The following is a 72,089-nucleotide window of genomic DNA, read 5'->3' on the forward strand; positions in this document are numbered from 1 at the left end:
CCGGCATGGGGGCATCAGCCGCACCTCGAACAGAGGCATCCTCGTCCGAGTCGCCCAGATCTCCGAACTTACTTTGGAGGCGTTCCATCATGCGCTGCATTCTTTCGGAGACGCGCTCCTGCTCAGCAAGCTTGGCCTTAGTGGCCACCAGTTCTTCGGCTACTTGGACCAGTTCTGGGTCCTTCTCATAGTAGCAGCCGTCCTTGTAATAACCGTCTTGGACATACTCTTCTTCGTCTTCTAAGTATGTTGTATCTTCGGTACTGACCTGATCCTGGCGGGATGTCGGGTCTTCACCTTGGTAGTCTAAGGGTTCTCTTTGCACCACATCTTCCATCACGGTATCGGGGTTGACCGTAGCATTTTTGTCAACAGCGGATTTTCTCGTAGTCACCATCTCTTTAGTACGAAGTGAATACAAAAAACGTACACAGAAAAAGAGCTGACTAACAACTTCCTACAGCTCTCAATGAAAGCACCAAAAATGTTTACCGAGTTTTTCGGAAACGAATAACTAATAGAATAATAAAAAGATAAGAACTGTAGAGATACTGAAATGTAACTAAACAAACAGTGTTTTTACGTGGTTCAGGCGTTAACAAGCCCTAGTCCACGAGTCGATGTTATTATACTTGGAAAAGGTTACAGTAAGATGGCTGGTGCACAAGAACTTCACACACTCACAATGTTTCTCTCGGGTTCTCTTGAAGAAGATGAAGCTAGAGAGATTTTTGGTAGAGTTTTTGCTATGTGATCTGTTCGTCCCTCTTCTTGTAAAAGGAAGGGGTCTTTATAGCTAGGGTTTCAGATTAGGGTTTTTCTCTACGTACATGAGTCTTAATTACACCAGCCATAAATAGGGGATACAATTACTGTAGTAGCATGGCTACCAGACTCTATGTGGGTATATTTACGTGAAGGTATGGGGAACACACAAAGTCAGCCGTCTTTTCCAAGTTGTCAGCGGAACAGTAGGTGAAAAGGTACCATTAGGCGTGCTGGGATGTGTGCGGCTTTGACCTGACGGGCGTGTCAGGCGGGATCCTGTGTCAGACGGATATCATTCCAAATATGCCTTCTCTCGGACTCGACCGTTCGGTTTTATTCTGTGCGAGGCACGGAACTGTTTCCGCGGAGACCACTCGAAGAGCCTCTCCTGGAAGGGGCCTCCCCGAGGGGTATCCTTCGGGAATCCGGGAGAGTCGACGAGTTTCCGTGTTGTGCTTGCTTGGAAGAGTAATCCGGATATTAGACAGGAGAGGCGAAGCCTTTCTGTCCATCCGCGAGCTCTGGTCACCCTCCGTGAAAGACATCGATAATTCCGCTTCCCCGAGGTCATCAATCTAAACGCTATCCGGAAATCTGGATAACACTAAGTCAAACCAAACACTCATGTTAACTATATGTTCATTACTTGTTTCATGACCCTTCAACTTATCACTTAGATATGTTTTCAATCTTTAGTTCATTTGTTACCCAATTGGCATATCATAATAGATTTTTTACCAAAAAACTTACAACAAAAACAATGTACTTGATCAAAATCTTTTGAATACACTAACCACCCTCTATCATATTTTTCTCCATTTGACATCTTTCTTACATAATAAGAAGTAGAAAAGTGTCTAAAATTTTCATCCTTTGGGAAATTGAAATCAATTACTCTAATTAGACCATTTTCCACTAATAAGTCTATTAATTTATTATCAAGATTTTCCCATCTTCTTGTATGATAAATATAATCTAAATCATCCTTACGATTTCTAGTTTCCATAATCTCTTCAATATTTTTCTTGACATTCTTCATCAACCATCACATCATCACACAAAATTATCTAAATGTGATTGTTCATTAGTTTCTTTACTTTAGTTACTTTCATCTTTTTTGTCAGTGATAATAAACTTTTCTAAAGCTCCTCTTTGAGATTTAATTAAACTTTTTACTATTTTCTTTTTTTTCTTAAGCTTTATATAACCCAATGGATATTTTCTACCAGACATGCTTCAATTTTAAGTACAAAAAAAATCACAATGAAATCAATGAAAAATAAATGAAAATTAAATTATTGCATATAAGAACAAATAATAATAAGTGTGTGAAATAAAGATATAACCTTGATTTATAGCAAGCAAAAGCAAGTTAGTCCTATGATTAGTCAGTGCACATGATTTACACTGACTTTCCAATCTACGATATGATCTACTTACACATTGTAATGTTATATTCTTTCCAGAACATTAGCAAAGTAGATAAGATCGGATGTATTTGTTGCATCGGACTGGACCGATATTGACAATAGCAAGGATAAGTAAACATACCATTATTATCTATTCTAGTCATATCATATAGTTGGTCATAGGTCAATTCAATCTCAATTCTGAGTGGTTAGTATTCTAACTGGTTGTATTATTTGAGTTGTTTGACTTGTTCGTTACCAGCTTACCCTACAGACTAGCCCATACTTACATCTTGGGAACTCTGTATTATAATTGAGTGGGAGTGTTAATCATAGATATGAACATCTTTGACTTCTAATGAAGAAGTAAAATGATGGTTTCATTTTAGTTTGGTTCAAGGTGTTAAATGATAGATATCTCATTTCAGTAATTAATATTAGTTTACTAAAATATCATTTACAAGGAACTAAGCGTATTAAGGATATAATACAATGAGGGGTAAAACAGTATTTTAGTTCCATCTCATTGTAGACCGTCTATAGAGGATTGAGTGATGATTATGGTTGTAACAATGGATAATTAATTGTGTATCTATATTGGTTATAGAGCATTCTATGAATTCAAGAGTGCAATTCTGAGTCTTTAGTGAAGTCACGAGGAATTAATAAGTTAGTAAATTTATTTGTTAAATCTATGATAACTTATTGGAGATTTATCTCATAGGTCCATGGTCCCCATTGTACCTTGGATAAAATCATCTAGATAGTCTCAATTAATTGATTTAATTATCAATTAGAATTATCAAAGTTGACCATGTCAATTTTGGATAGTTTCACATAGTTATACAATTTAGAGAAGAAAAGAGATTTTAGGACAGATTCATTAATTAAGAAAAATTGGTGTCTAAATTAATATACAAGTTTAATTCAAGGTTAAAATTATAAATAATTAATTTGATAAAGGATTTAAATAATTATTTAATTAATTAAATCAATTAGGAAAATAATACATGCCTTGATTTTAAGTCCAAGGAGCTTATAATTAAATGAGAAATTTCACGGGCCTAAAGCCCATGAGAATTTCAACCTAATAGCTGATATTATCTATTATTTTATTTATTTATCAATTAAAATAAATGACCTAATTGAGGCTATAAAAAGAATGCTAAGTGAGAGTTGAAATCGGATAGTTTTAGATGATCAGAACATCTAGTTTTGAAGCCTTAGTTTTTTAGACTCTCTCTACAACAAAAGTCTCTTTCTAAGCCTCAATATTCTCTTCTATTCTTCTTCTCTTTGTATCTATCTCATGTGTTGAGAATTTCCCACTCTAGTCTAGGTAATTCTAAGGATACTTTGGAAGGTTGTGAAGAAATTTGCAGATCAGTTCAGTTTCTTGGTGATACCCTGCGACAGAAAGGATTCAAGGGTTAGAGAAACTGAAGGAAGGACTAATACATTCCATTGCATATAATGTAAGTGTTCTTATCATTATCTCTGTTTAAATTCAATTGTAGAAACATATTCTAGGTTGTCTTATATTAATTTGTTTAATATAAGATTCACATGAAAATAAACAAGATTTTGTATAAGTTTTCCCAACAGGAACGACTCAGAATTTAAGAATTTTACCTTGAATGTGTAAGTTTTCAGGACATCAAGGAAAATACGGTCCTTTGATTGGATTGTCATGGTGAAGAATATCGATTGACGTCCAGAGTGATTCTGGATAAGATATTGTGAGATAGGAAAAGAGAATTACTTATTCCGGGGAAATGAGATGAGGGACAGGAAGTATCCGGGTTCAGAATCTGTTCGGAGGACCAATGAAGTTATTAAGGAATGTTAGGGCAAGAGCGTCTGCTTATTTGAAAGGACATAAGAGTTCTCAAAATTAAACATGGGAACGTGGAGTTCCAGGATTTGAGACTTTGTACTTCTCCGAGTATTGTGGACTAAAAAGGATAAGATAGTTTGGGAAAGAAAGAGGAGTTTTGACTCTAGATGTGATAGACTTGTGGGATCCTAATAAGGATTAGGCCAGAGGCCTACATAATTGCCTTACCCCAGCATGGGTAGAGACTCATAAGGTGTTACTGGTGCCAATGTTAAGGAAATAGGTGTTGAGTACTACCCCTGATTGGGTGAAGAGACCCTGGAATTTCAGTGGGATTTATTATGCAAGGAAAAGTGAGTGGAATTCTGGATAAATGAGATAAAGTCTTGCAGAATAAGATTGTCACTCTCGTGAGGGTGTTACAAAGGGATAGAAAGGTAAAAGACTTGACTCTGAAGCTATAGTCAGATTTGCAAGATTAGTATCCTCAGACATTTGAATAAATTTCAAGGACGAAATTTTGATAAGGAGGGGATAGTTGTAATGTCCAAAATTTGCTATTAAGGTCGAGTGCCTTGATTACTGTGCCAGGAGGGCATAATCAGATTTATATGTGGAATTAATTAAATATATGTGTGATTATGCGGTATAAATGATTTATATGGTAATGTGAATAATTATGCATGTTTATGTGTATTAAATATGCACGTGAGCCTGCTTTTGTAAATTGGGGCATATTTGTAATTTTTGACCCGTTGATGGTATATTTCTATTATGTATGCATTATGAGTGAGACCCCAGTGTTATGGGGACACATTTGAGATGTGTGTTCTGAGGCGGTCCTAGTGAGCGGATTAACGGAATAGTCACATCAGGGTTAAATACCTGGCTCAAGGAGAGCTTAGGGGTATTTTGGTAATTTAGTACATTGATGGGGTTCATTGGGTAGTGGGAATATAGTATTATATGATTATTTGGGTATGTTGGGGTTAATTTGGAATTTATAGTGTTATTTGAGGTTTAGCGGGAAAAGGGTGGTAAATGACGGGTTTACCCTTGGAGGCGTTAAAAGACTTAGGTTAAGGCTAGAGGCATTTTAGTCTTTTTCCCCTAACCTTAGATAGACCTAGGTTGTAGAAACTTTTAGAACTAAGCAGAACAAAATAAACACTCAGTCATATCTCTCTCTCTCTCTCTCTCTCTCTCTCTCTCTCTATTTTCGGTTTCCTCCCTCTCCCTTGAGGCACTTAGGAGTTTCTTTGAACTTTTGAAGAAGAAATCTTGGAGTTGAGGGCTTGGAAGTATGCATAAAGTTAGGAGGTAAAGGGCTGCAGCTAGAGGTTCGAAGTTGTCCAGCTAAGGTAAGATTTACCTACTTTGTTTTGTTGAATTTATGATGAGTTAAGCTTTTCTTGACTTTGTTTAGGTTTGTGATTGAGTTATGGATTGGAGTAAATACTTGGCTTAGTTATTGTTGTGATTGTGTTATCTTAGGTGTAGTATTGAGGTATTTGGGTTCAATTTTGGTTTTGGTTTACGTTTGGAGTGAAGTTTGATGATTTTGGCTTGGAAGAAACATAGGAAAAGTGCTGAGAATTACAAGTTCACGAGGTCGCGTCACGACGCTGTTCTTAGAGAGATGCGGCCCGCATGAACTCAAAAGCCTAAGGGGTTCTGTAAACCGCCTTAGCGCCATGACATTGGGTGGGTTGCACCATGGCGCGTGCCTAGGAAAGAGGGCTCGGGCCCTCTAACTTGTAGAGGGTCGCGTCGCTTGCTAGGGGCGTCATGATTCAAATAGAGAACATTCGCTAATTAAGGTTTTTAAGCTCGGGAACTCAAACCTAAAGGCTCGGGAATGATTCCATTACCTAGTTTAGTGGAATTCGAGGTCTCGGTGGCTAGTATATTATTTTGAATGATTTAATTGGTTTAGGTTTTGATGGTTATCCACTATTGCGTTATGACTAAGTTTTACCACTAAGGCTCGGGATTAGGGATCGTGCTCGAGATTGGCATATGCTATCTGCTCGAGACTCGAGGTAAGAAAACTGCACCCGGGTTGTGATCAGGGCTCGGACCCTTATTAATAAATATGAGTATGACTATGACTATACGTGAGAATATGGCTATAACGGTATTTAGAATATCTGGTAGGGCATGTTTCTATGTGTTGCATCTGATTGCATGTTGTGCAATATATATGTGATTATATCTATTTTGAAGGCTGGCTTAAGGGCGCCCACGCAGATAGCAAGCGTGCGGAACACACCCCGACCTAAGTGTGTTGGGGTCAGCTATAAGACCAGAGGACTCAGCCTAAAGGCATTGGGCCTGAACGTTATACAAGTAAACAAAACTATTGATTGCACTTAACTAATTGTATTGATTGTTGAGAATGGATTATGTGTTTGATTGAACAGGTTATTACTACTAAGCTTATTGCTTATATCCTGTTGCTGATTGAATTTATCGATATAAGTTTATTGTTTATATATTGTTGCTCATTTGTACTTGTTGATTTAAGTTTTCTTGCTGAGCCTTGGCTCATGAGTGCTATGTGGTGCTGGTAAGGGAAAAGGAGAGTTGGACCAGCCATGAGTTTGAGAGCTTCAGGGGCGGTGTGTACATATGCATCCTACTCGACCCCCACGACCGGGATAGCTTGGGAGGAACTAGGGTTGAACCATGTTTTGTCACTTAGGACAACTACTTTGTATTTTTATCTGTCTTTTTTCAATCTGTAACCACTTTTTGGGATCTTGTCTATAAACTTAATATTTTTAATGAAAAGTAATTACTTCCTTGACCAAATTTTTTAATACCTAACATTGATTTAGTCTTTAATTACACATATAAGTCCAAATGACAAGCTTAGCGAGTTAGGAACTATTTTAAACAAACAGTGTAACTCTCTTGGCTAACCAGAGTGTTACATTCCTTTTGCCATTGGAGGCACCTAGTATCCCAAATATGTACTCTGTAATTTGTTCCCTCTACCTAGAGTATTTAATGAGGGTTAGTCTCCAATTTCCGTTGATTTACTATTCTGTGCATCCCATTTATTTCGTAGTCATTTTCTTTATATTATGCTCATCTTGACTTTCTTCAACTAACCCCAAGCAGAAATGGACTGGCCTATTACGTGCTCATGGAACCCACAACGTGAAGAAATTCTCATTTTTTATGGAATCATTCACCAATCTAAAGACAATGCCATTAACATCAACAAAATTGACACATTTAGAAATAAGGAATTTGATGATACCATTCACCTTAAGTTTTTAATCCATAATCACATTCATGCAGCGCATATTCAAATAAAATTTTATTTGGTCTCCCATGGTTGTGTTCAACGCAAACCAAATATTGAATCAATGATTTGAAGGTTGTAGAAGATGAACAAATTTCCCTCATTGTTTATTATGCAAAATACAAAAGAGAAAGTAATTAGAAATAGAGATTTTTATTCTTGGGAATTTATGGCTTCACACTTTCTAAATCAACAATAAATAATAGATATAATTCAATATTACAAACCCTAGACGCTAATCAAGAATCATATTCAAAGTATAAATGCAAATCTTGTATTTAAAGAACCATATCCAAAGTATGAATGCAGATCTTGAATCAAACATTAAGTGATTAAATGATTATAGCATGAATTTAGAAGCATTTAATCATCAATACTAACAACAATAAACACAATTAAAGGTTAAGGGCTTAGAGAAATAAAACATTTGAATTGAACTTCAAACTTGGGGAACATCTAAAGGCATATACAAGATGAGTATCATTGTCATAAATCCCTATTTCAAGCCTTTTGATTATTGCTAGAAGGTTCACCAAGATAGAATGAGATATGAGATTTAACAAGACTTTGAAACTGACATAATTTAAGAAATTATTGGTAAGTTTCTTGGAGAAAACTTATGATCTTTGAGAGCTAGAGAGAGAGAGCGGTTAGAGAAAGAGTTGTTAAGTGTGATCATTGATTTACAACTCTAATTACCCTTATATATAGTGTAGCCACCATTATTAAGTCTAACCAATAAGATCAGAGCTTTGAACGCATCAATTGGAGCTAAAACCACGTATCTGTATGGATTTGTAGAGACATGCTAGGTGATGGCCTAATGATAGGCGATATGTCGCCTATTATGGTTTTTCGAAGTTTTTAGCCCAAGCGATGCGTCACCTCCTAGATGGCAACGTTTCACCTCTAGACCTGATCACCATTCGCAAAATGTGTCTTAAGCACCTCAAAATTATCCCAACTTTTTGTGCATGCTTAGATACCTCATTGCATCACTTTAGACCCATAAGGTTCAATTATAGATGCCTACAATGAAATCACATATTTTCACTTCAACTTAAGTGAAAATTGTTAAGTGTTTTACACCACTTTGTGTAAGACTACTTAACCATTATATTTAACCAATATCAACACAAGCACCTAGTTGAGAATGATGCTGATAAGGAGCATGATTACTTTACAATTTACAAGGAACGCGTCAATAAGTACTGCAAATATCCAGATGTCGTTCATCACACACCCCTTGCTGCTAAAGTCATAAAAATTCTTATCAACGACATAAAGGAGACTACAACAACTAAGGAAAGGAACTTTCCATCGCACTCCTCTACCTTAAAATAAAGTCCTAAGGATCCAAACGATGCTAGGGATGGCTCTTATTCAATTCTAGTAAGCTCTGTTGAGGATGTTGACGAAGCCAAGCTGAGCATTGCCCTTTTCTCATCTGAAGTCAAATCTAATACCTTTGCCCCGATTGCAAAAGTCACATCAACTACCTCTACCCTATTGCATGGATCTAGCTCGGAGCTTGGTTCGAAAAAGATAAATTCTGACAATGTTTCTACTGTAGTTTCTGAAATTGTGGAGAATGTTGTTGCGAAGGACTCTGCTCAGCCAGCTGATAAGTACCGAATTTGTCTATTTTTAATTCATCATTCTTCTATTATTATGTACTTGATTATTTATTTATATATGTTTAATTATTATATTTTTTTTTTAGGATTTTCAAGACATTTGGGTGAAAGTGAATGAATTTTGGATGTTTTACAAGGAATGGTTAAGCTCGGAATTACAAGTCTGACACTTCACACTTAATTTTGATAACTTTTTGATACTCTTTTGGAAATATACCTAGAAATAAAAGTTTTAGATATTTTTCTTATCTTTCTATATATTTTTTAATCGTCCAATTCCGAGTTATATCGAGGAAGTTATGCTTAAAATACTTTCGGTCACTGCAGCAGAAGAAAACCGAAAAACGGGAAAACTTGCTATGGCCGCGGCCAGCCTTATTCTAGGTCGCGGCCTGGGGGACAGAACGTAGTGGCCACGGCCACCAAGAATCATTGGCCGCGGCCAGCGATCGATTTTTTCTTAAATTTCAATTTTTAAATGTAATTTTTGGGGGGCTATAAAAAAGATTAGGGTTAACTTTTATGATAACTTTGGATTGCGATTTTTAGAGGCTAGAGCAGCAGAGGAGGAGGAAAAAACATCATCATCTATATTCTTCAATCTAGTTTTTATTTCTTCTCAAAACTCTTTTATTTTCATTGAATATTTATGTTTATGAATATGAATATGATTATGGAGTAGTTTTCTTTCTAGTTAATGGTTATTTCAAAACCCTAGACATGATATCTTGAATGCATTGATGAATTTTATTTCTTTTATTCCTTTATATTAAATTGATTCTATTTTTTCTATTTGAATGTCATGGATCTTGTAAAATCTTGTTTAGATGGCCACTAACTAAGGTTTTGCATTGTTCTACTATCATCTTAGGATTTCTATTCACCTAATAGTTTAGGATTCTAAGTAAAGTGATAAATTGCAATTAAGGTATTGTGACGGATATTCTAATTTTGATGAGAAATAGAACCTAGGTTAAATGAGTTGCATCCTTATTGAATTTGTTGCCTAGATTAACCTGTTTCCACAAAGTGTAATGCTTTTACTAGGTTAAATAGATTGCATGCTTAATGGGTTTATTGCTGGGTAAAAAGGGTTAATTAAGAGCGCTTAGCTTTAATTAATTATATTAGGGAAACTGGGATAATTGACTGCTTAAGTGTTATCTGCGAGGTTAATAATTTAATTGGGAATAGGGAATATTATTCATCATTGTTGATAGATTGATTGTTGAAGGTGGAGAATAATTCTTGAATATTTCTTTAATATCGTTATATCCTTAGTTATTCAATCATTGAGATTTATTTCATTTTATGTTTTAAGCTATTAAAACTAAAACCCCTTTTTAATTTCAATCTAGTATTATTTTGAATAATAATTTGATCATAGTCCTCGTGGGTTCGACCCTTATTTACCGCTATACTGAAGTAGTTGGTGTAAGTGAAAAATATATATATATATAAATTTGATACGGCATACGACACGCATCACCAGCCAAATCACCTAAAATGAATGTTGTTGTAGAGATCGCAACATCATCAACTTCTTTTCCAACCTCATCACTCAATACTACTACACCTCTAGTGTCACTTCCTCCAGCCCAACTTCCATCGTCAAGCTATTTGGTTCAATCAAAGGAGATGAAGAGAAGAGTCACTGCTTTTCCTTAGCTCCTAGCTCGTATCAAGAGCGTCACTACATCTCACTTGAGTAATCTTGCCAAAACTTGCTCAGGTATTGTGACCTTACCATCCATTCCTTGTTGTGTAGTTAATTCTGCCCCTACCATAGAATCTACTCTAATGTCTCTCCCTTCATTGGGAGTTGATAGAATCTACTCTAATGTCTCTAATACCCATGTAACGCCATGGATAGCCAAGACCGTTAGACTGTCTATTATAAATAGTGTTAGACTCCCTAAACGAGTCATTTTTCCATAAATATGTAACTAAAATTGATTAACGGATAAGGGTTAAAAATTTTGGTCAAAAGGGATGATCGTTTCATTAAAATGTTTAAGTATGTACATGGGATCCCTAAATAAACATTTAAATGGTCATTTACAGTTCCAAAGGGCAATTACAACACAAGCCGGCCTAAGCAGCAAAATTAGGATTCAACCCTAGTTCCTCTGTGAATCCCCGACCGAGGTGGTCGAGCAAGCTGCATATGTACATGCCGCCACCGAAGCTCTCCAACTCATGGGTTGTCCAGCTTCCCTTTCCCCCTACCTGCACCACATAGTGTTAGAAAAATATATGTTATTTCAATGGAAATGGTAAGAAATATTACAACTCTAGACAAAATTATACATACAAATAATATTGATTAAATAATGTTACAACTCTATAACTGAAAATACAAATAAATAAGAAAAGAATTAGAAGAAGAGAATGGTGAAATAAAACTCTAAGCAAAAGGATACAAATAAAGTAAAATGTTTGTAACAAAAGAAATGAGAGATTAGAACTCTTAAATAAGAAATACAAGTAAATGAGACGAGGAATATGAAGATGAAAAGCAATAGAATAAAAGAAAAGAACAAGAAACAAAGAACAAACAACTCTCACTCACACTACCAAAGTGAAGAGTGTTGGGGGATCACCAACTTGAACAAGGTTTGAAACCTTTGTCCAAAAAATTATTTTCCCCTAACTCAAGCACTAAGGGATCTCTCACAGATTTTGAAAATGCTTTCTGGAATAATCAAGCATCTAGGAGTTTTTTAGCCAAGTGCTCTAATGGATAGAAAAATTGTATTTTACAAGTGAGCAATAGGCTCCTATTTATAGAGTTTAGAGACACCCTTTGAATTTCAAATTCCACCAACCCCTATGGCTATTACCAATGATTAATCGAATATTTATGAAATTAAAAATGAGATTTCAGAGTTATTTGTGTTTTTTGAGCCGTTAAAACAAGATTGAAAAAACTAAAAAAAATTGGTTAGTCAAGCCTCTGTGGCTGCGACCAGGAGTATTAGTGGCCGCGACCACTGATCTCTGTTCCCCAGGTCGCAGCCACCAACACCCCTGGCGGAGGCCACTAACCAATTTCAGCACACAAAAATGTGTTTTTTTTCCAAATGGTTCCAAACCACTCCTAATTGATTTTGTAACCCCCAAAACACATTATTGGGGTTAAAATCATATCTCTAAGAGCCATTTCACATATGGCTTTAGGAAATTCATCTCAATATTGTGTAACAAAAAATTTGTAACTGAATTTGTAACACCAAATATGTTACATATTTGGATATTCACATATATCTAAATATTGTAACTAACCATTATATTTTACAATATGTGACACTCTTTGTCACATTTATTTAATCTAAAACATTATATTATAAAATAATATAATATTGCATTATATTATAAAATAATATAATATTCCCCCACTAGATTAAATAGTTATCTATTGTAACTCTTATTTAATCAATCAACAATATATTTTAAAATATAACATATCCCCCACTTGATTAAATAATAACTATATCTTATAGGAGTCATTGCATTGGTGCATAAAATAAAGTGTTTTTCAATTTGAACTTTACTATAGTGTAATTATCACAAAATTTGTTGAACATTTGGTTGCACTAGGCATTGAACCATCTATCCTTGATAACAAATCGGTGATAACACACACACCTTTTCCATGTTCACTTGAGACCTCTATGTCTCACTTTGCACCGTTAATGGCCATGTGCACTTTCCATTCATGGACGTTCTTGAGAATACTCCCAATTCTCATGAGAGGCGACACCACCCCTAGGTCCATATAGGCAGAAATCTTACAGTATTTTGTTACAAAAAATACTTGTCTTCACAAGACTGAATTCTATTAAAAAACCTCTCGTCTTTAACCCTCAACTTGGTAACTCACAAGTACTCAACATCTCAGATGGGACTTGTTTTGACTACAACTAATATTCACTTGATAGACTTGTTGTTACCTATTGAACCTAACACTAGTTCAATAACTAGTGTTAAGATAGGTTACCATCAATCGTGAATCTCTTTAGGGAGTTTAAGTCCCAACCCTTGAGATGATGTAGCCACTAAATCTCTCGTTAGTGGCTTAGTGAAAGGATCTGCCAAGTTGTCACTTGTTCTCACATAGGATATTGAGATGACTCATCTTTGAATCAATTCTCTTACGTATCCATGTCTTAGACTAATATGTCTAGACTTCCCATTATACACTCCGCTGTATGCTCTAGCCAATGGTTCTTGTATATCACAATGTATCGATATAGTGGATACAGTCTCTTTGATTAGGGATATCTCTATCAATAGATCCCTTAACCATTCAGCCTCTTTGCCGGTAGCAACAAGAGCTATAAACTCTGCTTCCACAGCGGAATGAGATGTACAAGTTTGTTTCTTGGAACCCCAAGAAATTGCACCCCCACCAAGCGTAAATAACCAACCAAGTGTGGACAAGTTGTCCCCAAGATTGGATATCCAGCTTGCATCTGTATATCCTTCTAAGATTGAAGGAAATTTGGAGTAGTGAAGGCTTAGTCCTTTGGTTTTCTTGAGATAACCTAGGACTCTCCCAATAGCCTTCTAGTGATCCACACTTGGATTACTTGTAAACCTACTAAGTTTACTTACTGCAAATGCTATATATGGTCTAGTACATTGGGTAGCGTACATAAGATTCCCTATAGCACTAGCGTACTCCAATTGAGCCACTGCTCTTCCTTCATTCTTCTCTAGTTTTACACTATGATCAAATGGCGTATTGGCATCTTTAACCTTGAGATGGTTAAATTTGTTCAATACTTTCTCAAAATAGTGGGCTTGCCCTAACGCAAAACCCCCACTGTGTTTCTTCACTTTGATACCAAATATGGTGTCAACTCCTCCAAGATCTTTCATCTTGAAGGTTGATGATAGAAACCTCTTCATTTCTTCTATCCCTTTCATGCTATCACTTAGAATAAGCATGTCATCCACATATAAGCAAATAATGATCACATATCCCTTACAAGTTTTGGAATACAAACACTTGTATCCATTGTTATGCCTAAATCCATTAGACATGATGGCTTGATCGAATTTCTCATGCCATTCCTTAGGATCTTGTTTCATTCCATATAAGGATTTTACAAGTCTACATACTTTATGTTCATATCTTGGTAGGACAAACCCTTCGGGTTGTTCCATATAGACCTCCTCATTGAGGTCACCATTCAGGAATGTCGTTTTGACATCCATTTGATGAACATACAAGTTGTGTATAGAAGCCAAAGCGAACAAAATTCTTATAGAAGTTGTTCTTGCAACAAGTGCATAGGTATCAAAATAATCAATACCCTCTTTTTGCCTAAACCCCTTAGCTGCTAATCTAGTTTTAAATGTTTGGATAGTGCCATCATTGTGGTATTTTCTCCTAAATACCCACTTACACCCAATTGGCTTAGATCCCGGTGGGAGGTCTACCAATTCCCAAGTGTTGTTGGAAAGAATGGACTCCATCTCATCATTGATGGCTTCTTTCCAAAATGCACTATCTCTTGATTACAAGGCTTTTATACAAGTCTTAGGATCATCCTCAACAAGAAGTACAATAGGAATTTTCCTAATGACTTCCTCTCTATTTCCTTCTACCATGTAGAAAGAAATTCGTTGAGAATCTATCTCATCCAATACTAAACTTTTCTCCTTTCTAAGCCTTTGACTTCTTCTATGTTCAATAGGTTGCTTTACATTTCTATGAGAATTCTCCTCTTAAGAATCAATTTTGGATGTAGATGCTTAAGAATTGTTCTCATATAAAAAATTCTCCTTTAGAGATGTTGAAGCTTGAGAATTATTGTCACATAAAATGTTCTAAAAGAATTTAACTTCTCTAGATTCAATCACAACATTATACTCTAAGTCTAATAGCCTATAAGATTTACTATTGTTGGCATAACCAACAAAATAACACTTTATGCCTCTTGAACCTAACTTTGTTCTATTAGGTTCATTTTTCTTGCAATATGCAAGACACCCCCACACTTTGAAGTACCCTATGTTGGGTTTTCTTCCTTTCCACAACTCATGTGGAGATATCTCATTTTTCTTCATCAGTATTTGATTAAGAATGTGATAAGCAGTTAACAATGCTTCACCCCACAAGTTGAAGTTCAACTTAGAAAACACCAACATACAAATTTATCATCTCCAGATAAGTCCTGTTTTTCCTTTCGGCAACACCGTTGTGTTGTGGTGTATAAGGTGCGGTGCACTCAATAATTATACCATTTTCTTCACAAATTGTATTGAATTCATTAGAGAAGTACTCTCCTCCTCTATCACTTCTTAGCACCTTAATCTTTTTATTGAGTTGATTTTAAACTTCTAATTTATATACTTTAAAAGCATCAAAAGTTTCATCTTTATGCTTTAAAAGAAACACATAGGTATATTTACTAAAATCATCTATAAAAGTGAGAAAATACATTTTACCACCTCTAGTTAAAACACCATTTAATTCATAAAGATCACTATGGATTAAATCTAGTAAATTAGATGATCTTTCTACACTAGGAAATGGTTTCTTAATCATTTTTGCATTAACACAGGTTTCACATTTACCATAGTTTTTAATATTGCATGCAATCATACCACATTTTACTACTCTTTTCATGGTTGAAAAACCTATGTGAGATAGTCTAATATTCCATAAAAATAAAGAATCATACACAATTATATAGGTGGAATTAGCATTTTTATTGATAACATTGAAAGTTACATCATTGGTGCACAACTTAACCATACCCTTACAAGAGTACCCCTTTCCCAAAAATACATTGAATTTGGTAAGAATAAGTTTACTGGACTCAAAAACGGCTTTAGTGCCGGGCTTGCCAAGAAAATCACCACTTACCAAGTTTCTACTCATTTCAGGAGCATAAAGTACATTCACTAATGTTACTTTCTTGCCGGAGGTGAAAAAGACTTCAATGGTACCTTTGCCAAGTACCTTGGATTTTCCCTCATTGCCCATTTGAATCTCATGGTTGCTCTTTGACTCTTCAAAGGTCTTGAACAATGATTTGTCATAGGTGACATGGACGGTGCACATGTATCATACCACCATCTCTTCACCTTGCCTTGGACCGCATTCACCTCACTAAGGATAGCAACTATATTCTCCTCTTGAGTTGCATTTACCTTAGGTCCTTGTTGGTCTTTTCTATGACTACATACTCTAGCATAGTGACCTTTCTTCACACACACAAAGCAAGGAATTTTCTTGCCCTTACACTTGTTTGGGTTGGTTCTTGGACCCAAGGATTTCTCATTACCCTTCTTGCCTTTCCCTTTGTTTTTGTGATGTTTTGGTTGTGACATTGCATTTTTTTTGGAAGTCTCTCCATTAGACCCCCCCACAAGTTTATCTATACATATCGATTCCTCCTCGATTTGAATATTCTTTTGGATTTCCTCCAAAGAATAATCCTCATTTTTACGAAAGATTATTTTCCTATAGCTCCTCCAAGTTGGTGGTAATTTAGCCACTATAACACCAACTTGAAAGGCCTCAAGAAGCTCAATCTTCAAAACTTTCAATTTGTTAACAATTATTTGCAATTAGTGTATTTGAGGAAGAATAGGTTTATCACCAAAAAACTTGAAATCAATATATTGAGATATAAAAACCTTTTTGGTACCTTCCTTTTCCACCTTGAATTTTGTCTCAAGTGCATCCCATATTTCCTTTGTCGATTTGGTCTCGGTGTAGAGGTCATAGAGCCTATTGGAAAGGACATTGATGATATGACCCCTACAAAAGTGATTTTCCTCCTCCCTCTTCCTTATTTTCTCCACCTCCTCGAGAGTGTCCTTGTCGGATGGCATTGGGAGATGTTCTAGTGTGGAATTTAGAATGTAGACGATCTTGAGAGTGGTCAAGAGAATTCTCACCTTGTCTTGCCATCTAGTGAAATTGGACCCATCAAACCTATCCAACCTCACTAGGTCTTGATTCATGATCTTGATAGTCTCACCTTCCATTGAAACAAACAAAGGGATAAGCTTTTGAATGTTAGGAAAAGATATGTTATTTCAATGGAAATGGTAAGAAATATTACAACTCTAGACAAAATTATACAAATAAATAATATTGATTAAATAATGTTACAACTCTATGACTAAAAATATAAATAAATAAGAAAAGAATTAGAAGAAGAGAATGGTGAAATACAACTCTAAGCAAAAGGATACAAATAAAGTAAAATGTTTGTAACAAAAGAAATGAGAGATTACAACTCTTAAACAAGAAATACAAGTAAATGAGACAAGAGGAATACGAAGATGAAAAGCAATAGAATAAAAGAAAAGAACAAGAAACAAAGAACAAAAAACTCTCACTCACACTACCAAAGTGAAGAGTGTTGGGGGATCACCAACTTGAATAAGGTTTGAAACATTTGTCCAAAAGCTTATTTTCCCCTAACTCAAGCACTAAGGGATTTGTCACATATTTTGGAAATGTTTTCTGGAATAATAAAGCCTCTAGGTGTTTTCTAGTCAAGTGCTCTAATGGATAGAAAAATTGTATCTTACACGTGAGCAATAGGCTCCTATTTATAGAGTTTAGAGACACCGTTTGAATTTCAAATTCCACAAACCCCCAATGGCTGTTACCAATGATTAATTTGATGTTTATAGAATTAAAAATGAGATTTGGGAGTTATTTGTATTTTTGGAGTCGTTAAAAAAAGATTGAAAAAACTGAAAATTTTTGGTCAGTCAAGCCTCTGTGGCCGCGGCCAGGAATATCGGTGGCCACGTCCACTGGTCTCTGTTCCCTAGGCCGTGGCCACCAACACCCCTGACCATGGCCACTGACTAATTTTAGCACACAAAAATGTGATGGTTTTTCAAATGGTTCCAAACCACTCCCAATTGATTTTGTAACCCCCAAAACACATTATTGGGGTTAAAAGCATATCTCTAACAGCCATTTCACCTATGGCTTTAAGAAATTCATCTCAATATTGTGTACCAACAAATCTACACAATAATGGACAATATTGGGAAGTTACAATTTGTAACTGAATTTGTAACACCAAATATGTTACATATTTGGAAATTCACATATATCTAAATATTGTAACTATCTATTATGTGTTACAATATTTGACACTCTTTGTCATATTTATTTAATCTAAAACATTATATTATAAAATAATATAATATTACATTATATTATATTATAAAATAATATAACGCATAGCACCCGTGAGGTGAGGCTCAGCAAGAAAACTTAAACATACTCATAAGCAGCTAACAACATATTACAAAATCATATTATCATGCCTACCAGTAATAACCCTACTCATGCATGCATTCAATTTAGATAAGTGACTATAGGGTCACACCGGGGGCCTATCGCCCTAGATTAGTGACAATAGAGTCATATCGGGGCCCGTTGCCCTAGGATAAGTGACTATAGAGTCACCTTGGGCCCATTGCCTTATCATGTGTATAACCAGCCTTAGGGCTAGCCAAGCGTACCTAGCACTTTAATTTCCAAGCAACCATAGGGTCTGTCAAGCGTATACCAGACTCCTGATTAGGACTAACCATATTGGCATGCGCTCAGCGCACTATTGCCGTGTAATGACCCAACTATTTCTAAGACCTTGGACCATTAAAACTACTAGACATAGCTACTATTTAAGGAAACATGCATAAGAAATAACATAACTTTATTTAAAACCCCAAAATAAATATTGTGCAAAATAAAAAGTAAAATATGAAATATTAAATACAGTATGGGTACCCATTGTTATAAAACATAAAACATAGACTTTAATTGTTTGAATACTAATTGCGGAATTACGTAAAAACATAATTTAAAAGACTTAAAAAAAATAAAATCGCCATCAATCGTTCACGCAGTCTATTCAATCCATTCATCCTCAACACACAAGCCAAGCTGCCATGAATCTTTGCGCCTTCCATATTCATTTTCCTGCATCAAGCTAAAAATACAGGAATGAGTCTAATGCCCAGCAAGGAAAATCTACTAAAAACATACATCATGAATCATAAACATAAGACTATATTATAAACATACACTATAAAACATATATCATATAGGACTACAATATTAATGGTCATTAACTCATTAACATGACATGTGATAAACCATCTAAGTCCTCTGTATACTAATCAAGGTAGGTTAGATCACATGGTAATATATGATAACCCATCTAGGTCCTCTATCTACTAATCGAGGTAGGATAAATTATAACTCTAAACCATGAAAATGATAAAAATTCTTGGGTCTTGCTATCTAAGCAAGTCATATGCCCAAGCGACTATAAAACAAATTCTTGGGGCTTGTTATCTAAACAAGTCATATGCCCAAGGACTACAAAACACATTATACATATACATATCATAGCATAAAGCATATCATAACATAAGCATATAAACACATATAATCTATCCTATTTTCCTTACCACAAACCGGGATATTTGAGAACAAGAACGGGATTGGAACACTCCTAAAAACCAACAACACAAACCATGAGTATTTCTAAAGAAAAGGAGTGAAAAAGAGAACTAAACCATCAAAGAAGAAACTTACCGAAGAACCTTAAGTTTTCAAGAAACTTAAACACCTAACAAAGAATCATAAACAAGAGTTAGGATCTGAAAGAAAATAAAAGAAAACTAAAGAACCATGAAGATCTGAACTTAAGGATAAGAATACCTTGAATGATCTTATGACTTGATCTAAACCTCGATACCAAAATCACACTATATCTCACTTCCCAAGTGTTTAGAAAAGCTTAGAATGATAAATCTTTTAACCAAAAACCCAAGTGTTTCTCTCTATAGTAATCTTAGCAACTTGGAGACTTTGAACAAATGCTTGAAGAATGACGAAAATGGTTGAGTACTAAGTCCTATTTATAGAGTTCAAGGAGTTAAACTAACCCCTTTTAATTTGAATAAATAAATGATTATAAAAAGAAAAAGATTGAATTTTCGGTCAATAGACGCCCAAAACTCAGTCAAAATCATTCAAAGGCAGGTCCAAGTGGTTAAGCATGTTTTTAAATTTAAAAATCCTCAAGATTCAAAAAATAAAGAACCAGGGGTGATATATCGCCTACCCTAGGCGATATATCGGCTAGACCAATTTCCCGAGCCCCGTTCGAACGTTCGTGCATAGTCGATGTGTTTTCCGTATCTTTTGTAGGCGATATATCAGCCCCTATAGCTATGATATATCGACATACGTTGATATATCAAACACGTATTTGCACTTTTTCATCATGTTTTGAATTGAGTAAACAACTTTGACTGAGTCTAAATGTGATCCTAACAGCTCCTGGAATGTTCTAGTGCTTCTAGATCTTTCTTTTATTAAAACTATTCATCAAAATACTTAAATCCTTAATAAACATAATTATGACAAGTGTCACACTCTTATTAACTCTATCTAAACATTAGGTTGTAATAAACAATATATCTAGGACCAACAATATTAATCAAACCTTATGTTAAAATTAATATTTCTAAACTATAAGTTAAACTTATAAAATCCATAACTGTTGCTATGAGTTTCCAACTAAGTCCCGACTTGAACCAAAATCTACGGAATCTAACATACTACAAACTACTACTACTATCTAGTTAAGTAAAATTCTGGGACACTACATGTCGCCCTTGACTTATAAGTTAATCCTTTCACCCAGCGCTCAGCGTGCTATTACCGCCCTTGACTTATAAGTCAAGCCTTTCGACCAGCACTCAGCGCACTGTTGCCGTCCTTGACTTATAAGTCAAGCCTTTTCAATTAGGTAATACAAACAAGCATACATCAGTTAACAATTATCTAGTTACAAAGCATTCAATTATGCTTAATCAAGCAATCACAGGCATAATCATAATCATGCTCATTCATAGAAACCCAAGCCCTAATCATAACCATGTTCAGCAACTGGGCCAAGCCCTAATTACATATATCATGTATTGAGTGCAATGTTCTTACCTCTGGTCCATGCATTGGATAAATAAAAATGACCCTCGAGCATGATCCCCTTCCGAGCCCTAGCGGTACCCTAGTCACAACCACAACAAATGATATTCATCACTAATGAGCGAATAAAGGCTTCCGGGTCGAGTCCTAGCCTCCGGGACCTCGAATTCTACTAAATCGGGTAATAGAATCCTTCCCGAGCTCTTAGGTTTGAGTCATTGCAACTCAAAACCTGAACTGACAATTTTCCTAAATTTGAGCTGTGACACCCCTCACTGAGGGTGTGATGTTCTACAAGTCAAAAAGCTCCGAGCCCAAAACCACAGGGTACACGCCGCAGCGCAACCCGCCTAGCGCCGCGGCGCCAAGGCGGTTCAAGGCACCTCCCTTGCTTTATGAGTTCATTCGGTCTACGACGCCCTAAGAACAAGGCCGCGACGCGACCCTACGAACCCAGATTCCTAATGAATTTAAGAATCGCCCAACCTCCAACAATCATCCCAACACCTGTTTTTACTCACAATTGACCGTGGAAATGGTCTCAACAACCCATAAGCATCAAAACAATTCTTAGAACTCAATCAAAATCTCTTAAACGTAGGATTCCAATAAAAATTTAAAAACTTACAAAACTTGAATTTTACCTCTGTTAAAATCGTTCCAAGCTATTTCCTTAAGCTTATAAACTTCCACTTCTAACCACAGCTCCAATTTCCAAGCTTTTCCTTCTCCAAAATAAAAAAACTCAACCCCACTTCCAAGGGTGCAAAAAATTAACGAGAGAGAGAAAGAGGAGAGCGTTTTGGAGAGTCTGTTTTCTAATTTTCTAAAGGCTTCCACTAGCCTAAGTCATCTCATGGCAAGAAATGACCAAAATGTCCCCTCACCCAAATCTCATCTCTTTAATGCCCTCAAGGGTAAAATCATCTTTTTCCACCATTTCTTTCTAATCTCAATCAACACCTCATAATTTCCCAATTAATTTCTCATTACCCGATAATTCCTACTAATTTACTAAATTACAAAAATACCCCTGGCTCATCCTGAGCCGTGTATTTGACCTCGTTGTGACTAAACTGCTAACTTGCTTACTAGGATCGCATCGTGCCGAATAACCCAAATATATCCACATAATAATGTGTTCTCAATAATAAAATGCATATATTTACAAATACGCCATCAACGGGTCAAAATTATAAAAATGCCCTTCCAATAAGAAACGGGCCCACTTGAATGCTTAATACACCTAAACATGAAAACATATTTATATTATAATATAACTCGCATAATTCACATAATCATGCATATAATCATACACTTAATTCAATCATTGCCCTCGTGGCCCCCTAATCAAGGCACTAAGCCTTATTAAGGAAATTAGGACGTTACAACAGACTTCTTAACTAAAGAATTCATCCATAAATTTATGGAAGACCATATAACATTGGTAAGCGTGTTCTTATTTTACCTTGTGTACTACAATTTTTCAATGATCAACCTCTTTCCTGAGTATCATTTAATCAATAATTTGACTATGCTTCTTTTATCACTTATGCAGCTTAGGTTTCTCAATCGAAATCTGGCAACTCGTTCCACCACTGCTTATCAACAAATGGAGAATATTTACCAGACTGCTCAGGAGTAATTGATAGAGTGTCTTTCTAATTCCCAAAAGCCATTAGAAACAACGAGGAAATAACTTGGCGAGATTGAAAAAAAGCATGCTGGGCTAATAAGAGTCGCCAAAAATCTATGGCTGACCTCCGTGGGCATTTGAACTCGGCTAACACCCGGATGAAAGAATTGGAACTGAGCCTTTGCACAAAAAATGAGACTATTTCCAAGCTTGAAAGTGACAAACTTACAACCAATACGATTATGAAAGAGAAAGATGGCATCATCGCATCTTATGAGCAATGTTTAAGGGATAAGAAATCTGAGATGAAAAACCTTAAGTAGGAGCTCCCTACTTCCAAAATCTGACTTGGAAACATTGCAAAAGGAACAAACTAGTTCGTTGCCTAATATTGAGTCTACTTTCACAGAAGTGAGGACACAACTATCATCTGCAGTTAAAGAAAATATTGTTATGAAAAAGGTAAATCACATCTTGTCCTTATTACTTTTGCATTATATGATTCCCCACATGCATTAGGCTTCATGGACTTTCACTGTGATCATATTGCAGAAACTAAATGGTATGCACTTTGAGTCGACCAAAACTCGGATCACCGATCATCACAAGGCTGAAAGGACACTGGCCAAGATGAATAAGGTCAACATAGCCATCTAGATGGACAACCTCATCAGTCATGACGATGAGAGCAAAGAGAGTAAGCTCATAATTATAGATGCTTTCTATGAGAGGCATGATGTGGAAGTAAGTGAGTACGAATAACTCAAATATGAAAAACGTTTGGGCGATGTTTCCTTATCATATTCGAATGGCGTTTGGAAAGGCTAAAACGCAAAGGCATAGCTTTTGGTTCAATCTATCTACCTTCTGGGGAACCTGTCCTTGATGTTGAAGAGGTTGACATTGATGATAATGAAGATGTTGATATCCATGCTAAACACTCAAGCTTTGATGTCATCGTGGAGATGTTAGGCTGATTCTATGATTGTTTTTAGAGCATAATTTAATGTGTAATTTTAGTGTTTCCAACTTGTTTTATTCGTTTTACATTTGCTTTTCTTTTATTTTAGGTTTTAGTAATCAAGTACATGATATGGAGTGAAATGAGAATAAACATATCAAATAATATGAATATGATGAATTTAATATTTAGTGTGGAGTTTTGATATAATATGGGTCGAAAATACTAATTTGAAGATATTCAACACAGGCCATTTATGCTAATGCACGTTTGAAACTTAAAACCGCATTTCAATAATTATTTATTCACTTTTTGGAAAGCCTCCTAAAAATATAAGTTGTAGATATTTTTCTTATCGAGAGATTTATGATCAAAATATGATCTGTTGGTGCTGCAGAGTTTAGGTGCATGCAAGTCTCTGAGGGCCACGTCTCTGACGTACGGATGAAAGTTTACCTGTAACGTCCCAAAAATGCTAATAGGGTTTAGTGCCTTAATTAGCGTGCCGGGAGGGCATAACTGGATATATGTGTGATTAATTGATTAAATGCATGACTATGTGGAATGCATGATATATATAATGAAATGAATATATTTAAATGCATGTTTATTTGTATTAAATATGCACGTGGGCTGATCCTAGTGAGCAGATTAGTGGAATAGTCACAACGGGGCTTAATACCCTGCTCGGGGCGAGCCTAGAGGTATTTTGGGAAGCTTAGTGTATATTTGGGGTTCATCAAGTAATGGGTAAATATTTGGTAATTAGTTGGACATGATGAGATTAATTGGGGATTTGTAGGACGACTCGAGGAAATAGCGGGAATCAGGATAAATGACCACTTTGTCCTTGAGGGGCAATGAGAAGCTGAAGTATTTCTGTCTTTTTGTAAAGGATATACACAGATAATTCTAGGATTTAGCTAGAACATATCAGAACCTCTCCCTCACTCATGCTCTCACGCGTCTCTCTTTCTCCTCCCTATCGAATGCTTTGAGTATGAAGGAAAAACCTTGAGGAAAGCTTGGGTTTGAGCTAGGGAAATATGAAGATATTTCCTAAGAGTTTGAAGATAAGAAGCTTGGGGACTGAGGAACTGGAGCTAGGATCATGAAGGATTTTTCAGGGGCATAGTCTGCAGTTTGAGGTAAGGTTTGTACCCTATTTTCTTGATGAATTCTGTTATGGTTTAGGTTTTATTGAGGTTTAAACTTTAGGTCTGAGTCTGAGTTATGTTGAAGATATGGATTAGTTCCTAGGGTAATTATAATAATTATGTTGTGTTATTGTGGATCTTAGACTTGATTTTTAGGTTTGGTTAGGGTTTGGGTGTATAAGTAGGCTGGGTTCTAGGCCTTTGAGTTGGGAAAAATCGTTGAAAACCCAAGGATTTTTGGGTTCATGGGGGCGTGTCGCGACCCGCGTGCCTCAGAAGGCCCTGGAGGGCTGCTGACATGAAGGTGCGTCATGACCCTAGGAGGCAAGTCGCGACCCACCTCACCCCAAATGCAAAGGCTGCGCCTCTGACTTGAGGCGCACTGCGATCCTCAGGGCCAGGTCGCGACCCGCCTAGATAGGTTTAGCCTAGGATTGTCTTAGGGCTTAGGGAGGCTGATGAATTAAAACGTAAGTGCTCGGGACGATTTCTACTACCCGGTTTAGGAGAAATCGAGGTCCCGAAGGCTAGTATTTGAATCCAAAGTTTTTAAATGATTTAGGATCTTATGGTTATCCATTATTGCATTGTGACTAGGTTATACTGCAAGGGCTCAAGGATTAGGGATCGTGCTTGGGGATGCCATATGCTAGCTGCTCGGGACCTGAGGTAAGAAAACTGCACCGAGTTTTGGTTGGGGCTTAAACCCCTTGTATGAATATATTATGAACATGAACATATCTGTAGTTGAGAATATATGATTGGGCATGCTTGTATACGCTGCCATTAATTACTTGCTATGCATTGTGCATCTATGATTATATTTGTTTACAGGTCGGCCTAAGGGTGCTAGGGGTCGATAGCAAGCGTGCAGAACACAGCCCGGCCTAAGGGTGTCAGGGTCGACTATAAAGCCAGTGGACTCGGCCTAAGGGCGCCAAGCCTGGACATTTTACAATAAACAGAAGCATGGTTTGCACTTAACTATTTGTATTGATTGATGAGATAGATTTATATGTTTGATTAAGCTGAGTACTTTTATTGAGATTGTTGCATATATATTCTATTCTTAGTTGAATCTAGTGAATTATATTACTGCTTTTATACTGTTTCCTAGTTGTGCATGTTGTTTTAAGTTTTCTTGCTGGGCCTTGGCTCACGGGCGCTACGTGGTGCATGTAAGGGAGTTGATAGCTGGACCATCAATGAGTTGGAGAGCTTCAGGGGCGGTGTGTACATATGCAGCCTGCTCAATCGCCATGGTCGGGATAGTTTGGGAGGAACTAGGGTTAAACCCTATTTTTGCCGCTTAGGACGACTAAATTGTATTTGTTTATCTTTTACAAGTCTGTAAAACATTTTTTTGGGATCCTGTGTACAAACTTAATATTTGAATGAAAAATAATCATTTTTTTGACCAAATCTTTTATTACTTGACCTTGACTTAGTCTTTATTTACACATTTAAGTTCAAACGACTTGCTTAGCAAGTTAAGCACTATTTTAAACATACAGTGTAACAGTCTTGGTTATTGAGGGCGTTACATTCCCTTTTTCAATTCTTAGGTATTTTGAAGGGCTATTTGTTGGAGGGTTATAAATATAACTTGGGGGAACCCTAGAGACATATCTTTGGGAGGCAAGAATCAAAGGAAAACACCTTAGAGGCTATTGGAGAGCATTTTTAGAGTTTTTCTTTATCTTCTTCTTCTCTATGCATTCTTATATTATTGGAAAATACCAATTCAGCCCCTATATCTTTTCCAAATATGTGATTGGCCCATGTGTTTTGTTAAATGACAATTTGGAGCCTATGTTTTACAAAATGGATCACAATAATACCCTAGACTTGATTTTTGTCAAAATATTTTCTAATATAATTTTTCCTTCTCAGCTCCTAGACCAATTTCTCTGCTTCTTTGAACTCATCGCATCACCAACAACTCAAGAATTAATCTTTTAATTGAAAATATTTTGAAAAAAATAAGGGCTAAGGTACCATTTTGATCTATTTTGTGAAATATAGGGTCTGAATTGTTATTTAACAAAACATAAGGGTCGATCGCGTATTTGGAAAAAATATAGGGGGAAAAATGGTATTTTTCCTACATTATTTCAATGGCTGTTTTTGTTATTATAATGAACTAAATTTCTTTTATAGGGTTTTTAATGTAGTCACTTGAACCTCTATTATTATTTATGATAATTTTATGATTTCTTCTTCATCTCTATATTGAATTGTTTAATTTATGCTTAAGGCTTGTCAAAGCTTGATCACCATTTACACGATTTATGATTTTGATTCAAGATTTAAAAAGTGAGAATTGAATGTGCTATAATTAAACAATCATAAATACGTATTTGATGAGAATATGTATATGATTTGTGTAACTTTTAAGTTCTTGTTCTTAATGTCTTTTACATGTTAGAATAATCACAGAGATGCAGAAGAATTCACATGTAAATTAAGATCTTATAACTTGAGAAAGAATATGATTGATTTAGTGAACTTTCTAATATAGGAAGAAGTGTCATGAAATTTGATTAATCATAATAATAGAGTGGATAGTTGATCAAATTAAATACCCTTGGTTTTTATTCCATTGAATTGTTTATTTATTTCTTGATTTGTGTTTTTGTTTCTTTAGTTTATTTTATTATTTCAATGATCTCTTTTAATTGATTTTCAAATAGAATTGAATTGAGAAAAATTGGTAATAAATAAACAATCCTCTTGGGAACAATAGTCTATTTATAATTTTATACTTGTTTACAATTGCATACACTTGCGTACATAATTTTAACAACAGGAGACAACTGAGCAACTGTGATCGACAGCTCCTACCCCAGTTACCGATTATGGCCAAGTGCCTCCCCCTAGCCTTCCAGTCTCTGAAGGAGACGATGGTACCGGAGGCCATTAATTCTGTGTCTTTATGTCTATTCTCTTTTTTCATAGTGGTACAATGTTTATTTTGTAAAGGATTTATGAAACATTGTCCTACCCATTTTTCTTGGTGATATAGCTTAGATGCACAAAATGTTGCACTCTATGTCATTCACTTTGCTAAATTTTCTTTTATTTGCTTAGCATCATTTTTAGTTATCTCTTGTCGTGATCCAACTTTGCACAAACCATTTCGGCTCTTTAGCACAACTAATCTTCATGGTCACTGTCAGTGGTGGGAGTGCTATTATGTTAAAAAATTTACTTTTGAATTCTTTACTGAACCATTCTCTTCCTCCTTAAAGTAGTATAATTCCTACATGACAAGGTGAAGTTGCTCGCTCGTGGTTTGTTTCACGTTGTTTGAGCAGAATCTTCACCAGAGCTTATTGGCTGACTGCTACTTGCCTCTTTCGGCTAATGTTCAATAGTTGCATTCTTTACTACATATCATGTCATCGATTTCAGGTGGGGTCAAAATGTTCTGCACAAAGCTATGACAATTCATTCCAAATGAGAGAAGTAGCCCGATCTTGCTCTATATTTGTGACACATACATCATTAGCTCGTATTTTCAATGTTATCCTTGTGTATTTTCTTTGACACCCTATTCATTTCTCTTCTTCATTCTTCTCTTTTGTTTTTAGTTTTAGCCACAATACTCAAAGGCATCTGTGTCTTCTTCTTTGTAAACTTTAGTGAATATTTTTTAACTAAGAACAAATTAATCATGATTATGCTTTTGTAATGACCCAACTATTTCTAATACCTTGGACCATTAAAACTACTAGACATAGCCACTATTTTTTAGAAAACATACATAAGGAATATTCATAACTTTATTAAAACTCCAAAGTAAATAGTGAAATACATAAATGAGCATTATGAGATCCCATTGTTTTAAAATAAAACATAACTTTAAACTAAATGAAGTTGTTTACAAAGCTAAATGCGGAAAATACATAAAAACATAATTTTTAAGAGACTAAAAATAACGTCGTCCTCGAATCGTCACGTAGTCCATTGAACCCCTTCATCCTTAATACACAAGCCAAGCTACCAAAAATCCTTCTGCCTCCATATCTATTTTCCTGCATCACATTAAAAATAAGGAGTGAGCCTAATGCCTAGCAAGGAAAATCTACTAATCAATCATATAACATAAAACATAAACATAAGACTGTATCAAAAACATATACTATAAAACATATATCACAACTCTAACCCATGTCCACGGTAAACATTGGGGTTTGCTAGCTAAGCAACTATGAGCCTCAAAATACATTGAGGTTTGCTAGCTAAGCAACTATGAGCCCCAAAGACTACAAGACATATTCATATATATTATAACATATCATAACATAACATAACATAAACATATTATAACATATAAGCATAAAAAAAAACTATCCTATTTTCCTTACCAACACCGGGATATTTGAGAACAATGACGGGATTTGGAACACTCCTAAAACCAACAATAAGAATGGTGAGTATTTCTAAAGAAAAGAGATGATAAAGAAGAGAACTAAAGCACCAAGAAGAAGCTTACCGAAAAGAAACCTTAAGTTCAAAGAACTTAAATACCTAACAAAGAATCGAAAACAACGAGTTAGGACTTGAGTAAATAAAACTAAAGAAAACTAAAGAACCATATAGAAATAAACTTAAGAATAAGAATACCTTTGGATGTACTAGAACCAATCTATACCTTGATATTGAAAACACACTACATCTCACTTCCCAAGTGTTTATAAAGCTTAAGATGATAAAGCTTTTATCCCAAACCCAAGTGAATCACTCTATAGTAACTCTAGCAGCTTGAAGGCTCTGAACACAGCTTGAAGAATGAGAAAAATGGTTGGGTATAGGTCCTATTTATAGAGTTCAAGGAGTGAAAATATCTCCTTTTAGCTTGAATAAAATAATTAATATTAATTGAAAAATATTTGAATATTCGTTCAACAGGTGCTTAAGACTCGGTAAAAAACGCTCAGGGGAAAGTCAAGAGGTTAAGGGTTGAATCAAGCTTGGATTCTATGACGTTTGAAATTATGGTCCTAGGGCCGATATATCGCCCACCCTAGGTGATATATCGCCTGGCCTTATGTCCTGAGTGATCGTGGTTTCGATCATGCGAAATTGACGTGTTTTTCGTATCTCCCGTGTGGCGATATATCGCCCCTATAGCTGCAATATTTCGGCATACGTTGAAATATTAGACATGTAATTTCACTTTATCAGCTTAATTTGAATTGGATAAACAACTTTTGACTAAGGCATAATACGATCTTAAAGCTGCTGGAAGGTTCTAGAGCTTCTAGATCATTCTTTTATTAAAACTTATTCATAAAAAAATACTTAATTCCTTAATATTCATGGTTATGACAAGTGTCATGATCTTATTAGTTCTATCTAAACCTTATAGTATAATAAATGACATCTTTATAATCAGTTATATTAATCAAGCCTTATGTTATAATTAATATTCTTAAACTATAGGTTAAACTCATAAAAAATCCCTAACTGTTGTTATGAGTTTCCAACTAAGTCCCGATTTGAACCAAAAACCACAGTACAAACATACTATAACTACTATTAGCTACTACTACTATCTAACTAGCTAAGTAAAGTTCTGAGACTCTACAACTTTGCTCCTTTTATTATGCTTTTACGTGTTCCAATCAATATCATAACCATGTGTTCTCACTTCATCATCAATCAACCTACATGTTCCTAATGAACATTTCATTTCCTTCTCTCGACATCATATTTCATCTTGTGAGTAAAGTTTTAGCACACTTTCATGTGTTTGACCGAACAAAAATGTTCTCATTCTCTAAGCTAGAGAGTTTTACTCAACTGATTGACTTCTCAGGCTTCCTTATATAAAATTGAGTGCTAATTTCCAAATGCACCATTATGTAATTTGTTGGGGTTTTATGCCCTGTGTAAAACCAATTTTCTATGTAACCTCATTTCATTATCAATTAGGAATAGAAATCAATTTTGACTTGTCCATCACATTGCTCACTTGTTTATTTACATGATTATTTATTTAATATAAACATCTATTAAATCCTGAACATATGGATAATCACAGTTATAGTGAATTGGTCATAGTGGATTATAATTATGGTTATATGTTATAAAGTATTAGTCCTAAGATTAAGTTAGTGAACATAATTTACATTGACTTGTTAAACTATGATATGATCTACCTACACAATCTGGTGTGATGTCCTATACAGGACATTGACCAAGTATAAAAGAGCGGATGTATTTTGTTACATCGGACTGGACCGATATTGATTATAGATAGATAAGTAAAGTATCATTATTATCTAATCTATTCATATCATAAAGTTGACCATAGGTCAATTCAATCACAATTCTGAGTGATTGCTTTGCCCTGGATAACCAAGACTGTTACACTGTGTGCTTAAAATAGTGCAAGACCTGCTAATCAGGTCGTTTGAACATAAGTGTGTTATCTAAAGATAACTAACAGGTTAGGGTTAAAAGATTTTGATCGTAAACGGTGATTTTTTTATTAAAACAAGTGTTTGATACATGGGATCCCAAAAATAGTATTTACATGGCAGAAAACAACCCTCAAAGTCTAATACAACAAAAGTCAATCTTACGGCAAAACATAGTTTAGTGCTCTAATTCCTGTAAATTCCCTCGGCCGTGGCGGTCAAGCAGTTGATGATGTACACTCCGCCCCCAGAGCTCTCCAACTCATGGTTGGTCCAGTTTCCCTTTTCCTTTACCTGCACCACGTAGCACCCATGAGCCAAGGCCCAGTAATAAAACCATAAACGACAAGCATAAATAGCAACAAGAGCATGTAATCATCTTTAATCCAATCAGCTCAACTAATCAGCAGAATATAGATATAAAGCTAGATAGCGATAAACATATACTTTCAACATATATCTTAATCAGTAAGACAAACAATTAGGTGTCGGCACCCTTAGCCCAAGCCCTCTGATTATATAGCTAATTCCGGCTCGCTTAGGCCAAGCTGCGTTCAGTATGCTTATCATCAGCCCCGACACCCTTAGATCGTACTTTCTTATTTCATATAACAGCCATACAATTACATAATACATACATTCATTTATAGGGAATCTCAGTCCCAAACAAAACCACATGGGTGCAGTTTTCTTACTTCGAATCTCGAGCGATAGATAAAGAACAGCTCCGAGCACAATCCTCAGTCCTGAGCCTTAACGATAATCCTAGTCACAAGAAATAGTGGATAACTATCAAATTCCAATCCATTTAATAACTTTGGAATATTAATCTATCCTCCGAGACCTTGGATTCTACCAATCCGGGTAGTAGGATCCATCCCGAGCCTTAACATTTGGGTTTCTGAGCTTAAAACCCTCGAACAGCCCTAGTTTGCATTTGAGCCACGACATGCTTACATCAGAGGCAAAATGTCTCTCTGCTGAAGGACACGGGCTGCGGCACGCCTAGACAGAAGAGAGGCCTTCCAACCTCCACGAGAACACGGGCCGCGACACCTGAAGAACAGGGCCGCTGCCCAAGCCCCCAAACCCAGAAAACCATTCTTTTCCTGCGTTTTTCCTTGAACCTAAACCCCAAAATTCAACCCCAATCACCAGCAAAACTCAAAACTAAGCTTAGAATCCTTAACCTTATAATCTAAATGCCGTATCTAGCCTATAAAAAATTCTCTTACACCCATCAAACACCCAAAACCTACAACAACCCAGAATTCATGCAAGCTCTAAGTGTTTACTATAATACCGCATAATTCAATAATTACAACTTGAAACCTTACCTCAGCTTGCAGCTTAGATCCTCAGCAAACACTTTGACTAATCCTAGCTTTAATTCCCCTTGGTTTCTAGCCCAAAGACCTTGAGTCTTTATTCTTTAAAGCTTCAAACCTTCAAGCTTAAGAAAGGGAGAGAGAGAGTGAATGTGAGTGAGTTAGATGGAGAGAGTGTTTAAGTGTTCTAATGGTTTTTAGGTTATGTCTACAATTTCATTGAGTTTATCCTTATTTCTAAAAAGACCAAATTTCCCTTAAGCATTCCCAGCCCCTAATTCCCTCTAGGGTAAAATGGTCATTTCCCGATTCGCACTAATTCCTCGAGTATTCCTACCAATTGCCAATTAATCCTGTCATGACCAACTAATTACCAAATGCTTTCTCATTACTCAATAAACCCCAAAATATCCTCCAAGTTCCCAAAATACCCCTAGGCTCACCCCGAGTCGGGTATTAAACCCTGCTGTGACTATTTCGCTAATTCACTCACTAGGATCGCCTCGAGTCGCGTACTGCAAATATATCCACATAATAATGTGGCATCTGCCATTTATCACATATAATCACATTTATGCCCTAATGGGCTAAAATTACAGATATGCCCTTATAAACAATAAAGAGCCCACATGCATATCTAATACTCATAAACATAATATAATACATTCACATCATCATCATATATATCATGCATGCCACATAGGCACGCATTAAATCACGTAATCACATACATATCCAGTTGTGCCCTCCCGGGACACTAATCAAGGCACTAAATCCTATTAGCAGTTTTGGGTTGTTACAACTATCCCCTCCTACTGAGAATTTTGTTCTCGAAATTTACCTTAATAAGTCGGGATACTGATCCTGCATAGTTGACTCAAGTTCTCATGTCGCTTCCTCGACCTTGCTATTCCTCCATAATACTTTGACTAGAGGAATCGTCTTGTTCCTTAAAACCTTATCCTTCCTATCTAAGATCTGCACTGGTCGCTCCTCATACGATAAATCTGTCTGTAACTCCAGATCCTCATATCTATGATGTATTTCTGAAGCATAGAGATGTGGAATACGTCGTGAACTCCTGATAATGATGGTGGCAGAGCCAATCTATAGGCTACCTGCCCGATCCTTTCTTGGATCTGAAAAGGTCCTATGAATTTAGTGCTCAACTTGCCCTTTTTCCCAAACCTCCTCACCCCTCGTATTGGTGAAACTCGTAGAAACACATGGTCCCCTACCTGGAACTCCATGTCTCTACGCTTAGGATCACCGTAGTTCTTCTGTCTGCTCTGCGAGGTGAGCATTCGAGCTTGGATCTTCTCTATAACTTCATTAGTCTTCTGAACCATCTCCGACCCCAAATACTTCCTCTCCCCCATCTCATCCCAATGAATGGACGATATACATTTTCTTCCATATAACATCTCGTATGGTGCTACTCCAATCGTTGATTGATAGCTGTTATTTTACGAAAACTCAATCAACGGGAGGTACTTACTCCAAGACCCCTCGAAGTCTAGCACACATGCCCTAAGCATGTCTTCCAATATCTGAATTATCTTCTCAGACTGTCCATCAATCTGAGGATGAAATGTTTTACTGAACTTCAGCTAAGTCCCCATAGCCTTCTACAAACCACCCCAAAACTTTGAGGTAAATATGGGATCCCAGTCCGATACTATAGATTTAGGAACCCCATGGAGATTTACAATCTCCCTGACATATAGCTCTGCATACTGATCCACAGTATAGGTCGTGCTCACTGGTAGAAAGTGAGTTGACTTGGTGTATCTGTCTACTATCACCCACACCGAGTCATGTAGCCCCACTTTCCTGGGTAAACCTCCCATGAAATCCATGGTAATGTCTTCCCATTTCCACTCGGGAATACCTAAAGGCTAGAGCAACCCCGCTGGTCGCTGATGCTCAACCTTCACCTACTAATAGGTTAAAAACTTGGTCACATATTCAACTACGTCCTTCTTCATCTCAAGCCACCAATATAAATTCTGTAGATCCTGATACATCTTCATGGTGTTTGGATGGAGTGAGTATGGTGTAGTATGGGATTCATCAAGTATCTTTCATCTAATACCCATATCCATCGGAACACAGATCTGATCTTTGTACTGTAGTAAACATGTCTCTGAAATTGAATAATTCTTAGCCACTCCAGCTAGGACATTCCCTCTAACCTCCTGCAACTGCGCGTCATCCAAAAGAGCCTCTCTTATCGTCTCTAGGAGGGTAGACTGTAAAGTAATATTAGCCAACCGGCCCACAACCAATTCTATCCTTTCTCTAGCCATCTCTTCTGCTAACTCCTTCGATATCTGTTTAGAATTAAACAACTATCCCGTGCCTCTCCAGCTCAACGCATCTGCCACTACATTGGCTTTTCCTGGGTGGTAAAGGATGTCATAGTCATAATCCTTCACCAATTTCAGGCAATGTCTCTGTCTCATGTTTAATTCCTTCTGGGTAAAGAAATACTTCAAACTCTTATGGTCGGTGTATATCTTGCACTTCTCCCTATACAGATAATGTCGCCATACTTTCAGTGCAAACACCATCGCTGCTAACTCTAAGTCATGGGTAGGGTACCGCTGCTCATAATCCTTCAGTTGTCACGACACATAGGCAATAACCTTCTCATTCTTCATCAATATGCACCCCAACCCAAATATCGATGCGTCATAGTATACTACAAACTTTCCACCCTCTAAAGGAAGAATAACCATGGGAGCAGTAATCAGTCGTCGCTTTAGTTCCTGGAAGCCAACCTCACACTTGTCTGGCCAAGTGAACTTCAGATTCTTCTGTGTCAATTCAGTCAACGGTGTGGCAATCTTTGAGAACCCTTCCACGAATCGTCTGTAATATCTTGCTAATCCAAGGAAGCTCCTAACCTCTGAGGCATTCCTTGGCCTCAGCCAATCTCTAACTCCCTCTACCTTCACCGAATCTACCTTAATCCCACCTATGCTAACAATGTATCCAAGGAATGTCACTTCTGGTATCCAGAACTCACACTTCTTAAACTTAGCATACAACTGATGCTCTCTCAATCTATGTAATACCTGTCGGAGATGCTGCTCATGCCATGCCTCTGAACTGGAGTAAAATAAGATGTCGTTGATGAAGACAATCACAAATTGATCCAAGATATCCTTGAACACCTTGTTCGTTAGATTCATAAACGTTGCTGGGGAATTAGTCAAACTGAATGACATGACCAAGAACTCATAAGGCCCATACCTCGTATGGAAGGCCATCTTTAGAATATCCTCATCCTTGATCCTCTGCTAGTGATAACCAGATCGAAGATCAATCTTCGAGAATACCGTCTTTCCTTGCAGCTGATCAAACAAGTCATCGATCCTTGGTAAGGGATACTTGTTCTTGATGGTCAACTTGTTAAACTCCCTGTAGTCTATACACATTCTCAGAGTCCCATCCTTCTTCTTCACAAATAAAACTAGAGCACCCCATGGCGAGAAGATAGGTCTAATAAATCCCAAGTCTAGAAGCTCTTGCAACTATATGTTCAACTCCTTCAGCTCTTTCAGAGCCATCCTATATGGTGCCCTCGACACTGGCTCTGTACCCAGCACCAACTCAATGACGAACTGAATCTCTCTGTGCGACGACAATCTCGGTAAGTCCTCAGGAAACACGTCCAAGAACTCGCATACCAGTCTAGTCTCTCCTAGCCCCACTGGCATAACCCTAGTGGTGTCCACCACACTAGCGAGAATTCCTATACACCCTCCTTATAATAGGTCCCTAGCCCTCAACGATGATATCATAGTAATGCAGGGTCCATGCATAGTACCCACAAAAACAAAGGGGTCCTCACCCTCAAGCTCAAAAGTCACCATCTTCTTCCTACAATCTATAGTGGCCCCGTATATGACTAGCCAATCCATTCCCTAAATGATGTCAAAATCGTCCATACCCAACTCAATCAAATCTATTGATAGTTCCCTACTATCCACCATCACTGGCAGGGCTCTAATCCATCTCTTAGAAACTACCAGCTCCCATGTAGGCAGTATAGTCCCAAACCCCATAGTATAGTACTCACTAGGCCTACACAGTCTATCAATCACCTTACTAGAAACATATGAATGTGTAGCACCAGAGTCAATCAATACAATATATGAAGAGTCAGCGCTAGAAAGCTGGCCTGTCACTACCAAGGGACTAGCCTCAACCTCTGCCTGTGTCAAGGTGAACACTCGAGTTGGAATTGAGCTGTCCACCTTCCCTGGTTCCTCCTTCTTCGGTGTCGGGAAATCCTTCTTGAGGTGTCCAACCACCCCACACAAGTAACAAGCCTTTGCCCTACATTCACCCAGATGGCGCTTCCTGCATCTTGTGCACTCTGAATAACTTATCCATATCTCGTTGCCTCCTTGGCGGCCACCCTGAGCACCTCAACCCCTTCTATCAGGACCAGCAATGGTCGAGGTGTTAGGGGTCTTCCTCTTCTGATCATTGGGGCCTCTGCCCCTACCAGACCCTTTATACGGAGGCACTTCCCTGCAAACATCCCGTCTCACAGCATTCTCCCTCCAGATATTTTCTATGCCTCTTCAGCAGTAAGAGCCTTCTCAACAACATGGGCATAAGTCGTCTCCCTAGGTACTAATTTTATCCTCACATCTCGGGCTATCATAGCACTAAGCGCTCGAATAAATCTGTCATGTCTGTCTGCATCTGTAGGCACAAAGTCTGGTGCAAACTTTGCTAGCCTATCAAACTTTAGGGCATACTCAATAATTGTGACACTGCCTTGTACCAACCCCATGAACTCATTCACCTTTGCTTCCCCGACGAAAACATTGTAATATTTCTGGTTGAACAGATCTTTGAACCCATCCCAACTCATAGCAGAAACATTTCGAGATTGTGATGCCACCTTCCAGAATATACGTGTATCCTCTCTAAGAATATAGGTGGCACATGCCACCTTGTCATTACCTTCCACCCTCAGAAAATCCAAGATGGAGGTGATCATACTCATCCATTGTTCGACCTTCAGTGGATCTCGTCCTCCCTTAATGATTGGAGGATGTTGTCTTCTGAATATTTCATTTAGTGGCTCCCACCTGTTTCCAATCTCAGGTGGTTGTACAGCTGGTGCCACAACAGGTGGCACATTAGGTACGACACTCCCCGATGGAGCCTGTTGCCTCAGAAGGCGAATCTGCTCTTCCTGACTCTGAAGTCTGGCTTGCATATCAGCAAGCAACTGCTACTAGTTCTCAGGGACTGGCGAAGGGTTCTGGCCCTGCTCTTCAAATCTAGTCTCGACCCCAGTGATGGCTAGTCATATTGATCGCTTTGGATGCATAATTATCCAAGTCTATCTGCAATCAACAACTCGGGAATCAGGCAATGATGGAAGGTTAACATTCTTTCCATGGTCCAACATTGAAACTCAACCAACGGTATGCAATGAAGATGAAAACAAACTTTTAAACAATTATTCACATACAATACCAATGCTAATAAACACGCCTTATCATAATCACATAGCATTTAAGGGCCAGGCCCTATCAGTATATCTCATGCTCCATATTAACCGTGCAAATAAAACATTTATATTTCATTTAAACATTTAAGTATATAATCACATATATATATATAGTTACCAAACCCTAAGTCGAGCTTGTCTTTAACGGCGATAGTACATGCCCAGCCAGTCTTCAGGAAAATACCAAGTTGTAATGCCCTGGATAACCAAGACCGTTACACTGTGTGTTTAAAATAGTGTGAGACCTGCTAATCAGGTCATTTGAACATAAATGTGTTATCCAAAGACAACTTACAGGTTAGGGTTAAAAGATTTTGATCGTAAACGGTTAATTTTTATTAAAACAAGTGTTTGATACATGGGATCCCAAGAATAGTATTTACATGGCGGAAAACATTCCTCAAAGTCTGATACAAAAAAAGCCATTCTAACGGCAAAACACAGTTTAGCGCTCTAATTCCTGTAATTCCCTCAGCCGTGGCGGTTGAGCAGCTGACGATGTACACTCTGCCCCCATAGTTCTCCAAATCATGCTTGATCCAGCTTCCCATTTCCTTTACCTGCACCACGTTGCACCCGTGAGCCAAGGCCCAGCAATAAAACCATAAACGACAAGCATAAATAGCAACAAGAGCATGTAATCATCATTAATCCAATCAGTTCAACTAATCAGCTGAATACAGATAAAAAGCTAGACAATGATAAACATATACTTTCAACATATATCTCGATCAGTAATACAAACAATTAGGTGTTGGATCCCTTAGGCCAAGCCCTCTGATTATATAGCTAATCCCGGATCGCTTAGGCCAAGTTGCGTTCAGTATGCTTATCATCAACCCCAACACCCTTAGGTCGTACTTTCTTATTGAATATAACATTCATACAATTACGTAATACATACGTTCAATTACAAGGAATCTCAGTCCCAAACACAACCGCATGGGGGCAGTTTTCTTACTTCGAATCCTGAGCGAAAGATAAAGAATAGTTTCGAGCATGATCCTCAGTCCTGAGCCTTAATGGTAATCCTAGTCACAAGCAATAGTGGATAACTATCAAATTCCTATCCAATAAATAACTTTGGAATATTAATCTAGCCTCTAGGACTTTGGATTCTACCAAACCGGGTAGTAGGATCCTTCCCGAGCCTTGACATTCGGGTTCTCAAGCTTAAAAGCCTCAAACATCCCTAATTTGCATTTGAGTCGCGGCCCAGCCCCTTAAGGGCCACCACGCGCTCAATTCAGACGGAAAATGCCTCTTTTTTGAAGGACATGGGCCGTGGTGCGCTAAACCTTTTGCCACAGCACGCCTAGATGGAAGAAAGGCCTTTTAGCCTCCATGAGCACACAGGCAGCGAAACTTGAAGAACAGGGCCGCGGCCTGAGCCCCTAAACCCAGAAAACCAGCCTTTTCCCGCGTTTTTCCTTGAGCCTAAACCCCAAAATTCAACCCCAATCACCAGCCAAACCCAAAACTAAGCTCAAAATCCTTAACCTTATAACCTAAACCTCATATTTAGCTGTTGATGGTAAGAACTCGTCAACGATTGATGGTTAGAAAACTTCAATCTCTATACTACAGAGAGCTTTGAACCAGATAGAAAGAACTCTAATCAACAGAAGAAAACTCAGGCAACAATGAAAAACATAAACATATATTTCTCAAGTCTCTTTCATACACTCAGTTTTCCAACCCCTTAGCCTGAGGGGTTGGAGTCTATTTATAGGGGGGGATCTATTGGCCCTGGATACAAACAAGTCCCAGACCACAGGGACATACACAGGTACTCTGATAGTGTAGTGGCTCAGGGCGTAGTGGTGTCTACCCTGATGGTGTCAGAGTCGTGGCCTAGGACATAGTACTGTCGGCTCTGGCGTATGGTAGGGGGTGTCCAAGTGGTACCACTACTCTTCGTACAGGTCCATACCGCCACTACTCCTTAGACGCAGATCATTGGGTCGTGCCTCTGTTCTTTCCATAACCGTATGCCCCGTGTCAGCGCACGTGTTCCGTACTCGGTCGTCCTCATCAATCCCCATTCAATGCTCCATGTTCGTTTGGCATATCAACAAGGTTCCTCCAAGTGATCCCGTGCCTATGTCAAGGAGGCTTCAACCTATGCGTGTCCTGAGAAGTCAAGGCGCCAGGGGTCGGGGCCAGCTTATGCCGGTCACATGGACGCGAGGCTCGCAGCATGGGCCCCGCAACAAAGCCACACCCTCGCATAGCAAGGGTTCCTCACGTAGCGAGGCTGGTCCTCTTCCCTCGGGTGTAGGCGTGGCTCGGCGGTACGGGTGACGCGACAAGGCCACACCCTCGCATAGCGAGGGTGCCTCGCGTAGCGAGGCTGGCCTTCTTCCCTTGGGTGTAGGCATGGCTCGGGGTATGGGCGCCGCGACAAGGCCACACCCTCGCATAGCGAGGGTGCCTCGCGTAGCGAGGCTGGTCTTCTTCTCCTGCATGCTGGCGAGGTGAGGTCCGATGCCTGAGGGGTCAAGGCGTACGCTGATGGCCACCCGAGGACTCTCGCATAGCGAGGGTGGCGTTTGGTTTGGCGGGTGGTCAAGGGCCCTCGCATAGTGAGGGTGGCTCTCTTAGCCCAACTCCTTCAATGCCGTATGATATCCTCGTCCCCTTGTACGTGCACTAAGTAGCATGTAGGATGCCTCGTAGCATAGAGCTTCACTGGTGAAATAAAATTCACAAAGGAAAACTTTCCACATTTACACTTCCCCCCGGGTCTATAAGTATACTTTTGAGTGTGCTTGTAGACTCTCTCTATTTCTCTTGCTCGACAGGTACGGCCACCCTTGGGGGACTTAGCCTTGGAAATTTTTCAACGTCGCTCGAAGAAGTACGAGGTGAGGTTTGGTTTTGTGTTTAGTGTCCAAAGGAACACGACAGTCACCTAACACTTGGGGGATCCATGAAAGTCACTAAAGTTGCATAAGGACCAATCATCCTCAATCGCGGATCCCCAGGTTCGAAGCCACTTGTCCACACCAAGATTTTCCTAGCCAAGTGGCATGCTCTCCAACTTATTTTCGCGAGTTCAAGGGTTCTATCCTCCTCCAAAGCATTCTTGAGGTGCCCTTTCTTCCTTTTTTTTTTTTTTGATCTGACGGCGATAATCTTTTCGGTGCACCTTGATTATACTTGTAAGGACACATTAACCCGTTGGGCTGTTGGGGTCCTTTACTACTCATTGCGCGCGCTTGTTATTATTATTATTTTTTGCGAGAAGCGTCCTTCTCGTCCTTATACGTAGTACTATTTTTTCCAAGGGTCCCTTGTAAGACCCTTTTTGGCTAGCCGACTTAATGGCCGATCTAGACTTATTGGGTGATTCCCTCCTTACGGCCTCACCTCTTGGGGTGTCGGCCTTTAGTTAGAGGTCATCCTTTTAGACTGTTCTCTTGATATTCATAAGGGTAGCTACTCCTTTTGAATATAAGAGATATTTTTTTTTTTTGCTCATGCCTCCTGTCCTACCCCCCAAGTGCTTGGTGAGATTTAATTCAGCAGGCAGTTCGGTTGATGCTCGCATGAAAAAGAAAAAATCACATGTGAAGTTGTGAACATTTTCATTTATAGCAGTCAGATTACAACGATATGCATATAGAAGGCTTACATCTACTTGGGGGTTATGTAGGTAACCTCTTTGATTCTCGTCTACTGAGATAGCCTATCCTGCGACAAACTAAACACAGCTACTGCCTGTGCTGGGAGTGGAAGTCTTACTGGTAGTACTTCCTCAGGTGCTCCGCGTTCCATGCTCGGGGTATGATGGTGTCGTCCATGCGCGCCAGCTTGTAAGTTTTCGGGGGTATGCACTGAGCCACTTGGTAGGGCCCTTCCCAATTCGCCCCCAGCACTCCTGCGCCTGGGTCTCGCGTATTAGGGAGTACCTTCCTTAGCACCAGGTCGCCAACTCTGAAAGTTCTCTCTCGCACCCTCGAATTGTAGTACCTTGCGGCGCGCTGCTGGTATACCGCCACCCTCATTTGTGCTTTTTCTCTCTTCTCTTCGAGCATGTCTAAGCTCTCGGTCAGGGCTACGCGGTTGGCTTCGTCTCCATATGCCTGTACCCTGTGGGACTCGACTTGCATCTCGATTGGGAGCATGGCCTCGGACCCATAGGCCAAGGAGAATGGGGACTCCCCAGTAGTCGTGCGTGGGGTGGTTCTGTAAGCCCACAGCACATTTGGTAGCTCATCCACCCAGGCTCCCTTCATCTTCTCTAGCTTTGTCTTCAGGTTCTTCTTAAGGACCCTGTTTATGGCCTCCACTTGCCCATTGGCCTGGGGGTGCACAACTGCGAAGAAACTCCTCCTTATGCCCCTTTCCCTACAATATTCATCGAAAGCTCCTCCCTCGAATTGGGTACCATTGTCGGAAATAATCTTGTAGGGTATCCCATATCTACAAACAATGAACTTGTTGATGAAGGAGGTGATGTGCTTGGCGGTTATCTTCACGAGGGGTTCTGCCTCTACCCACTTAGTGAAATAGTCCACTACCACCACTGCATACTTCGCTCCACCCCTGCCTGTAGGAAGTGCGCCAATTAAGTCTATCCCCCAGATAGCGAAGGGCCAGGGGCTGGTCATGCTGGTCAATTCGCTTGGGGGTTTCTGAGGGTAGTTGGCGTGCCTCTGGCATTTGTCGCATTTCGTGGCAAAGTCATGCGCATCTTTCTCCATGGAGGGCCAGTAGTATCCTTGTCTCATGGCCTTCCTAGCCGTGGAGGGTCCGCTCTCGTGGTTGCCGCACTCTCCCTCTTGTATCTCATGTAACACTTTCAACGCCTCCTCCTCTTCCACACACCGTAGGAGTGGCATTGAGAATCCTCTTTTGTAAAGGACCCCATCTATCAGGGTGTATCTTGCGGCCTTGTACACCAACCTCCGGGACTCATTTTTATCTGTAGGCAAGGTTCCTTCTTCCAGGTACCTTTTGATTGGCTCGGTCCATGATTTCCTTGGGACACCAATCATGTGCACGTCCGCGCCTTCGATGCTGGGCTTGGGTAAATATTCCACGGGTATTGACTCCAGGATATCACCATCCTTGGTAGACGCTAGCTTTGCGAGTGCATCGGCATGGGTGTTCTTTTCCCTGGGGATTTGCTCTATGTTATATGCCACCAACCGTCCTAGATAGCCCTTCACCTTCTCCAAGTAGGCTGCCATCTTGGGTCCCCTTGCCTGGTACTCCCCCTTTACTTGGCATACTACCAATTGAGAGTCACTGAAGATATGAAGGCGCGTCACTCTTAGTTTCTGGGCCAAACGCAGGCCAGCTAGGAGCGCCTCGTACTCTGCCTCATTATTGGAGGCCTCAAACCCAAATCGGATTGCGCAATACATTTTGTGTCCCTCGGGCCCAGTCATCATGATGCTCGCTCCTGATCCTCCTTCATTTGACGCCCCGTCGACATGCAAACTCCATTCCTCCAAACCTCCTAGCTCTTCCTCCATAACAGGCTACTCCCCTTCTTCATTCCTTCCTTCATTCGGCTGATGGGTGAGTTCTACTATAAAATCTGCCATCACCTGCCCATTGATGGAAGCCCTTGGAGTGTATACAATATCAAATTGACTTAGCTCGATCGAACATTTCATTAGTCTCCCCGAAGTCTCAGGCTTATGTAAAACCTGCCTCAAAGGATTATCTGTTAGGACCTCAATTGTATGTGCATGGAAGTAAGGCCTCAACTTCCTCGAGGCCACCACTAGTGCATAGGACAATTTTTCGATCTCTGGATACCGGTTCTCCGCATCCACCAAACGCTGCTGATGTAGTATATGGGTTGCTGCTGCTTCTTCTCTCCCTTAACCAAGGCTGCGCTGATGGCATGCTCAGACACCGCTAGGTACAGGTACAGCTTCTCGCCCTTCTCTGGCTTTGCCAACAGGGGTGGCTTCCCCAGGTGCTCTTTCAGCTTGACAAATTCTTCCTCACATTTTTCATCCCAAGCGAACTTTTTGCTCCCTTTGAGGATGTCAAAGAATGGGAGGCACTTGTCGGTGGACCTCGAGATAAACCTATTAAGGGCCGCCACCCTTTCCGTTAGGCACTGCACCTCTTTCTTATTCTTTGGCGGGCTCATCTCTATTAGTACCTTTATCTTGTCAGGATTGGCTTCGATGCCTCTGGAATTGACCATGAAGCCCAAGAATTTTCCTGAGGATACCCCGAAGGTGCACTTGACTGGATTCAACTTCATCCGGTATTTCCTGAGCGTGTCAAACATCTCACCAAGGTCTTTGTTGAGCTCTGCTGCTTCTTTGGTCTTCACTAACATGTCATCCACATACACCTCCATATTCCTTCCTATCTGGTTGGCAAACATTTTATTCACCAACCTCTGATAGGTCGCTCCCGCGTTTTTGAGCCCGAAGGGCATCACCTTGTAACAGTAGAGCCCTTTGTCTGTAATGAATGACGTGTGCTCTTCATCTGCCGGATTCATTGGGATTTGGTTGTATCCTGAGTAGGCGTCCATGAAACTCAGTAACTCATGTCCTGCCGTCGCATCTACTAGCTGATCTATCCTGGGAAGTGGGAAGCTGTCCTTAGGGCAAGCTTTATTCAAGTTCGTGAAATCGATGCAAGTTCTCCATTTCCCATTCGGCTTCGGCACGAGTACTGGGTTTAATACCCACACGGGGTAGAAAGACTCACGAATGAACCCGTTGGCCTTCAACTTGTCAACCTCCTCCTTTAATGCTGCGTATCTTGTTGGGTCTAGCGCCCGCCTCTTTTGCCAGACGGGCCTTGCTTCTGGGGAGATGTTCAGGTGGTGGCACATCACACTGGGGTCTATACCCACCATATCCTCATGACTCCATGCGAACACGTCTAGATTATCTTTCAAAAATTTCATCAACTCCTCCTTCACATCACCTTGCAGGCTCCTCCCTATCTTCAATTTCCTTAGGGGTTCCTCCGTCACCGTAACCTCCTCTACTTCTTCTACTGTTTCTGCTCTTGACTCATCCATGACCCGAGGGTCCAGTTCCTGCAGACCCCCCGTGGGCATACGTAGCGCCTCATATACCACCATGGCCATTGGCTCACGCAGTTTCACAGGCGCACGGAGTGAGGTGTTGTAGCATTCCCTTGCCTCTCTCTGTTCTCCCCTCATACTAGTGACCCCTCCTGGAGTCGGGAACTTGACAACCAAGTGATATATTGAAGTTATGGCTTTCAATTCTCTTAGGGAGGGTATCCCCAATACCGCGTTGAAAGCTGATGCACAATCTACTACAACAAAGTTAGACATGACTGTGGTCTGCTGGGGTTGCTCTCCCATGGTAAGTGTCAATTCGATCATTCCAAGGGGTTGTACTGAGTCCCCTGTGAATCCGTATAGGGATGACTGGCAGGGCTTCAGATGATGAATGCCCAGTCCCATCTTTTCCAAAGCAGGGCGATATAGGATGTCCACCGAGCTCCCGTTGTCCACTAGGACTCGATGCACACGCATATTTTCCAATTGAACTGTCAACACCAGCGGATCATTGTGGGGAAAGTGTACCCCCCGTGTTTCCTCCTCAGTGAAGGTGATTGAATCGTTTTCTCCCTTGAAGCTTTTCGGGGGTCGTGTTCCAAACTCATGACACAGGGTGGTGGACTTCGCCTTGCTTCTCTAGCATACCGATCTCGTCCTCTGCGGGAGTCCCCTCCAAACCCCGGACCTCCGAAAATAGTTCTCACTTCTCCCCGAATCTCTGGAGCGTCTCTTTGCGTCTTAGATATCACTGGCTCATCCTCCGACTTCGGCCTTTCCCTCCTGGGGGAGTTACTGGTGGAGTGTCTGGTCCTTGGAGGGTTTTCACCGGGCGGGATGGCCGGTGACGAGACCTCCCCGTCATTCTCGTGAACCTCGGGGTCCCTTGGGGGCTCTACGTCTCAGGGTGGAGGTGGATCCTTCATGGAGGCCTTCAGCTGGACTCCGGTAAGGTGGGCCTCTACCTCTCGTGGCTCCCTGAGTTGCTTCGAACGTCCTGGCATTTCTCTTTGCCGGAAGTAATGGCAGAACAGTAGCTTGGTGCTTAAGTTCCCACAGACGGCGCCAAACTGTTGACGGTAAGAACTCGTCAACGATTGATGGTTAGAAAACTTCAATCTCTATACTACAGAGAGCTGTGAATTAGATAGAAAGAACTCTAATCAACAGAAGAAAACTCAGGCAACAATGAAAAACATAAACATATATTTCTCAAGTCTCTTTCATACACTCAGTTTTCCAACCCCTTAGCCTGAGGGGTTGGAGTCTATTTATAGGGGGGCCTCTATTGGCCCTGGATACAAACAAGTCCCAGACCACAAGGACGTACATAGGTACTCTGATAGTGTAGTGGCTCAGGGTGTAGTGGTGTCTACCCTGATGGTGTCAGAGTCGTGGCCTAGGACATAGTACTGTCGGCTCTGGCGTATGGTCGGGGGTGTCCAAGTGGTACCACTACTCTTCGTACAGGTCAGTACCGCCACTACTCCTTAGACGCAGATCATTGGGTCGTGCCTCTGTTCTTTCCATAACCGTACGCCCCGTGTCAGCACACGTGTTCCGTACTCGGTCGTCCTCATCAATCCCCGTTCAATGCTCCATGTTCGTTTGGCATATCAACAAGGTTCCTCCAAGTGATCCCGTGCCTATGTCAAGGAGGCTTCAACCTATGCGTGTCCTGAGAAGTCAAGGCGCCAGGGGTCGGGGCCAGCTTATGCCGGTCACATGGACGCGAGGCTCACAGCATGGGCCCCGCAACAAAGCCACACCCTCGCATAGCAAGGGTTCCTCACGTAGCGAGGCTGGTCCTCTTCCCTCGGGTGTAGGCGTGGCTCGGGGGTACGGGTGACGCGACAAGGCCACACCCTCGCATAGTGAGGGTGCCTCGCGTAGTGAAGCTGGCCTTCTTCCCTTGGGTGTAGGCATGACTCGGGGTATGGGCGCCGCGACAAGGCCACACCCTCGCATAGCGAGGGTGCCTCGCGTAGCGAGGCTGGTCTTCTTCTCCCGCATGCCGGCGAGGTGAGGTCCGATGCCTGAGGGGTCAAGGCGTACGCTGATGGCCACCCGAGGACTCTCGCATAGCGAGGGTGTCGTTTGGTTTGGCGGGTGGTCAAGGGCCCTCGCATAGTGAGGATGGCTCTCTTATCCCAACTCCTTCAACGCCGTATGATATTCTCGTCCCCTTGTACGTGCACTAAGTAGCATGTAGGATGCCTCGTAGCATAGAGCTTCACTGGTGAAATAAAATTCACAAAGGAAAACTTTGCACATTTACACTAGCCTATAAACAATTCTCTTACACCCAAAACATGTCATAACCCAAAATTCTTGTAAGCTCTAAGTACTAACTATAATACAACAAAATTCAACAATTACAACTTGAAACCATACCTCAGCTTGCATCTTAGATCCTCAACAAACACTTTGACTAATCCTAGTTTTAATTCCCCCTGGTTTCCAGCCCATTGACCTTGAGTTTTTCTCCTTTAAAGCTTCAAATCTTCAAGCTTAAGAAAGGGAGAGAGAGAGAGAGAGTGAACGTGAGTGAGTGAGAGGGAGAGAATGTTTAAGTGTTCTAAGGGTATTCTGGTTATGTCTAGAATTTTATTGAGTTTATCCTTATTTCCAAAAAGATCAAATTTCCCTTAAGCTTTCCCAACCCCCTAATTTTTTGTAGGGGTAAAATGGTCATTTCCTGATTCACGCTAATTCCTCGAGTATTCCTACTATTTTCCAATTAATCCCGTCATGCCCAACTAATTACCAAATACTTTCTCATTACTCAATAAACCTCAAAATATCCTCCAAGTTCCCAAAATACCCCTAGGCTCACCCCGAGCCGGGTATTAAACCCTACTGTGACTATTTCGCTAATCTGCTCACTAGGATCGCCTCGAGCCGTGTACTAAAAATATATCCACATAATAATGTGGTCTCTACTATTTATCACATATAATCGCATTTATGCCCTAATGGGACAAAATTACAGATTTTCCCTTATAGACAATAAAGGGCCCACATGCATATCTAATATTGATAAAAATCCATATAATATATTCGCATCATCATATATATCATGCATGCCACATAGTCACGCATTGAATCACGTAATCACATACATATGCAGTTGTGCCTTCCCGACACGCTAATCAAGGCACTAAACCCTATTAGCATTTTTGGGTCATTACGGATTGATATTCCACATATTATATTATTCAAGTCCTTAGATTTGTTCGTTACTAGCTTACCCTACGAACTAGCCAATACTTACATATTGAGAACTTGGTAATATTATTATGTGGGAGTATTTATCATTGATATGAAATCTATAGCTTCTATCTAAGAAGTGAAATGATGATTTTCTTATAGCTTAGTTCAAGCGTTAAATGATAGAGATCTCATTTTTGTAATCAAGTTTACAAAAATATCATTTACAAGGATCTTAGTGGTATTTAAGGATAAAATATAAATGAGGGGTAAAATGGTAATTATCACTCGTCTCATTAGTAGATCACTATAGAGGGTCGAATGATGCTAATGGTTGTAACAATGGATAACTGTTTACATTTGGTGTAAAGTGTTCTATGAATTCAAGAGTGTAATTCCAAGTCTATAGTGGAGTCACAAGGAATTTATAAGGTAGTGAATTATTCATAAATAAATTCACAGTAACTTATTGAAGCTTGATTTCATGGATCCATGGTCCCTACATCACCTTTTAATAAATCATCTAGAATGTCTCAATTAATTAATTTAATTATCAATTGACTAGATGAAGTTTGTGATATTTACAAGAATTATGAATTAGACAAAAGAAGAAAGTTATTGTGAAATATTGGGAATATTTATTAATATTGAAAAATTGGTGTTAATATTAATACATAATATTAAATTAAGTTTCAAATTATAAATAGTTATTTTGAATAAGGATTTAATTAATTAATTATAAAATGTATAAATAAAAGGTTCTTGAGTTTGAGTCCATTGGGCTTTAAATTTAAGACACACATCTTAAGCATAACCCACATGGTGTTGGCCAGCCATGATAGAGTTTTATTTAGATTTTATATTTTAATATATTTAATTAAGAAAATAAGCTCATGGATATGTCTATAAATAGTGTTATAGCTAGGGTTTTCAGAGGATAAGTTTTGGAAGTGCTTAGTAAAAAAACCCTAGAATTACACACTTCTAGCCACTCTCTCTTCTTCATCTCTTCTAGATTTCTATCTCATGTGTTGAGAACAAGCTCACACTAGTTTTATAATGATCAAAGGCTTGGTGAGGAAGACTGTGTTGCTGGTCCAGTTCAGGTTCTTGATTATACCCTGCTACTACTAGGATTCAAGGGTTACAGAACCTGAAGGAAGGAGTTGTTCCAGTTCCGCTATGCAATGTAAGTTTCTAATAACTTTACTCTATGTTTCATTTCAATATCATAGGGCATGTTCAAAGAATTTGCACGTTTATTTGATAATATGTGAATTACATTAAAATAAACAAGATCCTGTAATATGTATTTTCTACATAATTATCGATTCTTACTAACACCTGATGTGCTCGTGTTTAAAGAAGAAGAAAAAATTGCACTAAATATTTTCATTCTTATTATTCAATTATTTATCATACATTGCTCTACTCAAATCGGCCGAAGACTTTTCATATACAAAGAACTCTACTATATCTGCTAGAGTTTATATCATATGAAAATAACCCTGCTTTATTTGGCGGTGTTTACATTATACATAAATAGCTCTGTGTTTTCTGTCAGAGTTTACATTCAACCTAAATAGTTCTTCTTTATCCACCAAAAACTATGTTCTACATAAATAATTATGCATTTTTTCATCCAAAACTCTACATTAATTTTATGCTCAGCTTGGATCTGCCAGAGTTCTACATTAATTTTGTGCTCTGCTTAGATTTTCAAAAGCTCTACTTTAATTCTATGCTTTGCTTGGATCTAAGAATTAATAGATTCTTTTCTTAACTCTATCAAAGCGTCACTTCATTCTTCTACTTGAACTTTTCTAAGGTATTCTAGGTCTGCTACTTAAAGTTTTCTTCTCTTCGGCAGCCTGGGTCATATGAGCCCTTCATGCCTTTCGTCTTTTGCAAAGAGAGATGGTATGAAAAGGCGAGGGAACTCTTCTTGGTGAACGGAGGCTAACTCAGGTGTACTGGCTTATAGCTTCTTCCCAACAGAATAGTCATCAGGTGGAAACAAAGCTACATGGGTGTAACGTCCCAAATTCGCTAATAAGGCTTAGTGCCTCAATTAATGTGTTGGGAGGGCATAAATGGATTAATACGTGAATTTAGTTGAATATATGTGTGATTATGTGGCATATATGAATTATATTGTGATATGAATACTTGTGCATGTTTATGTGTATTAAATACGCATGTGGGCCCATATTCGTTAATAAAGGCATTTTTGTAATTTTAACCCGTTGAGGGTATAATTGTAATGATACGTGTTATGTGATTGAGTCAACATTATTATGTAGATATATTTGTGATATTCGGTACGAGGCGACCCTAGTGAGCGAGTAAGTGTAAAAGTCACAACGGGGTCAAATACTCGGCTCGGGCTGAGCCTAGGGGTATTTTAGTAATCTAGTACATATTCGGGATTTATCGGGTAATGGGAAGTTATTTGGTGATTATTTGGATATGTTGGGGTTAATTGGGAATTTATAGTGTTATTTCAGGTTTAGTGGGAAAATTATTGAATTTCCCTTAGAGGTTACCTTTAAGAGTGTCTAGGGAAAATTGATCATTTGACCACATAATTAGAGTAAGGGGCAACCCTTTCCTGAGGTTTTAGTCATTCAAGAAAAACACTCAGCTCACATTCCTTCTCTCTCTCGTTTCTTTCTCCCACTTCAAGTATTAAGAAGCTTTTGAATTTTTGAGGAGAATTAACCTGGGAATCTAAGGAGCTTAAGCTAGGATTGGGATTAAGAGGTAGCTTGAGGTTGTAATCTCAGTTAAGGTAAGATTTGTGCTATGGTTTTTGAGGAAATTCTGTTATAGTGTAATTTTTTGGTTGAGGTTTAAACTCTAGCTTTGGTTTTTGAGTTTTGGTAAGGATGTGGTTTAGTTTTTTGGGTAATTGTGTTTCTTATGTTGTGTTATTCAGCGTCCTAGACTCATTTGGGACTTTGGTATAACTTTGGGTTAGGTTTGGAGAGATTTTGGCTCGGGGAAAACGCAGGAAAAACCCATAATATATGGGTTCACAGGGCCACGCCGCGACACTGTTCTTGGAGTGTCGCAGTCCGTATGAACTCAGGGGCTAGGCGTGATTTTGTGATCTGCGCCGCCGCAGACTGGTGGGCAGGAGGCCCATCATACCACTGTTCCCAATGAAAGGGGCCTGGATGTTTAGCAACGTCTGGGAAAACAAGCGGTGGGTTAGGACGACGCTGGGAGTTCAGCGTCACTACCACCAAATCCTATTCCAGGATACTTGGCTGCCGTCGAGATGGAAAACTCCCAGTTAAGGAGCCATCTCCCTAGGGAAAACAGGCAGATTAAGGAGGTCTTGGCTCGGTTACCCCCTCTTACAACCGGCGTTAATGTCGGATAGAGGAAAAGTGGGTCTCATAAGTCCTGCAGGAATAACCGGCCTAAACCGAGTCATTCTGTCAGAATCGCCACTCCGAGTTCTGTGCCTTCAGGGCAAAACCACTGGATTGCTCAGCCCACTGATCATCATAGGGGTCATCATCAACATGTCAGTCGGTCGATTAGGACTGGAACCCCAATCTCTGTGCCTTCTTCACAGATTCCTAGAAATGCCCATAACAACCCGCGGGGAGGGACTGGGACAAGCTCATGAAGGAAAAATGCTCCATCAAGTCCCTTTGTGCCACGGTCAGAGCCCCAGGCACAGAGGACTAGGGACATTAGAATAGCACCAAGGCAGGAAAATTTAGTCTGCCCGTATGGAATGAGGATAGCTTCACCAATAAGGCATACTCTATCACCTGTAAGACATCCAACACCACCTCGCCTTCAACGAGAAGTTCCAGCTCGTGGGAATAGTAGGAGAAATCCTCCCCCATCTGTAAATACTTACGCCCCACAAACGCGTGCTGAGAATCCAGGTGCTCAATCTCAACCGCGAGCAGCAAGTTTTGCAAGCGGAAGTTATTGGAGGGAGAGCCAGCGTGGAGACAAGTCTGAGAATGACCTGAGAAATCACTTGAGTTCAGCACAAAGTCCTCGGTATGATCCACAGCTTGACCTGCGCGATCATTTGAACTCATAGAGAAGGTATCCAGCTCGGGATCAGGATGTTAGTTATACTCTGCATGAGGGAGGTCCATCCATTGTACATGACAATGGGAATGTCCCACATAACGAAGCTCGAACATGGAGGGACAACAACCCATCAAACGTGTATAATAGGATGGGAGCTGTTGAACAGCCCCCAGCTAACCTAGGGAACAGGGACCAAACCCATGAAAGATTGGCTCTGATGGAAGAGCAAATGAAAAGACTCTTATCTAGGAAGGGAAAGGACGCTTGCAACTCAGATGAGGAGCTCGAACCTTTTGCTCCAATCATTGCAGTGGAAACATATCCTATTGGCTTTAGGATGTCGTACATGCCGACTATTGATGGAGACATAGATCCCTCTGATCACCTTAGAATGTTTAACACCATGATGATGGCCCACAATGTCGGGCTCGATCTAAGATGTATCTTGTTCCTTGCATCTCTGGTCAGACCTGCCAGACAGAGGTTTAAACAATACAAAAAGCATTCCAAAAGCACGTGGAAGAAATTTTCCTCCGAGTTTAAAACAGCATTCCGAGCCTTGCAGGCAGCTCGTATTGAAGTTGATTCATTGGCCAACGTAAAGCAACAACCTGGTGAGACATTGAAAGCATATCTGAGTAGATTTGCCAATGTTGCTACATGAGCTAGGGACGTTGATGACAGCTCCAAGCTCATGTCAATGAGAACGGGAATCCTCGTGGGGGGGGGGGGGGGAATTGTGGCAAGAACTCCAAAGAAAAGGGGTTAAAATCATGGAAGAAATTTTGGCCCGAGCTCATTAATGGATAAACCTAGAGGAGGCACGAGCTTCAGTCGCAAGAATCAGCCAGACCCCTGTCCAACCCATTGGAGCGGTAACGGATGTTGCAGCTATGGCTCAAGTCGTTACCTAGAATAACCAAGGGGGGAATAACAAAAGGAAGGGGAATGGTGAGGGCAACCAGAACGGGACGAAGAAGAACAAGTCTATGGAGAAGTTCAAGCCCATTTACACCACCTATACCGACCTAACAGACACCCGCGAGCATATCTTTCTGGAAAATTGCGCTCGCAATCGAGACCATTGACCCAGTATGCCCGCAATCGGGTAGTCCCCAATCAAACTGCCGGGCAGAATTCTCAGTCAGTGCCAGATACTCCGGTAGGCCAATCTGGAGCTCAGACGAATCAGGTTGATCCTCCCCCAATAGTAGGAGGAGAGATAACCACTATTGTCGGAGGACCTCATTTGGAGGGCACGAGCAGCGAGGCCCAAAATAGGTATATCAATGAGTTGAAGGCTCATAACGGAGTTGAGTTCGTCCCGGAGCAGCAGTTATCGAAGCAATAGCGGTTGGAAAAACAACCAATCATTTTCACGAAACATGATGCTAGCCACGTCCAATTCCCACACAATGATCCGCTGGTGGTAACCACCGAAGGGTATGGAGAATACTGGTGGATAACGGGAGTTTTGTAAATTTACTTTTCAGGTCCACCCTGGAAAAAATGGGATTGTCTGTGTCCGATTTGAAGGTGACCTCAAGGACTCTGTACGAGTTTTTGGGTGAAGGAACAATGACCATATGGACAATCAGACTAGTGGTGACATTGGGAGAAGAGTCACGAATTGTGTCCAAAATACTCAAGTTCGGGGTAATCGATTGTCCAGTCGCATACAATTCAATTTTGGGCCAACCCGTGCTGATGGCATTTGAAGCCGTAACTTCGATTCGACACTTGGCAATGAAATTCCCCTCAACTTCGAGGATATGCACAGTCAGAGGATATCAACTCGCTGCCAGAGAATGCTATATCCTTTCTATGGAGGTAAAGTCACAACCTGGGCAACAGGAAATGGTCATAAGTGAGGGAGGTAAGGAGTCCCTAGAAATAGAATTCACTCGTGGGATGGAAGAACCTCAAGAAGAAGGTGGTGAGGTCGCCCAACGCGACGACATCGATCTGTGGGTAGGAAAATACAGGTCTGAGCTCAAGGCCATAAAAGAGCTCGAGGAAGTAAACATCAACCTGAAATAATCTTCATGGGTTGTAAAAATTGGGAAAGATCTTGAATACAAAAGAAAGAAGGAGCTGGTCGATTTTTTACGGAAGAACCTGGATGATTTCCCCTGGTTGCACGAGGATATGGTGGGAATCAGTCCGAGTATAATAATGCACACCTTAAACTTGGACAAGAGCATGCTTGCAAAATCCAAAAAACGGAGGCTTTTTGGGGACAGTACGAGTTGAAGCCTTAGAGGAAGAAGCAGCTCGGCTATTGAAATACGGGTTTATCAGGGAAGAAAAATACCCGATCTGGGTTGCTAATCCTGTGCTTGTCTTGAAGTCAAATGGGAAGTAGAGAACCTATATCGACTTCTCCAACCTCAACAAGGCTTGTCCTAAGGACTGTTTCCCATTACCAAGTATTGACCAGTTGGTAGACGCCACAGCAGGTCACGAGCTCATGTCTTTCTTGGATGCATATTCTGGATATAACCATATCGCGATGAACCCTGAAGACCAACAACATACCAGTTTCATGACCAAACATAATGTATATTGTTACAAAGTTATGCCATTCAGACTGAAAAATGTCAGGGCTACATACCAACAGTTGGTAAACAAAATGTTCGCTAACTAGATCAGGAGAAACATGGAGGTGTATGTCGATGACATGCTCTCCAAGTCGAAGACTACCAATAACCATGTACCCGACCTGGAAGAATGTTTTGGTATCTTGAGAAAGTATGACATGAAGCTGAATCCCCGGAAATGCACTTTCGGGGTGGCATCTCGAAAGTTTCTGGGGTCATAGTCAACACAAGGGGGATAGAGGCGAATTTGGAAAAAATCAGATCATTGTTAGACATGCCTTCACCCAGGTCGTGTAAGGAAGTTCAAAGCCTAACTAGAAGGGTGGCGGCTCTAAATCGCTTCATTTCAATATCCATTGACAAGTGTCTGCCATTCAATAAATTGCTCAGTGGTAAAAAGAAATTTTATTGGACCGAAGAATGCGAACAGGCATTTCATGATCTGAAAACGCATCTAGTGGAACCCCATATAATATCCAAACTGATGTCTAGAGAGTCTCTGTTTCTTTACCTAGTCGTGACAGAAAATGTTGTCAGTGTCGTGTTAGCTCGAGAAGAAGACCAGACGCAGAAACCAGTATATTATGTAAGCAAGAGGCTTCTCGGAGCAGAATCACGGTACCCACTGATAGAGAAGCTGGCATTTTGTCTAATTTTGGCTTCCAGATAGCTCAGGCCATATTTTCAATCCCATTCAATTAACATCTTAACCGACCAACCTTTAAGGCAGGTATTGCAAAAGCCTGAAACATCAGGACGTCTCTTAAAATTGGCCGTCAAACTTAGCCCGTTCGAGATATTATACATGCCACAAATAGCAATCAAGAGTCAAGCCCTTGCTAATTTTATGGCTAAGTTCCTGGTCTTCAGAACGAGCTCATGAGAAAGCCAGTGCAGGAATTATGGAGAATCTTCATTGATGGATCTTCAAACGAGAATGGATCGGGAGCTGGGATAATCTTAATCTCGCCTGAAGGACATTGGTTACATACATCTCTTAGATTCAACTTTGAAGCATCCAACAACGAAGCAGAGTATGAGGCCTTATTCGCAGGGCTAAGGGTGGCGAAAGAGCTGAAGGCAAAAGACATCCAATACTATAGCGATTCCCAGCTTGTGGTAAATCAGATATTGGGAGAGTATCAAGCTTGAGGCATCAAGGTGGCGACCTACCTGGCTAAGGCAAAGGGGGAATTGTCTAAATTCGAGTTTAGCTCTGTTGAACAGATACCCCGTGAGCAAAACTCTAACGCTGATGCTCTAGCTCAACTTGCTACCACCAAAGAGAATGAAACCTCGAGTGTAGTTCCGGTGGAGTGCTTGGAAAGCCCAAGTATAACGGGAGAAATAGTGGAGATCGAAATGATTGACATAAAACCGACCTGGATGACTCCTATAGTGGAATAGCTCACGACTTGAAAGCTACCTGATGACAGGAAAGACGCGAGAAAACTACTTTATCAAGCTCCACTGTATGTAATAGTTGAGGGAATCCCATATCGGTGAGGTCATTCGTTGCCCCTCCTTCGATGTGTTATGCCCAAGGAAGCCAAAACCATTTTACAATAAATATACGAAGGTTTTTGTGGAGATCATACTGGGGGGTAAAACCTAGTACTGAAGGTACTGAGGCAGGGCTATTTCTAGCCCGCCTTAACGAAGGTCTCAATCTCATATGTTCAGAAGTCTGACAAATGCCAGTGTTTCATCATAGTTGCCCGAGCTCCTCCAGTCAAGCTAACAATGATTTCATCCCCCTGGCCATTTGCAGCATAGGGAATTGACCTGATAGATTCCCTACCTATGGGAAAGGGAGGAGTTTGGTATGTAGTAGTGGCAATCGATTACTTTACAAAGTGGGTAGAGGCCGAACCTCAGGCAACCATCACCTCAAAAAGAGTCCTGGATTTCATTGGGAAGAATATCGTATGTCAATTTGGAATCCCCAAAAAGATATGGCATAATGAAGAGCTTCTCGTCGATAGCATACCCACAAGCCAATGGACAAGTCGAGGTTGTAAATATGACCCTCAAGACAAGCCTAAAGAAAAGGTTGGATGAAGCCAAAGGATTCTGGCCCGAGCAGCTCCCGCAAGTACTTTGGGCCTACCAAACTTCGCATAGGACATCCACGGGACATACTCCTTTTTCCCTAACCTTCGGAAGCGAGGCCATGCTTCCAATTGAGGCAATGGTGGCTACTCACAAACAAAGGACATTTGATCAAGATCAGAATAATGAGCTACTTAGTGCATCCCTTGATCTGATCGAAGAAAAATGTGAGGCATCACAATTACAGCTTGCCCATTATCAACAAAGGATCATTCGTTATTTCAATTCAAAAGTCAAGGGACACAGACTTGGATTAGGAGATATGGTTCTACGAAGGCTATTTTCAGCGAATAAAGATCCCAAGGATGGTGTGTTAGGCCCGAATTGGGAAGGACCGTATCAGCTTATAGAGGTGCTATGCGAAGGAACTCTTAAGCTAGCCCAGCTAAGTAGCGAAATAGTCCCACGTACCTAGAATGCTCTTCATTTGAAAAAGTACCAGGTCTGAGGCATGATTCTTAATAGGTATGATGCAAATAAGCAAGCAAAATCTTGGATACAACTAAGATATCCATAAAACCTATCTCAATCTAAAAGTCAATCCCTAAGATTCTGAATGTACAATAGTCTAAGGATTCATAAACATGAGAAAATAATAAACTAAGGGAAAGACAAATAGATCACAAGTTAGGGGTATATTCAAAAATATATTGTCATCTCGAGGAGAAAAAACCTCAAACTAAGCCCAAAGGCAATTGTTTTGGTCCCAAGGGACTGATACAAAAATTTGAAAAAATAATAACAAGAAAAAGGTTGAATATTAAAGTCACTGGGCTCCATCAGCTTGCTCCAAAGAGGTCACCTCCTCACCATCCCTTTCTGCAGCTCCGAAAGCTTCACCGGTCTCCAAAGGCCCCTGCGAGAACTGAATCTTAAACCTAGCAAGATACGAATCCCACAGCTGAGGCTGCATAAAAGAGAAGTTTTCATCCTAGTTAAAGGCCCAGCAACGGTAAACATCTCCTCCCTTTGCGTCGAGGACACTGCAGCTTCCTCCTTGGCCTTGGCCTCAGCCTCGATCAGCTTCGTCTTGAGTTCTTCGTTTTCGGCCTGGAGCTGATCTGCGCGACAACTCGCCTCAACGACCTGAGCCTGAGAGGTTGACAGGGCGACCTTCGCAGACCGCTTGCCCTTCTAATAAGAAATAAAAGCATCTTTGGCAACCTTCTCGTTCTCTTGAGCAACACTCAGGGTGGATTTGGTGGCCTGCTCATTCTTTTGAGCAACATTTAGGGCAGCTCAGAGTTCCTCGTTCCTGGATTTAACACGGGCTCTACTTCGATATTAGGCCAAGATAGACTGCAGAATAATGAAGCAAGTCAAGAATAAAAAAAATAATGAAGCGAGGAAAGGTTAGGAGGGTGAAAGGGACTCACGGTAATGTTTATCCCCATAGAAAATTCAAGGACGTCTTTAGGGTTGCGCTCCTTTATAGCCCTAAAATCCCTGGCACTAGACTTGTAAGCATGGCTCACCATGTGGCTTGCCGTCTCATATACAATACCCCGAAAAACCTCAGGGATCTTGTCCAGGTGTGTGGCTCAACCAGGATCCGAACAATGGAAATCTCACTTTGAATGGGGACCTCACTTTGAATCACTTGAGGATTTGAAGAAGGCATGTGTCGAGGAGGAGGAGGGGGAGCTTGGTGAATAATAACCTTTGTTACCGGAGCTGAGGGGAGCTCTCTTTGTGGCTTCTCCTGAGCAGTGCTAGCACCCTTATCCTTAGACGTGGATTTAGTGATACCCCCCATTTTTGAAATTGCTTACTTCGTCACCCTAGGCCTTTACACTACGGGACCAGTTCTGGTCCCACTAACCTTAAAGGCACCCCTCAAATCTGGAGCTCTTGGCAATTCCATCTCTTCACCTAAACAAAGAGCGAACGGAAGATTCATATCACAGGAGTAATGCTTCAAAAATATTATAAATACAAGAAAAAGAGCAAGAATCCTACCCTTCAGGCTAGGGGAGGAATCTATTACGATTATCTCGGGGCTATTGACTGGGCTAGGTACAACCTCCAACTCTAGGATTAATGGAGGAAGGGGGAGTCTAAATCTATGATCTCCGAGATTCTAGGGGGTTTAGATCCTTCCTCGGGGCCGGACTCATCTACGTACTGGCTAAAATCAGGGACGTGTGCGCCCTGGAGCATGGAAGGCCAGGACCTACACTTTGTCCCATACTAAAAAATGGTGGATCTAAAATGTAAAGTGTTTTCAACTATGATGGTGCCTTTGAGGTAGTTATGATCATAGCGTACCACCAAATGATCCACGCACTTGAGGAGGGTTATGTTGAGGTCCGGATCAGTAGGGAGACGGCAAACGAGCTGGTTAGGGTTAAATTGAATTAGCCTATAACTGGCAGCAGCCCAATCTAACTCTCTGAAATGGTATGGGTTACCTTGGCCGGAGGGGCCGGCTGCTGCCCCGGATGCAGTTCGCTCAGGATCAAGCCCCTGATTATCTTCAGAAGCTTGCCTTTTACGCACCAACTGTGCCACGTTTTCTTCTTCCTCGACATCCTCATCGCCTGGATAGGCCTCTTGAGAAGGGAGGAGCTCAGGGATGACTGGAAGAGGAGCTCGGGTCCTCAGAGCTAACATGTAACCCTTGTTGATCAGTTTGTAAGCCACCATGGTGGCATCGTTCACAATCAGACGACAGTCTTTCTCCCTGGGAGACTAAACAGGGTCTCGTACTGACCTCTGAGGGTCTCAGATCACATTTTCCTCGCGAATATAGCTGCACAAAGAGCGAACTCAGTCAGAATCTATAACAAAAAATAAAATAAAATAAAAAAATTTATACAATGCAAAGTCATAAAAGTTCATGTGTTGAATTCACAAAGATAGAAAACTTATGAGGATGGTTGAAGTAACGATGGTCGCAGTTCTTGAACCCATTTGACATAAAGAATAAGTCTTTATAGTCATTTGGGTGGCTGGGAAGGTCAATGATAGAGGCAGGGTTCAGGAAACGAGTGAGGTATTAAAATCTATCACCTCGTCCTTTCTGCTCGGAACTAGCCTTAAGGCAGAAGAAGTACATGATGTCTCCTGGAGTGGGGACCTCCCACTCATGCCTCAAAAACAAATATTTTAAACCCACCAAAAGCCTGGTTGAGTTTGGGGGGAGCTGGAAAGGAGTCAGTTTGACGTAGTTTAGAAAGTCTGCGAAATATTGAACCAGTGGGAGGAAGGCACCAGCCTTCAGGTGCTCATCACTCCAAGCCCCATAGTCGTCTTGGAGAGGGGCGCAGCTCCATTCTCCTTCAAACGTAGGTCGGGCGACAACACCGTCAGCTCCCATCTCGATCCTATGACTCAGCAGGATCTTGTTCACTTTTCCTTGAGTTTTTATCTGAGAGAAAATATGCTCGGCCTCAAAGAATGCATTGGGGTCGACTACAATATCTCTCTCCACCATAGGACCAAAGTTTGGGGTGGGAGAATCAGAGGTGATCTGCTTGCCTTTATTTTTGTTTTGAGTAGAGGAGCTCGTGACATTCTTCTTTGTAGGTGCCATGATTCAGATTACCTGACGACAGAGCGACCTATTAGTAGGCGACCTAAGATGGTTTCTAGCTATGGTTGTAGAGGTACGGAAGATCAGAGATTTAATTGGTTTACTTTCGAGATTCGAAATTTTATACAAACTAAGCTTCACCCTAACCTCAACGCGTGGTCCCATGCGAGGTCCTAGGCCATGCGCCACAGTTTCTTACAATTACCAGATACTTCGGGATTCGTGTGTCAAAATCGCCTACTAATTTCCTTTTTAAAGCACTTTGATGCAAAAATGCCTATGAAATCGTAACCTTTAAGCTACCTAGGATTATACCTATAACCCATTCGCTTCTACACCCCAAACAGGTATACAGACAAATCACCATTACAATTTTCTCAGAAAAATCTAGAAAATATGCCCAGTTTTTAGCCTAAACTAAATCCTATTACCCATTTACACTTAGATGTAACCTAGACGATATTGAGCAAAGAGCATTTTTTTGAAGTAAATAAAAAACTCACTAGAAAATTAAGAATCGAAAAATTCAAACTAGGTGAAGAAATACTTACAGATTATATGCTCATTCAAGGAAGATATTGATACATCCACATGAAAGTTCTTTGAAAGCTTCTGAAAGTCTGAAAGTCGATGGAGGGTTTTTGAGAGGTTTTGGAGAAGAAAAAGGGAAACTTGGGTTTTTGAAAAGGAAATTTTTTGAATGCAAAGATAGTGAAGTTCTAGGACTGATTATCCTATTTATACGTAAACTTCGGAAATTAATCTAGGCCATCCGATTTGGTTAGTTCGAGATCTGAAGGCCAAGATTAAATGAACCATTCGACGGAAAAAAGTTGACAGGATAGTTGTCTCAGTCCTCGAAACCCGAACGGACGCCAATTGCAGGAAGCCACGTGTCCAATATTGAGTAGTGGGCAGGCACGATTTTATATGGCAGAAGTCTAGAACCCCCTACTGTGCATATCAGAAAGTGACGACATCAAGCATGAGCAGGAGCTTGGGGGGAAAATGTTGTACCCTAAAATTAGCACGAGTTCAATTACTCAGCTCGGGTACAACTGGAAAATGAATGTATGGAAAAATAGTCAAGTAAAATATCTAGCTAACAGTGATGTGAACAACCCGAGTTTGGGGGTTCGACGACACTATACTTCCAACTTTGGGTGCCCTGAGCTTACTACGAGCTAGGGTTCAGATAGTCATTAAACACGAGCTCGGGTGAGACATTCAGCTCGTGAGAACCTAGACAGAATGCATATTGAAGGATCCCAAGAGACTCGGAGACTCTTTATACGCTCATTAATGTCCAGACTGTATCACATATCTATCATTTATTATCCGAGATAGCAGGAGTATGTTTATTCTATTATCAAATCATATCCCAATGTAAATGGGAATAATTTGTATTAATTATATAACTTATTTATTCACGCGGTTACCCAAATCTGTCCATGGAATTCCTCTATAAATACTAGGAATATTGGACAGGAAAAAAGGAGGACTATTTTGGTATTACCAAAACTCTGCAGAAGTTGAGAGAGAAAAGTAATAATATTGACTCGTGGACTAGGTTGATTTTAACCACTGAACCACGTAAAGTTGTGCGTGTTCGAGAAGGTATTTACTATTTCATTACGGTTTATAATCTAGCAATAATCTACCTGTTTAGTTTCTTAATACACGGTTGGCGAAAAATCACTTCAACAGTATGTGATTACTTGATTAAACATGCTGGTATATGTTGTATTTGATTGCGCGTTAAGCAAATTGTATGTTGATTATACCTGATATGAAAGCTCAGCCTCAGAGAGTCGGGGTCGGTGATACGCGTGTAGAACGCAAGCCGTTTTGGCTAGGGCAACCTGGGAGTGCAATATGTGTTAGGAAAAATTATTTTGCCTCAATGGAAATTGATAATAGTATTACAACTCTAGAAAATATATTACAAATAAATATTGATTGATTGAATAAGGTTACAACTCTATAACTAAAAATACAAATAAACTAAAAAACAAGAAGAAGAGAAGAAGAATAGAATAGTGAAAATACAATTCAAAGCAAAATGTTACAAGTAAAGTAAAATGTTTGAAATAAAGAAAAGAAGATTACAACTCAAAACAAGAAATACAAATAAACAAAAGAGAAGAATATGAAGATGAAGAGAAATAGAATAGAAAGAAAGAACAAACAAAATAAATAGAAGCAACTCTCACTCACACTACCAAAGTGAAGAGTGTTGGGGATCACTGACTTGAACAAGGTTTGAAACCTTTGTCCAAAAGCTTATTTCCCCCTAACTCAAGCACTAAGGGATCTCTCACAGATTATAGGAAATTCTTTCTAGAATTATCAAGCCTCAAGGTGTTTCTAGCCAAGTGCTCTAATGGAGAGAAAATGTTGTGTCTTACAAGTGAGCTATAGGCTCCTATTTATAGAGTTTAGATGTAACGACCCAAATTTACTAATAAGGCTTAAGGGCCTTGATTAGTGTGTCAGGAGGGCATAATTGGAATATATATGTGATTTAATGATTAAAAGTATGTTATATGGCTATTTGAATATTTGTGATGCATGACTATGTGTATTAAGTATGCATGTAGGCCCTGATTAGGTTAGAAAGGGCATGATTGTAATTTTGGCCCATTGATGGCATAACTGTATATATGTGTGATAATTGTTGAGACCACATTATTATGTGGATATATTTGTGATCTGTGATTCGATACGATCCTAGTGAGCGGATTAGCGAAAAAGTCACGGCAGGGATTTATACCCGGCTCGGGGCGAGCCTAGGGGTATAAATGGGAATTTAGAGAATATATTGGAGTCCATTTTGACATTTAAGAATATAATTGGTGATAGGTTAGGTATCGGGAAGTAAGCGGTAAATATTAGAGACATTCGAGGAATTAGCGGGAATTGGGTGAAAGGACCAAAATGCCCCTAGGTGCATTTGAAGGCTTAGAATTAAAGGGAGGGTAGATTGGTCATTTGGCTTCTATAGGATAAGTGTTATCAGGTTTTATGCCTTAGTGGGAAAAGTCTAGAGTCTGAAGGAAAAGAAAAGAAAAGGAAAGAAAGGAAAAGAAGGGAAAGAAGAGCAGGCCATTTCCAAGGTCGGTTTAGGCATATCTCCCTCAGTTCTTGAGGTATTTTGGGGCAGAAACTTAGGGAGAATCAAAGCAGAAGCTTGAGCTTAAGGTCTTTGATCTGGCTGGAAGAATTAGCAGGGATTCAGCAAGAATAAACCATCCATTTGAGGTAAGACTCAAGGTAGTTCATCAGTTTTAGTATTGGTTTTGAGTTGATTTTCTAAGCAAAGTTTTGTGGGAATCCTAGGGAGTTTGAACTGAGGATTTGAGGAGGAGAAGGTCAAGCTTGTGAGGAGGACAACCTAGACTAAACTCATCCAGCAAAGGTAAGGGATTCTACTTTGAACTTTGTGGTTTCAGTGGCTGTTTTGCTGAGTTTTTGAACTCTAGGTTCAGCCATGGTGAAATCTTTGATTATGGGTGCATGTGGTTGAGTTGTGTATGGTTAGGATGCTTGGGATGAGTTAGACATGTTAGTAAGCTTTTTTTGTAAGTTTAGGTGAAGTTTGGAAGAGTTTTGGTCAAGTTTGGCTCGGGGAAAATCGAAGGAAAAATGGCAAGTTTTGTTGTTCTGTCTCGGCTATAACGCTAGGCCAAGTGTCCTGGGCGATTTTGGGCTCTCTTTGTAGTGCTGTAGCGCCCTCCTTTGAGCGTTGTAGTGCTACCCTATTTCCAGAAAGGGGTTTTTGAGTTATTTTCAAGAGTTTTTTCCCGGGGGTTTGGGGTTCGATTCCACCACCCCATTTGGTGGAATTGGGGCTTCCCAAGGGCTCAGGATTGGTCCCGAGGTTAGATTTTGGACTTGAGTTTTGGTGATGATTCTGACCTACGGTTGTGACTAGGTGTGTGCTAGGGCTCAAGAGGAATCGTGCTCAAAGATCAAAGTGAACGAAGCTAGTGAATTTAAAGGTAAGAAAATTGCACCCGATTATATGTTTGTGATGGGACTAAGTTCTCCCGATATCTGTATAATATCAAAGATGGTATTATGCCATGGGACATGTAATAAACGACCTAAGAGTGCCGTATACAATATTTGTGCACACGGCACGGCTCGGCCACTGGTAGCCGATGACAACTTTGTATTCACTGAGCTCGGTTTAAGCGGGCTGGAGTCAGTGGGATAAACAGAGGGTGCGGCCTAAGGGCGCTAACCCTAGTTATCATCTGTGAATTGATTATTGATATGTTTGATATGTTGAATACTTGGTTATCATGGGTGCTTAGACTATTGAGAACATGTTTATGTGACATGAGATTTTGGATTGTCTATTGAATGTTTATGCTCTGTTATTGTGTTTTCTTGTTGGGTCTTGGCTCACGGGTGCTACGTGGTGCAGGTAAAGGCAAAGGCAAAGGCAAGTTGGACCAATCCTGAGATGGAGAGCTACGGGGCTGAATGTACATAGTTAGCTGTTCGGCCGCCATGGCCGAGGAGTGGATCAGAACAAGGAATGCCTAACAGTCTGTTTTACCTTAGAATGGCTAATTATTGTATTTAAATCTTGAATCTTTGTAGATGGTTTAATTTTTATCATTTTTGGGATCCCGTGTAAACAGAAAATGTCTAACTGTAAGAAATGCGGTTTTTGTGACCAAAATCTTTTAACCCTAGCTCCATTATAGTTTCAGAACACGTTTTTAATTAAATGACTTGATTAGCAAGTCTAGCACCTTATAAACACACAATGTAACGGTCTTGGCTATCCAGGGCATTAAAACTTGGTATCAGAGCGTCCTAGGTTTATGGGGACCTGAAGACTAGCTGGACATGTACATTCGCCGCGAAAGAAAAGCTCGACTCAGGGTTTGGTAATTGTGTACACATGATTATGTGCTTAAATGATTTGAATGAGATATGACTGTTGATATATGTTTGATTAATAGGGAGCATGAGATACTGATAGGGCCTGGCCCTTGACCATTGCATGATGTTATTGAGGCGTGCTTATCAGCACTGCTATGCATGTGGATGAATATTTGGATAAATTGCTATAAATTGATTGCCTGTGAATGATTGGAGATCCAGTGATGGATCATGAAAGGATTATTACCCTGTCATCATAGTCTAATTTCCAAGTCGTTGATTGCAGATTGACTTGGATAATTATGTGTCCAAGAAAATCTACGCGACTAGCCAGCAGGTCCGGGACTAGAGATGATGATCAGGGCTAGACCCCTCCGCCAATTCCTGAGAACTGGCAGCACCTTATGGCAGATATGCAGGCTCGGCTACAGAGCCAAGATGAACAGATCTGAATTCTGCAGTAGCAGGATCCATCTGGGAGTGTTGCCCCCATTGTGCCACCTGCAATGGTACCTGTTGTGCAGCCAGTTGAGGTTGGCAACAAGTGGGAGCCATTGTATGAGCGGTTCAGGAAACAGCAGCCCCCGATCTTTGAGGGAGGACGGGATCCACTGAAAGCTTAACAGTGGATGACCATGATTACTACCATTCTTGATTTTATGAGGGTAGAGGGACATAACAGAGTGTCCTGTGCCACATATATGCTGAGAGAGGATGCCCGAATATGGTGGGAGGTGGCATCACAGACCAGAGATGTAACTGCTTTGACTTGGGAAGGATTCAAGGACTTGTTCAGTCAGAAGTATTATAATGTTGCCATCAGGGCAGCAAAATTAAATGAGTTCATGGGGCTAGTTCAGGGCAGTATGACAGTTACAGAGTATGCCCTAAAGTTTGACAGACTTGCAAAGTTCGCACCGGATCTTGTGCCTACTGATGCAGCTAGGCAGGACAGATTCATTAGAGGGCTTAATGCTATGATTGCCTGAGATGTGAGGATTACAATAGTACCTGGAGGGACAACTTATGCCCAGGCTATAGAAAAGGCTCTTACCGCTGAGGAAGTAGAGAATAAGATATGGAGAGAGAGTGCAGTGAGGCGGGAGGGCCATAGGGCGGTGCCTCCATATGCTGGTTCTGGTAGGGGCGGAGGCCCCGGTGATTTAAAGAGGAAGACCCTTGATGCTTCGATTGCTCTTGGTCCTGATAGGAGAGGTCGGGGTACTCAGGGTGGCCGTCAGGGAGGCGGTGATACATGGAGGACTTATCCTGAGTGCACAAGGTGCAGAAGACATCATCCAGGCGAGTGTCGAGCTAAGGCCTGTTATGTGTGTTGGGTGGTGGGACACCTCAAGAAAGATTGCCCGACAGTGAAGAAGGGAGATGCGGGGAAGGTGGACAGCTTGACTCCAGCTCGAGTGTTCACCCTGACGCAGGCAGAGGCCGAGGCTAGCCCCTTGGTAGTGACATGTCAGCTTTCTAGTGCTGGCACTCCTTTTACTGTATTGATTGACTCTGGTGCTACACACTCGTTTGTTTATAGTAAAGTGATTGATAGACTGTGTAGACCTAGTGAGTATTGTGTTTCAAGGTTTGGGACTATTTTGCCTACAGGGGAACTGGTAGTGTCTAGGAGGTACATTAGAGCACTGCTAGTGATAGTTGATGGTAGGGAGTTATCAGTAGACTTGATTGAGTTGAGTATGGAGGATTTTGATATGATTCAAGGTATGGATTGGTTTGTTAGATATGGAGCTACCATTGACTGCAGGAAGAAGATGGTGACTTTTGAGCCAGGGGCGAGGATCCCTTTGTTTTTGTGGGAGCGGTGCATGGACCCGCGTAACCAGGATATCGGTGTTGAGAGCCAGAGACTTGTTACAAGGTGGATGCATAGGCTTTCTTGCTAGTGTGGTGGGTACCACCAGGGTTTCACCAGTAGGACCGGAGGAGACCAGATTGGTTTGCGAGTTCTTAGATGTGTTTCCTGAGGACTTGCCAGGGTTTTCGCCATGTAGAGAGATTCAGTTTGTCATTGAGTTGGCGCCAGGGACAGAGCCAGTGTCAAGGGCACCATATAGGATGGCACCGGCAGAACTGAAGGAATTGAAGTTACAGTTACAGGAGCTTCTGGATTTGGCGTTTATCAGGCCTAGTTACTCGCCATGGGGTGCTCCAGTTTTATTTGTGAAGAAGAAGGACGGATCTTTGAGAATGTGCATAGACTACCGGGAATTGAATAAGTTGACTATCAAGAATAAGTATCCCCTACCAAGGATTGATGACTTGTTCAATCAGCTGCAGGGTAAGACAGTGTTCTCAAAGATTGATCTTCGATCTGGTTATCACCAGCTGAGGATCAAGGATGAGGATATACCGAAGACGGCCTTCTGAACGCGGTACGGGCACTATGAGTTTCTGGTCATGTCGTTTGGTTTAACCAATGCCCCAGCAGCCTTTATGGATCTAATGAATAGGGTGTTCAAGGATTTTCTGGATCAGTTCGTTATTGTCTTCATCGACGACATCTTAGTGTATTCCAGTTCAGAGGCAGAGTACGAGCTTCATCTTTGACAGGTTCTTTAGAGGTTGAGGGAGCATTATTTGTACGCCAAGTTTAAGAAATGTGAATTTTGGTTACCAAAAGTGACATTCCTTGGACATATCGTGGGGGCAGATGGGATTAAGGTGGATCCATCTAAGGTAGAGGCAGTTAGGGATTGGCCGAGGCCAAGGAATGCCTCAGAGGTGCGGAGTTTTCTTGGTTTGGTAGGTTACTACAGACGGTTTGTAGAGGGCTTCTCGAATATAGCGGCACCGATGACAGAATTGACACGGAAGAGTTTGAAGTTCATCTGGTCACACAAGTGTGAAGACAGTTTTCAAGAGTTGAAGCGACGACTTATTACAGTGCCTATGTTGAGTCTTCCTTTGGGGGAAGGGAAGTTTGTTTTTTACTGCGATGCATCGAGGTTGGGTTCAGGCTATGTGTTGATGCAGAATGAGAAGGTTATAGCTTATGCATCATGACAGCTGAAGGAGTTTGAGCAGCGGTATCCTACACATGATTTGGAGCTAGCAGCGGTGGTATTCTCACTGAAGTTTTGGCGAAATTACTTGTATGGGGAGAAGTGTGAGGTGTACACTGATCATAAGAGTCTGAAGTATTTATTTACATAAAAGGACCTGAACATGAGACAGAGGCGTTGGCTTGAGTTGGTAAAGGACTATGATTGTGATATTCTTTACCATCCGAGAAAAGCCAATGTGGTGGCAGATGCAGTGAGCCGGAGAGGCCCAGGTCAGTTATATAGTTCCATTCAGATCTCAAAGGAGTTAGCTGATGAGATGGTCAGAGCGGGGATAGATTTGGTGGTAGGCCGGTTGGCCAATATTACTCTGCAGTCGACCTTGCTAGAGCGGATCAGAGAAGGACAGTTGGCAGACGCTCAGTTTCAAGGGATTAGAGAGAATGTCTTAGCAAGAGTAGCTAAGGACTATTCTATATCTGAGGCTGGTTTGCTTCGGTAACAGGGACGGATTTGTGTTCCAGCTGATGAGGGAATCAGATGAGAGATACTAGATGAGTCTCATACGATGCCGTACTCGCTTCATCCGGGTACCACGAAGATGTACCAGGATTTACGGACGTTATATTGGTGGCCCGGGATGAAAAAGGATGTGGTGGCCCAGATGCTTAACCTGTCAGCTGGTGAAAGCTGAGCATCAACGACCAGCAGGGTTGCTTCGGCCGTTAGGTATTCCCGAGTGGAAATGGGAGGACATTACTATGGATTTTGTGGGAGGTTTACCCAGAATAGTGGGGCTTCATGACTCGGTATGGGTGATAGTGGACAGGTACACCAAGTCAGCCCATTTTCTTCCAGTAAGGTCGACATATACCGTGGATCAGTATGCTGAGTTGTACGTGAGGGAGATCGTACGTCTCCATGGGATTCCTAAGTCTATAGTGTCAGACTGGGATCCTATCTTAACTTCCAAGTTTTGGAGTGGCTTGCAGAAGGCTTTGGGGACTCAGTTGAAGTTCAGTACAACCTTTCATCCTAGGACTGACGGATAGTCTGAGAGGACGATTCAAGTGTTGGAGGATATGCTCAGAGCGTGTGTGATTAGATTCTCGTATGACAATAGTTACCAATCAACAATTGGAGTGGCTCCCTACGAGATGTTGTATGGAAGGAAGTGTAGATTACCCATTCATTGGGATGAGATGGGTGAGACGAAGTATTTGGGGCCACATATGGCTCAGAGGACAATTGAAGCTATAGAAAAGATCCGAGCTAGGATGCTCGCCTCTCAAAACAGATAGAAAAGCAACGCTGATCCTAAGCGTAGGGATGTGGAGTTCCAGGTTAGGGACCATGTGTTTCTTCGAGTCTCACCATTGCGAGGGGTGAGGAGATTTGGAAAGAAGGGCAAGCTAAGCCCTAGATTCATTGGACCTTTTGAGATCCTGGAAAGGATTGGTCAGGTGGCTTACAGATTAGCCTTGCCACCATCGTTTTCTGGAGTTCATGACGTATTCCATGTTTCTATGCTCCAGAAGTACGTCTCCGATGTGACTTATGTATTGAGGTATGAAGACTTAGAGTTACAAGCAGATTTGGCTTATGAAGAGCAACCAGTTCAGATCTTAGACTGGAAAGATAAAGTATTGCGGAATAAGACGATTCCTCTTGTTAAAGTGTTGTGGAGGAATAATAGGGTTGAGGAGGTGACCTGGGAGCTTGAGACAGCGATGCGGGATCAATATCCCAAGTTATTCAGGTAAATTTCGAGGACAAAATTCTCATTAGGAGGGGATAGTTGTAACGACCCAAATTTACTAATAAGGCTTAAGGGCCTTGATTAGTGTGCCGGGAGGTCATAATTGGAATATATGTGATTTAATGATTAAAAGTATGTTATATGGCTATTTGAATATTTTTCATGTATGACTATGTGTATTAGTATGCATGTAGGCCCTGATTAGGTTAGAAAGGGCTTGATTGTGATTTTGGCCCGTTGAGGGCATAACTGTATATATGTGTGATAATTGTTGAGACCACATTATTATGTGGATATATTTGTGATCTGTGATTCGATATGATCCTAGTGAGCGGATTAGCGAAAAAGTCACGATGGGGATTTATACCCGGCTCGGGGCGAGCCTGTGGGTATAAATGGGAATTTAGAGAATATTTTGGAGTCCATTTTGACATTTAAGAATATAATTGGTGATTGGTTAGGTGTCAGGAAGTAAGCGGTAAATATTAGAGACATTCGAGGAATTAGCGGGAATTGGGTGAAAGGACCAAAATGCCCCTAGGTGCATTTAAAGGCTTAGAATTAAAGGGAGGGCAGATTGGTCATTTGGCTTCTATAGGATAAGTGTTATCAGGTTTTATGCCTTAGTGGGAAAAGTCTAGAGTCTGAAGGAAAAGAAAAGAAAAGGAAAGAAAGGAAAAGAAGGGAAAGAAAAGGGAAAGAAGAGCACGCGATTTCCAAGGTCGGTTTAGGCATATCTCCCTCAGTTCTTGAGGTATTTTGGGGCAGAAACTTAGGGAGAATCAAAGCAAAAGCTTGAGCTTAAGGTCTTTGATCTGGCTGGAAGAATTAGCAGGGATTCAGCAAGAATAAACCATCCATTTGAGGTAAGACTCAAGGTAGTTCATCAGTTTTAGTATTGGTTTTGAGTTGATTTTCTAATCAAAGTTTTGTGGGAATCCTAGGGAGTTTGAACTGAGGATTTGAGGAGGAGAAGGTCAAGCTTGTGAGGAGGACAACCTAGACTAAACTCATCCAGCAAAGGTAAGGGATTCTACTTTGAACTTTGTGGTTTCAGTGGCTGTTTTGCTGAGTTTTTGAATTCTAGGTTTAGCCATGGTAAAATCTTTGATTATGGGTGCATGTGGTTGAGTTGTGTATGGTTAGGATGCTTGGGATGAGTTAGACATGTTAGTAAGCTTGTTTTTAAGTTTGGGTGAAGTTTGGAAGAGTTTTGGTCAAGTTTGGCTCGGGGAAAATCGAAGGAAAAATGGCAAGTTTTGCTGTTCTGTCTAGCGCTGTAGTGCTAGGCCAAGTGTTCTGGGCGATTTTGGGCTCTCTTTGTAGTGCTGTAGCACCCTCCTTAGAGCGCTGTAGTGCTACCCTGTTTCCAGAAAGGGGTTTTTGAGTTATTTTCAAGAGTTTTTGCCCGAGGGTTCGGGGTTGGATTTCACCACCACGTTTGGTGGAATTGGGGCTTCCCAAGGGCTCGGGATTGGTCCCGAGGTTAGGTTTTGGACTTGAGTTTTGGTGATGATTCTGACCTACAGTTGTGACTAGGTGTGCGCTAGGGCTCAAGAGGGATCGTGCTCAAAGATCAAAGTGAACGAAGCTAGTGAATTTAAAGGTAAGAAAACTGCACCCGATTATATGTTTGTGATGGGACTAAGTTCTCCCGATATCTGTATAATGTCAAAGATGGTATTATGCCATGGGACATGTAATAAACGACCTAAGAGTGTCGTATAAAATATTTGCGCACAAGGCGCGGCTCGGCCACTGGTAGCCAAGGACATCTTTGTATTCACTGAGCTCGGTTTAAGCAGGCCGGAGTCAGTGGGATAAACAGAGGGTGCGGCCTAAGGG

Source organism: Humulus lupulus, chromosome 2 (genome assembly GCF_963169125.1).
Source record: "Humulus lupulus chromosome 2, drHumLupu1.1, whole genome shotgun sequence".
NCBI lineage: Eukaryota > Viridiplantae > Streptophyta > Magnoliopsida > Rosales > Cannabaceae > Humulus > Humulus lupulus.